The sequence below is a fragment of the Lynx canadensis genome, chromosome B2, assembly GCF_007474595.2.
Source record: "Lynx canadensis isolate LIC74 chromosome B2, mLynCan4.pri.v2, whole genome shotgun sequence".
Taxonomy (NCBI): domain Eukaryota; kingdom Metazoa; phylum Chordata; class Mammalia; order Carnivora; family Felidae; genus Lynx; species Lynx canadensis.
The window spans coordinates 105,797,739-105,869,827 of record NC_044307.1 but is presented as its reverse complement, the minus strand read 5'-3'; the positions used below and the strand labels follow the sequence as shown (position 1 = coordinate 105,869,827).

The 72,089-nt window shown below is 39.5% G+C and overlaps 1 protein-coding gene and 1 long non-coding RNA gene across 3 annotated transcripts; both read right to left on the bottom strand.

Annotated features, from left to right (window-relative positions):
- Positions 1-2,167: 2,167 nt before the first annotated feature.
- Positions 2,168-15,204, bottom strand: LOC115514985 (amine sulfotransferase-like; the record flags this gene model as incomplete). The annotated part of the gene is made up of 5 exons (XM_030317104.1): positions 2,168-2,433; positions 10,815-10,998; positions 13,005-13,099; positions 14,356-14,479; positions 15,112-15,204. Coding segments are annotated over 5 exons (618 nt in total), but the record flags the coding sequence as incomplete, so codon positions are not given.
- A 10,938-nt stretch (positions 15,205-26,142) lies between these two features.
- Positions 26,143-62,059, bottom strand: LOC115514331. Of its 2 annotated transcripts, XR_003968946.1 has the most exons (4): positions 61,956-62,059; positions 61,794-61,863; positions 26,727-26,752; positions 26,143-26,209 (listed from the first exon to the last, which is right to left on the bottom strand). It is a non-coding gene; the product is annotated as an uncharacterized LOC115514331 (long non-coding RNA). The 2 variants fall into 2 exon arrangements; XR_003968945.1 differs by lacking the exon at positions 26,727-26,752.
- Between the last annotated feature and the right edge of the window lie 10,030 nt (positions 62,060-72,089).

Sequence of the window (72,089 nt, the reverse complement as noted above, 5' to 3'; positions counted from 1 at the left end):
TTTAGAAAACATTATCCAAAAGGTACAGCTGTCTAGAACATCTGAAAACGTTCCAGGTCCATACTATCTAGACAGTCTGAGTTCCATAAGAATCAACCTATTAAAGATACCACCAATTTGGAGTGTAATTCATTTTATTTTACTGATTATATCACATTTAGACATGTTTGAACTGGTATGGTCCAACCAATAACCTGTTGATTAATATCTTGAACATGTGGAAGTAGCTCACAGTGTAGTAATTTCCAGGTCTCTAATTGTCTGCTTGGGGTAATAATATGGCTTCATTCTGCTTGTCCCCTGAGCACCTTCATTTATGCAAAGAAGCCCCCCCTTATCTTTTCTTTCCAAGTGGTTTGCCCAACAAACATGACTTGAACAAAAGCCTATAAACTTTACAGCATACCTTTTTGGCAGTATTCTGTCTGTTACCTTGACACAGGTCCTAGAGCAGCAAACAAGCTGACATTATACCCATGTACATATTTATATGAACTTGTACTCCTTGTGTCATTTATGAAAAACTTTTCCCATCACTTTAGAACTCATTGGTCTCCCTGAAGTCACTTCCTACTAGAAGTGTGACTCATTTTGATATATCATTATAAAATGCCTACCTTTGCTGCCTAACACGTATATTCTCTGAAAGACAAACACGGTAAGCTACTTGAAGTACTTTACCTACTTCCTGTCTGCACCTCCATAACACAAATAATGTGCTAGCACATAGATATTGAAAGTCCACAATCTCTTTTCTCCTGGAATGCATCCTTTTGCTTCTCGGTACATATATCTTTGGAGTTTGTGACAGTACAATCAAGAACTCATCCTTGTCATTCATAAGAGATATTATTGATTACTGTTGCTGGTTTCCCCTTAACTAGGAAATGTTCATGTAACCTTTTAATTGGATTTGCCTTACATCAGCATTTATACACTTTTTTCTTAAGGCATTATTGGTGGCCCAAAATTATGAAGTAATGCAGACTCTGGAAGCATTATTAAAAGCTCCAGATGGCAAATACCTAATGTTTTGGGGAATGGAGGCCAAGAAACTCTGAAAGCATTATGGAACTCCTAAGGACTATGATAAGGTGATTAAGACACTTACATCTGGTGCAAAATTTAAAGAGGTTCCCTGGGGCAGCTGGGTGGCTCAGTCCATTGAAAATCTGACTCTTGATTTTGGCTCAGGTCATGATTCCAGATTTGTGAGATTGAGCTCTGCATCAGGCTCCCTGCTGAGCATGGAGCCTGCTTAAGATTCTCTCTCTCTGTCTCTCTCTCTCCCCCTCTCTCTCCCTCCCCTCCCTCTCTTGCCCCACCCCCACCCCTCTCCCCTACTCTTGCTCTCTCTTTCTAAAAAGAAAAAAGAAAAAAAATCCTCCTCCCAATAGCTACAAATACCATCTATACCTGATTAGGATAAACTTTATAAGAAATGAGCAAGGTTTATTTAAGGACCATGTACCTTCACTAAATGACCAGAAAAAAAAATACAAATAAATGGTGAGTGTATAAAATCTCTGAATGGGAAGACTCAATTAGTGTCGATGTCAGTTTTCAAATGATTTTTTTAGGGAAAGCAATACTTAACAAAATTCTAACAAAACTCATCATGACAGTTTATGTTAGAAATTATGGCATGGTTATGAAAAAGAAAAGTATATCAACAGAAAATACCTCATTTTATGTAAATCAACTCATGGGCAGAAAATTCTTTAGAACAAGATAATGTCTATTTTAATCAGTAGGAAAATGATGGCTATTCATTAAATGATTTCGTGTCTTACAACACAAGATAAATGTTCAGATTAAATAAAAATAGGATTTATGAATACATGAAAATACTTGTGACAGGAACACTCTGTTAGAAACAAAACATAGAAACCATAAAATGAAATGTTGACTCATCTGATCACCTAAAAATTAAATTCTAAAATATGAAGAAAAACCATAAATAGTTTTTTTATAAGTGACAAGGCTTCTATTTTATGATTTCAAATCAATCATACATTAAGACCTCCTTTGTTGCTCAAGAACTTTGGAATTGCTGAATGTAGAATAAAATCAACTCCATAATTATACACCAAAACAAAGAGAGGAATCCTCTCCTGATCACAAACTGAGGAATTCAGCAAATGGAAAACAGGCCACAGATGGAAAATGATGTAAAGACAACATATTAATATTTATTAATCATTGAGAGTTTTCAGTAATAAGCCCATGACAGTCAAAGATGAAAATGTAAAATTCAATATATTTCCTTCTGAAGGTGATTTCTGAAAATAGTTGTGCATCACCTAGAATTCTATTCCTCATTCATATCCCAGATGAACTTCAAGGGAAAATCTTTCATATTCTTTTGGAAAATCTTGTCAAACCTTTCATTCTGCTCAACAGTCATGTAATTTTTCCAGTCTCCAATGGTACCTGGAGGAAAAGCAAACAAATTGTTTCAACGAAGACTCTGGGATGAGGGGGCATGATGCCCTAGTGTTGGGAGAAACACCATTGTTTACACTTCCATTTTCCTCCCCGCTAAGGCCCCAGTTGCTCCTGCACATGAGCATGCCCTTCCTCTCCCACCTGATGGCAAGAGGGCACACAAACTCATCACAGTAAATATGATGTGATTTAAGATAGCTAGCCCAACTCCTTAGCTGTCAGCCACCTGGAAAAGGAGAAAACTCATGCAACTACTTTACTATTTTGTTCCAGGCTAGCATGGGCTATTAGAGTTCACAGGAGTCCTTTAAAAGTTTCAAAAATCAGATGTCCCTGGGCAAATATTTACTGATAAGAACATGGATGCTCAGAGAATTTTTAAAATATAGCCCAAGTTCTTACAGTTTTGAATGGCTCCCCTGTAACTCTTCCATCTGTACCCACAGAGGCTTATTAAAGTTTTACATTAAACTTATAGACACAGGAGGAGTCAAGATGGCAGAGAAGTAGGGGGACCCGAAGTTCCCTCCTCCCTCAAACATGGCAGTATTGAGGCCAGAAGACTGGGAATCCAGGAATCCAGGCTACAGAGTGACAGAAGCATCTCCAGAGGCCCACGGGGACAACTTGGCAGGCCATAGGTGTGTGATTGCAAATTGGGAGAGATAAAATGGGGGGGGGGAGCGTAGGCACAGAGGGAGGGATCCCCTTCAGTGGAGAGACAAAAGGAAGAGAAAGAGAAACTGTGGAAGTGTAGGAATGAATTTGGACAAGAGAAAAACCACAGACCGGGGGGCCCCTGGGTGGCTCAGTCGGTTAAGCGTCTGACTTCGGCTCAGGTCATGATCTCGCTGTTGTGAATTCGAGCCCCGCGTCGGTCTCTGTGCTGACAGCTCAGAGCCTGGAGCCTGCTTCTAATTCTGTGTCTCCCTCTCTCTCTGCCCTTCCTCCACTCACACTCTGTCTCTCTCCTTCAAAATAAACATTAAGAAAATATTTAAAAAACCCCAAAACCACAGACCGGGGAATGGAAAAAAAGGAAAAAGAACCAATTTCTACCTCATTCTAAGGCTGCGGAGCTTTGTTTGGACTGGAGCCTGCTGTCCTGCTCATGCACCTGAGGAGAAGTGGAGCCAGCCCCAGCTCTCGAGCTGACAGGTGCAGTTGGAGAGAGCTATCCTCTCCCTATAGTGCTGTGGGAAGGAGTCATATAGCCTCCAAGGACAAAAGAGCCTGCAGGTGCCTGCTGGTCAGAGACCCTTTGTCAGCTGGCTGGTGGAGTGACCCTACCCTGGGACGGGAGGGATTGCAGGAAGTGAGATCCTTTAAGACATGGGGGTTGAATCCCAGTCTAGCGCCTGGGAGGCACAGGAGACTGGAGCAGGGCAAACCAGTGGCTTGTGCCCATGTGGCAATGTGAGGAGTCAGAAGCCCTTTGTTGGCTGGCTTGACGGAGTGGCACTTCCCCGGAACCAGGCTGTGCAGAGAAGGATCCTTTAAGACATTGAACAAACTGACCCACTTGCACCGGCAGGGCACTGTGAGGATAGCCTGAAAAGAGTGGTTTGGGACTCCCAGTCTGGTGGGGAGAGGCTGGGGTATCCCATTTATCTCCCCATCACCAACAAGGTGGGGCTTCAGGAAATGGACAAGGAGCCCACAGTGGAGGCAGGACCTGCCTATAGGAAACCATGCCCCTCTACACCTGGTAACTATGTATCTACTGGAGCAAGATGGACACCGGAGGGAATCATACCGCCCCTCCTCCAGACCAGCACAGCCACCAGCCCCAAGGCACTGGCAGATATAGGTCCAGCGTTTTTGCATTTTCTGAATTGGTTCTTGGTCAATTCTATTGTGTGTGTGTGTGTGTGTGTGTATAATTTTTTTTCTTATTCCTTTCTTTCTCTTATTCCTTCCCTTGTCTATTCTGGTTATTCTGGTTGTTGGTTTGTTTAATCAGAAATTTTTTAAAAATTTTTAACATTTGTTTATTGTTGAGAGACAGAGAGAGACAGAGCACAAGCAGGGGAGGGGCAAAGAGGGAGGGAGACACAGAATCTGAGGCAGGCTCCAGGCTCTGAGCTGTCGGCACAGAGTTCGACATGGGGCTCGAAACCAAAAACCCCGAGATCATGACTGGAGCCATTGTAGGATGCTTAACTGACTGAGCCACCCAAACGCCTCATGCAGACATTTTTAATCTATTCTTTTTATACATCTTCTGTATCTCCTTCTTCATTATTTTCCTCTCTCTCTGTCTCTCTCTCTGGGTTAGACTGTATAGTTTCTCTGATTCTCTGCCCAGTCAATTTTTTTTTCCTTTCCTTTTTCCCCACCCCTGTCATTTCTCTCTTTGTATGGGATAAGGTTTCTTCTACCACCTCCACCTTTTTAAAATTTTTTCCAGAGTTACTTCAATGAACAAATCAAAGCACACCTGGTGGAGGGTCCAAAACATCACTACAAGTAGGGAGATAAAGCAACCAAAGTGACAACAGAGAGCAAGAAACATACTCCAAAAAACACCTCCTGAAGGGCCAGGCCCTGGACAGTGTATGACCCCTTTTTAATATAAAAGTGCTCACAAGTGCAGGACATACTATTAAAACACATATGGGACAGAAAACTAGCCAAAATGACAAAACAGAAGAATTCTCCTCAAAAGAAATTCCAGGAAGAAATAACACTAGAGAATTGCTAAATGGATGCAAACAATATATCTGAGCAAGAATTTAGAATAATAGTCATAAGATTATTGCTGGACTTGTAAAAAGCATAAAAGACAGCAGAGAATCTATTGCTGCAGAGATCAAAGAACTAAGGAATAGTCATGATGAATTAAGAAATGCTGTAAATGAAGTGCAAAATAAATTAGATGCAGTGAAATCAAGGAGGGAGGAAGTAGAGGGGAGATTAAGTGAAATAGAAGATAAAATTATGGGAAACAATGAAGCTGGGGAAAGAGAGATAAGAAAAATACTAGACCACAAGGGAGAATTAGAGAACTAAGGGATTCAATGAAAATAAAATAATATCCATATCATAAGAGTTCTGGAAGAGGAAAGAGAGAGAAAGGGACAGAAGGTTTATTTGAACAAATTATAGCTGTGAACTTCCCTCATTTGGGTAAGGAGGCAGACATCCACATTCAGGAAGCACAGAACTCCCTTCAGATTTACCAAGAATTGGTTTTCTGCAAGGCATATCATAGTGAAACTGGCAAAATACAAAGATAAAGAGAGAATTCTGAAAGCAGCTAGGGACAAATGGGCCTTCATCTACAAGGGTAGAAACATAAGGATAGTAGCAGACCTAACCACTGAAACTTGGCAGGCCAGAAGGGAGTGGCAGGAAATATTCAATGTGCTTAATACAAAAAGTATGCAGTCAAGAATGTTTATGCGATAAAGCCTTTCCCATACAAACAAAAACTGAAGGAGCTCATGAACTAAACCAGCCCTGCAAGAAATCCTAAGGGGGACTCTGTGAGTGAAATGCTGTGAAGACTACAAAGGACCAGAGACATCACCACAAGCATGAAACCTACAGACAACACAATGACACTAAATCCATATCTTTCAATAATAAGTCTGAATGAAAATGGACTAAATGCTCCACTCAGAAGACATAAGGTATCAGAATGGACAAAAAACCCAAGATCCATCTGTATGTCACCTACAAGAGACTCATTTTAGAACTGAGGACACTTTCAGATTGAAAGTGAGGGGTTAGAGAACCATCTATCATGCTACTGGAAGTCCAGAGAAAGATGGAGTAGCCATACTTCTATCAGACAAACTAGATTTTAAACTAAAGGTTGTAACGTGAGTTGAAGAAAGACATTATATCATAATTATGGGTCTATCCATCAAGAAGAGCTAACAATTGTAAATGTTTATGCCCCCAACTTGATACACCCAAATACATAAATTAATTAATACCAAACAAAAGCAATCTTATTGGTAAGAATATGGTAATTGCAGAGGACTTTAACACTCCACTTACAACAATAGACAGATCATCTAGGCAGAAAATCAATAAAGATACAATTGCCTTGAATGACACACTGGACTGGATGGACTTGACAGATATATTCAGAACTTTTCATCCAAAAGCAGCAATATACACATTCTTTTCGAGTGCACATGGAATGTTCTTCAAGGTAGATCACATACTGGGTCACAAAAGAGCTCTCAATAAATATATAAGAATTGAGATCATACCATGCATATTTTCAGATCCCAATGCTATTAAACTTGAAATCAACCACAAAAAAATTTAGAAAGCTTCCAAATGCATGGAGGTTAAAGAACATCCTACTAAAGAATGAATGGATCAACCGGGCAATTAGAGAAGAAATTAAAAAATATATGGAAGCAAATTAAAATGAAAACATGACAGTCCAAACCCTTTGGGATGCAGCAAAGGCAGTCCTAAGGGGAAAATACATTGCAACCCAGGCCTATCTCAAGAAGCAAGAAAGGTCCTAAATACATAACCTAATTGCACACTTAAAGGAACTAGAAGCAGAAGAGCAAAGAAACCCCAAAACCAGCATAAGAAGAGAAATAATAAAGATTAGAGCAGAAATAAAAAGTATAGAATCCAAAAAAGGAATAGAACAGATCAATGAATCTAAGAGCTGTTTGTTTTTGAAAAAATGAACAAAATTGATAACCGCCTAGCCAGACTTCTAATTAGAAAAGAGAGAGAACCCAAAATAAAATCATGAATGAAAGAAGAGAGATCACAACCAACACCATAGAAATAAAACAATTCGAGAATACTGTGAAAAATTATATGCCAAAAAACTGGACAACCTGGAAGAAATGGACAATTTTCTAGACACCCACACACTACCAACACTCAAATGGGAAGATATAGAAAATTTGAACAGACCCTTAACTAGCAAAGTTAGTTAATTTCTGAGATCAGGAACATGACAGGGCTATCCACTCTCACCACTGTTGTTTAACATAGTGTTGGAAGTCCTAGCCTCAGCAATCAGACAACAAAATGAAATAAAAGGCATCAAAATTGGCAAAGAAGAAGTCAAACTTTCACTTTTTACAGACGATATGATACTGTACATGGAAAACACGAAAGACTCCACCAAAAAGTTGCTAGAACTGATACATGAATTCAGCAAAGTCGCAGGATACAAAATCAATGTATATTAATTGGTTGCGTTTTTATACACCAATAAACAAGTAACAGAAAGAGAAATCAAGAAATTGATCCCATTTACAACTGCACTGAGAACCATAAAATATCTAGGAGTAAACCTAACCAAAGATGTAAAAGAGCTGTATGATGAAAACTATAGAAAACTTATGAAAGAAATTGAAAGAAGACAAAAGAAATGGAAAAACATTCCTCGCTTATGGATTAGAAGAACAAATATTGTTAAAATGACAACACTACCCAAAACAATCTACACATTAATGCAATCCCAATCAAAATTGCACTGGCATTTTTCTGAAATCTAGAACAAACAATCCTGAAATTTATATGGACCCACAAAAGACCCAGAATAACCAAAGGAATGTTGAAAAAGAAAACCAAAGCAAGAAGCATCAAAACCCCTGACTCTACAACAAAGCTGTAATCAACAGGACAGTATGGTACTGGCACAAAAACAGACACGTAGATCAATGGAATAGAATATAGAACCCAGAATTGGACCCACAAATGTATGGCCAACTAATGTTTAACAAAGCAGGAAAGTGTATCCAATGGAAAAAAGATAGTCTCTTTAGCAAATGGTGCCGGGAGAACTGGACAGCAACATGCCAAAGAATGAACTGGACCACTTTCTTACACCATACACAAAAATAAACTCCAAATGGATGAAAGACCTGAATGTGAGACAGGAAAACCATCAAAACCCTGGAGGAGAAAACAGGCAACAACCTCTTTGACCTCACCTGCAGCTATTTCTTGTTTGACACGTCTCCAAAGGCAAGAGAAATAAAAGCAAAAATGAACGATTGGGACCTCATCAAGATAAAAAGCTTCTGCACTGCAAAGGAAACAATCAACAAAACAAAACTAAAAGGCATCTGACGGAATGGAAGAAGATATTTGCAAATGACATATCTGATAAAGGGTTAGTATCCAAAGTCTATAAAGAACTTAGCCAACTCAAAACCTGAAAAACAAATAATCCAGTGAAGAAATGGGCAGAAGACATGAATAGACACTTTTCCAGTGTCTATTCAAAAAATACATCCAGATGGCCAACAGACACATGAAAAGATGCTCCATGTCACTCATCATCAGGGAAATACAAATCAAACCACATTGAGATACCACCTCACACCAGTCAGAGGGGCTACAATTAACAATTCAGGAAACAACATATATTGGTGAGGATGTGGAGAAACAGGAACCCACTTGAACTGTTGGTGGGAATGCAAACTTGTGCAGTTGCTCTGGAAAACAGTGTGGAGGTTCCTCAAAGAATTAAAAATAGAACTACCCTATGACCCAGCAATAGCACTACTAGGTATTTATCCAAGGGATATAAGTATGCTGTTTGAAAGGGTCGATGTTTATAGCAGTGCCTTCAACAATAGCCAAATTATGGAAAGAGCCGAAATGTCCATCAACTGATGATGGATAAAGAAGATGTGGTTTATATATAATGGAATACTACTTGGCAATGAGAAATAATGAAATCTGGTCATTTGTAACAACGTGGATGGAACTGGAGGGCATTATGCTAAGTGAAATAAGTCAGTCAGAGAAAGACATATCATATGTTTTCACTCATATGTGGAACTTGAGAGAAACTTAACAGAAGACCGTGGGGGAAGGCAATGGGAAAAAATAACTTCAAACACAGAGGGAGGCAAACCCATAAGAGACTCTTAAATACAGAGACAAAGGTGAGGGTTGATGGGTGGGGGGGGGCGCAGGGGAGAGGGGAAAATAGGTGATGGGCATCTCACCTGTTGGAATGAACACTGGGTGTTGTATGTAAGCGAAGAATCACGGGAATCTATCACCGAAACAAAAAGTACACTGTATACAATGTATGTTAGCTGACTTGATAATAAATTATATTTAAAAAGTTATAGACACAGAGATGTGATGACAAATGCGTGTAGATAGAAGGAAAGGCAAGACAAGAAACACTGATTGTAAAAGCACTCTGAAATAAACAAATGACTGAAACAAACTGAAATACTAACAAAACTGAAAACACAAAGGAAAACCATGTAGGAGTGGTAAAGTTAGTGCAAATGATGTTCCTTTAGATAAAATGTAAGAGAAAAGTACATGTCTATGGAGAAGAAACATATGGGAATGTGCTTTACTTCCACAAGGAAAATTGGCTCCTCCTCCTTGTCTTCTTAGCTATTTGAGTCTCTCATTTTCAGGTAAGTTAAAGATGTATAAACACAGAAAAATTTATTTTTTCAAGGGAAAACAAACTTCAAGTGCAATGATGATGGCAGCTGAGAAGGGATGTGGTCTATTACAAGACAGGGTGTTCTGAGCATAACAGGAAGGGAATGTCTCCACTTTAGGTTGGCTCCGAGTTACCAGTGCTTCACATTTTTTAATTGAGCAGGTAAAGATATATGAAGAGACCAGGTGACGGAAATACTGAGAGAAATCAAAGCCAATATTTATTACTACTTGAAAAAGAGGCATGGAACCCTATGATTAAGTGCAAAATTTATGTCTATAGTTCTGTATTATAGATGTTCCATGTACTAAGATAGAAGATCATAAATATAACTTAGAATGATTATACAAGTAACAAAAATATTAAAACATGGTGAAATTTATCAGTTACAGGAAGGAGTCATTCACTTAAAAACTCACTCATCAGAGGTATGAGATATTATAATAAATGAGAGAAACTTACACATTTTTATGAGGTTTACTAGAGGACACATGATAGTCCTGTGCAATAACAAAAGATCAGTGAATGCATGTTGTTAATTCAGCCCTGGGGAGACTCAGGGATAAATCACAGAAATGGAAGGGCAGTCATTGTTGGCCAACAGCCCCAGCATTGCCTCATCATCATGTGCCGATCCCATGCTAATGGAAGGAAACAATCTAACAGTAAATGAACAACCATTTTGTGGCAGACATTGTACTGGCATTGGTAGATTTCCAGGGGCCATGGAGAAGGCCTTTTGATTTTAGGCTATTCATCAGATACATTCACTTACATTATATAGTCTCTTGAAGAGCAACAAGAAGAAATCATGGAAAATCATTTGTCTAGTGACGGGAACTGGGCCATAAGGGTCCATGTTAGAAAAGTGAGCCAGGAAGCTTAGAAGCTACACTTGGTTCATTTGTGACACAGTACAATACAGACATTCACTGTTCAACCTCACCTTTGCGAAGGAAATGACCTTTTTCTTGTATCCCAAATTGGTCCTTTAGTATATTGTCATAATTTGCCCGTGGGTCTAACTTCATGTTCTCAAACATGGCCTGGCTCACCACAGTATCCATGTCCTCATCACTTAATTCTTTCCCCAGAAATTTGCAGACTTTTAACATAGAACCTCTGAGATCCTGAAATAAATCACAGTATGATAAATTATGCATGTTATCACAAAGAAGACTTATACAAGTGTCATAGATAAATATCATTATGGGAGTGAACATCGTAGGTGCTTAGGTTGCTTAGAAAGTGGAGCTGTTCCTTGAGATGTGACTTGCTTATTCCCTCTTGATAAATTAATCCATCACTTTTCCACTGTTTGAGAGCACATTTGGGTTCATTTTGAGAACACTCATATTTTGTTTTATCTGTGTTACCGGCAAGTATTTGGGGAGTAGCTACTAAATGACAGACACTGCCCTGTGTGATGGTGCGAGTGAACAGAGATACAACTGGGGATGAATCCTAGGAATTCAGTACAAGGACCTTTGGGAAAGACTAATTGTGTAACAGAACTCAGAATATTTCAATAAAGACAAGAAATTTGTTCTGGGAATTAAAGCAAAAATGGGAATTTTCTAGGTAGACAAACTAAAGATATGGAGTCTAGAGAAATGAAAGAATATCTGCAACATTGTGGTTGCGTAGAAGTTGTGAGATAACAGGTCACAGGACAGTTAGAAGTTCAATTTCCGTAGAGCTAGTGGAAACTGGCTTTGGATGAGAATATGGGAGATGAGGGTGGAAGCAATAGCGGGATCATATCGTGAGGAAGGTTTCAAGGCGAGCCAGACACTGAATCTCTATTTGGTAGGTGATATGGACTCAACAAGAAAGTCTAGGCTTAGTATCATGCTCTGGGGCAGGTGTAACAGACTAGTGACAAATACTCAGGATGGAGACGTCCTTAGGAGAGCTTGCCTCTCAGCTCTTTCTCTTCTTCCCTGCTAAGAGTTCACCTGGTGATGTTCTGGCATTAGTGCCCAGTCCTGATTCAGTAATTATTCTGATTGATCCATGATCCTCAAAGCAATTCTATTGTCTCTACAAGAGATTATTCTCATTGGTCATATGACCCAATTTTGGCATTGAAACAGAAGGAGGAAGTCAAGGGGCTCCTGGGTGGCTCAGTTGGTTATGTGCCTGACTCTTGATTTCAGCTCAAGTCATGATCTCATGGGTCATGGAATTGAGCCCTGCCTCCGGCTCTACACTGATTGATCTGAGCCTGCTTGGGATTCTCTCTCTCTCTTTCCCTCCCTCCCTCCCTCTCTCTATGTCCCTGCACTGTTTATGCTCTCTTACTCTCTTTCTCAAAATAAACTTTTTTAAAAAAGAAAGAGGAAGTCAAAGAGAAGTTACTAAGTATGATTTTCCTCCTAGAGAAAAAGTAGAAATAAAGCAGGGCAAGAAGGCCCCTTTATCCCAGTTCCCTCTCTTTCTGCCTTACATGTTATCATCTGAGGACACAACTACAACTGCCTTGCTACCATGATGGGAGACATCCTTGCCACACCAAATATGATACAAAAGAAAGACAGATAATGCTGGGACATTCTTGACTGCTTAGCGGTAACACTCAGCATAAGGGTAGCCTTCCTCTGGGATTCAGTCAATAAACAACAGAAGTTCCTACATTTTAAGCCGATTAGAGTTGACTGTACTGGGTGCTGAATTATGTCTAATCATATGGAGGCATTTTCATTTAATTTTTCTGGGAATTTTTAATCATACACAATGCAGACAAGATTAAAGTTTCCCAAGAGATGCACCCAAGAATGATGAACATAACATTTAGAATGTTATTAGAATGAATAGTGCAGAAAATAGATTTCACAATCCATGAAAGAGAGACCAATAGTCTGACTCTAAATAATCAAACATATGCATATCATATACATACACAGATAATTCCTCACACACAGACGATTTTTGAAAAGAAACTTCCAGTATTAGCTGTAAATGAAAACCTGGCAAACAAAGTACAGAAGTGATACTGGAAAAATGTCTCCTGGTCCACTTCATCTGGGATCTCAAATTTGATATCGCCCTTTGGGTGTTCTGGGCATGAGCAATCAATACGTTCAGCCAGGCTACCTTACAGATTCTGTGAAGTCACTAATGTCACTTTTCTCACCTTTTTAAACTCCTCATACATCATGAACTCGATGTTGAAGAGGCTTTTGTGCTCATGCCAACCTTTGATGTGGTCAAACCAAAGGCTTCCCAGCACTGTGAGGAGAATAGATAGTCATTAAGTAAATGTGTTGAACACACTGAAAATGAGTTACAGTCTTAGGAGATGCAGGAGTCTTTAGTAACAAAGAAGGAAAAGGAAGTGTACAGGAAGTGTACTGCTAGAGTCCTGATTTCCCCTAGCACCTGGTTATGGGAGAACCATCAAGCTTCTACCAGAAAACAATTACATGAACTCAAGGAGAAATTAGTCTCTTAAAATAGACACAAAATCAACATAGGATGTGGTTAGAAAAACCAAGGAGGAAAATGGAGGAAAGAATCCTCTCCTTCTCACTCCTCCTGGTCTTCCCAAGCACATAGAACTTTTTCCTGGCTACATGGAACATATGGGCTCCCTGAGGAGTCACTTCTGCTCTGCACAGTACATTTGACACTAAACATAGCTCTCCTGTTCCATATCATCACCTCTACTTCAGAGGACTGGCTCCTGCTCAACCAGCTACAGTGGTGCCTCCTCACAAAAGGAAGTGTGGGGGGTGGGGTCCTGGCTTGCTTAGTGGATAGAGTATACAACTCTTGATTTCAGGGTTGTGAGTTGGAGTCCCATGTTGGGTGTAGAGATTACTTTAAAAATAAATAAAAGTGGCGCCTGAGTGGCTCAGTTGGTTAAGCATCTGACTTTGGTTCAGGTCATGATCTCATGGTTTTTGAGTTGGAGCCCCGCATAGGGCTCTCTGCTGTTAGCACAGAGCAGACTTCAGATCCTCTGTCTCCTTCTTCCGCCCCTCCCCACTAGCGTGCACTTCCTTTCTCTCTCACTCTCTCTCTCTCAAAAATAAACATTTACAGATAAATAAATATATAAAAATTTAATAAAAAAGAAACAAATATGGAATAGAACTTTATCAAATAGAAGCTCTTGGCAGCAGCCATTTGCAATATGCAGTGCAAAGCTCCAAACCTGTGATCTGAACTGAGATTCTTCTCACTGAGCTAGAACAGAAACCCCTGTGCTTATGAACCACTGTTTTCATAGCTAAATGTAAATATTCCTTTGTGATATGACTTTGTAATCTTGACAGTCTACTGAGAAGCGCAGGGGCATCATAATTTGTAACAATGGCAGGGCATGGTCATCTAGGACAACCCTACCAATGGCTTAATACATTGATTACTCACCCTCATTCAACTCTACTTCAGCTTCTTTTTTACCCTCTGTCATATTCACTAAGCTAAAACCTCACTGCAGGACAGCAAACTTATTACTTGCTTTATATAAATTTATTTACCTTTTCCTTCTAGAAATAGTTGCATGAATTCCTCAATGGTACTTGTAGTAGGTAATGGCATCTTCTTTGAAAAGTGAAAATATGAGCACATAACGTCCTTAGGGTTTCTGTATACATAAATAATCTGCAAAGAAAGGAAGTCTTCATTATTTCTGTTGCTTTCATTACATCATATTTTTACCCGAATACCTTCCAATTGGGTGAAGTATGTTTTTTTTTTAACTTTATAGTTTCCTAACTATGTCTTGTAGACATTCAGTGTTCTTTGTATTTTGGGTTTCCCCTTCTCTACATTGCGTCTCCCTCCATGATTGGCCTGTGGCTCTCAATTACTCCGCCAGACACACCTCTATCCATGGTACCCAACCAAAATAGGTGGAAGTATGAAAAGGTAGTGGTGAGGCCACTGAGAGCAGTGAAGGAATTGCTAGTATTGTAAGTGCACCTAGTAAGTAAGCTAATTAAAAAAATGAAAGGATATATAATCTAAAATGTGTATTATATTATAATTTACATTATAAAGTTAATTAAATGCACAGATATACACTCTTTCATTTTAATGGCTGTATATATGTGATCAGGAAAAGGGTACAAGGTAAAAATCAGATTCTCCATGATAAGAACAAAATGGCTATTGAAAAAAAAGCATGTCAAATGCCACATTTGCTTCAGCTTGATGAATGCAGTGTCAGTGTAATGAAAGGAAATGAAAGAAAAAGAGCAGTTATCTTTCAACAGCCATAGTCTCTTTCTTACTTTGGCTTTTTGTTCTTCAGGCCACTTGGAACCAAATAGTATGGGAGGGGGTAGTGAAGAGACGAGGAGATGGTCTTTTAACAAAATCCGTTTTGATCAGGGTACTCAAAATAGGGAACTCGAAAAACTGTCTCCAGATTCCCAGTGCTTTTTCGATGTTCATCAAAATAAATCAAGTTTAATATCTGCTGAAACCAGATGGTTCCTGTAAAACAATTATTTTTGTTTTCAATGATGTACAAATGTCTCCAAAATGCAGATAGAAGTGCCATCAGTATTTTAATAAGAGTTTGTTATTATAACATGTATAATGGTAATTTGGTCAGAATGGAATTTTTAATATATTAAAAATGCAGTATGAGTAAAAGAAAACAAACATTTTCTTTATTTTTCCTTTTAAGGAGATGCTACATTTGAAACTCTGTGGGAGTTTGTCGCACTAATTGATTCTTTGAATCCTCTGTGCTTTCTTCTGCTTCATATATGGGACTTTTAAATTACCTTCTATGTCTGCCTCTAGATTTCCTTCCACAAGCCCACTCATAGGACTTTAGGTAATATAAACAAAAAGAAAAAAAAAGGAATTTCACTGAAGGAGTCACTTTCCATTTTTTCCCCCTTCCCCATGTTTCCTACTGTGCACATGATGTCCACCTAAGGATATAGTGTTCATTATAAATCCCTAAGGAAAGCCCTGTGACCCACATGGAGACAGGAAGGGCAGGATGATGCCTAAAGTTGGGCGTTTCACTGTATGTAGGATGTGACACATTTTTCTGATGACTACTTCTCTTAATTCTAATTAAAGAGGACATTTGTCTCAGGATATTTGGGTGTAATTGCCTGCTTTAGATTTCTTACACTTAATTTACATGATTCATATAAAAATTAAGATTAAAGGTATAAGATTAAAACATACCCTCTATAAAGGTCATGGTTCAGATATATCCAGGCAATGTTCTTAAAAAAAAACTTACCCAACTAAAAATCGTAAGTCCCAGAAAGGTTCAAATCAACTTCCGAAATGAGAAAACCCACTGGCCCCTCATCAATTCCCATCCTAGCCTTCCTTCCTAAGACCATCCAATCACCCATGCTAAGCAGCAGCACCTGGTGAGCAAGATCATTTTTGGGTGCAGAAGCCTTGCTAGCAGGTACAGGTGGAGTGCAACTTATCTGGTCATCTCATTATCTTAATATTGGTGGTTTTAGTCCTCCAGTGTTGCACAGGGAAGACCACGACCACGTGTGCCTGCATGTTACCTCAGCTGGTAACTCAATGAGTTCAAATTCATGAAAACTTGTTATAAGGCTCTGGAAGGTTTCTTTCATCCTTTTGCTTTCCCAGATAAAAGATACTGCTTCTGCAGGAGGAATCACAGATTCAGGAGGGCTGACAGGTTTTCAATCATGGCACAGTTCTGCAGGGATTCAAACAATATGATGTAAAAATCTCTGCAGAGATTCAAAAATTCAGATATCTGTTTTCAGTTTCTTCTGCCACTCCCCCTTTTACACTTTTCCCAATCCCCCCCTCTCTCTTTCTCTCTCCCTCCCTCTCTCTCTGTCTCTCTCTCTCTCCCCCACTTCCCTCCTTTCCTTCCTTTCTTTATTTTTCTTGGCCTATTTGATAGTCAGGCGTTAGTGTAATGGGATACGAATTATTTTCTTCAGTTCATGCTATATTAATAACACTGATTCACCAAAGGCCCTCCCTCTCTGTTTGTCCATTTATTTTCATTTGCTGTTTCAATTCCTACTACTACCCCCACCACAGAAAAGCAGGTGTTGGGGTTTAAAGTGCATTCCTCATTGGAAAGTGTTCTTGTGGAACGTGTATTGTTGTATGTGTTTCTATTTCCTATCCATGTGCATCATTTCTTTCTGTTTGCCACTGTGTGCTGTGGTTTAATGTTCATTTACATGCTACATCTGATCCAATGTGCTTAATAGATGCTGTCTATGTTTCTGGGTGTGCATTCCTGCACTGACCTATCCATTTTCCACCAATGGACACCCCAACCCAAACAACACTGCCATGTATATCCTCATTCGTGTTCACTGTGTACCTGTATGAGATTTTCATAGGGACAAATATTCAGGAGAGGAATTGCCTGTTATAGGTGTATTTTAGTTGTCCAGGTAGTGCCATACTGCTTTCCAAAGAATGGCTGCTTTAAACTATTCTCCCAGGGGTAAAATGCTTATGCATATACATCTCTCTGCACTCCTTGCCATGTTCAGATTTACTCATTTTCTAATTTTTGTCAGTCTAGTAGATGTAAAGTAATATATCTTGTCTACCAACTTGGGGTTTTTTTGGTATTGGCGGAGGGTGGTTTTCTTCTGTAAATTTTCAGATTATTTCTTTGACTCTTTTTATTCTCAGATTGCTGCCCCACACTTGATTTGTAGTTCTAATATATGGTAGATAAAAAATATTTTTTTCATTGTAGACATAGCATGTATATTCTTTCTGTCACCTATTAACTTTGCCCAAATGATTCTTAGTGAAGCAAAACCCAAACTGCTTAACTTTGATGTAATTGAATTTATTAAAGTTTAAAGTTTTGCCTGTATTTTATTTTTTGTTTCAAGTTTTTTATTTCAATTCTAATCTTTTAACATAGAGTAATATTGGTTTCAGGAGTAGAAGTTATTGATTTATCAATTACAAATAAGAGCCAGTGTTCATCAACACAAGTGCCCTTTTTAATGCCCATCACCCATCTACCCCATTTCCCACACACCTCCCTCCATAAATCCTCAGTTTGTTCTCTATCATTAAGTGTCTCTTGTGGTTCGTTTCCCTCTCTATTCTCACCCCCGCCATGTGCTCATCTGTTTTATTTACTAAATTCCATGTGTGAATGAAATCATATGGTATTTGTCTCTCTCCGACTGGCTTATTTCACTTAGCATAATACACTCTAGCTCCAACCACATTGTGGCAAATGGCAAGATTTCATTCTTTTTGATGGTTGAGTAATACTCCATTGTATGTATAAAACATATCTTCTTTGTCCGTTCATCAGTCTATGAGCATTTGGCTCTTTCCATAATTTGGCTATTGTTGAAAATGCTAGTATAAACATTGGCATGCATGTGCCCCTTTGAATCAGTATTTTTGTATCCTTTGGGTAAATACTAGGAGTACAATTGCTGGGTCATAGGGTAGTTCTATTTTTAACTTTTTCAGGAAACTCCATATTGTTTCCACAGTGGCTACACCAGTTTGCATACCCACCAACAGTGTAAGAGGGTTCCTCTTTCTCTGCATCTTTGTCCACCATCTATTGTTTCCTGCACTGTGAATTTTAGCCAATCTAGCAGGTGTCAGGTGGTATCTCACTGTGGTTTTGATTTGTATTTCACTGATGATGATTAATATTGAGTATCTTTTCATGTGTCTGTTAGCCATCTGGATGTGTTTGGAAAAAAATATATTCCTGTCTTCTGCTACTTTCCTCACTGGATTATTTGTTTTTTTTTTTAAATGTTGAGTTTGATAAGTTCTTTATAGATTTTGGATACTAACCCTTTATCAGATATGTCATTTGCAAATACCTTCTCCCATTCCACAGGCTGCCTTTTAGTTTTGTTGTTTGTTTCCTTCACTATGCAGAAGTTTTTATTGTGATGAAGTCCCAATAGTTCATATTTGCTTTTGTTTTCCTTGCCTCTGCCGATGTGTGTGGTAGGAAGTTGCTACTGCTGAGGTCAAAGAGGTTGTTGCCTGTGTTGTCCTCTAGGATTTTGATGGTCCTGTCTCATATTTAAGTCTTTGATGCATTTTGAGTTCATTTTTGTGTATGGTATAAGAAAGTGGTCCAGTTTCATTTATCTGCTTGTTTCTTTCCAGTTTTCCCAAAACCATTTGATAAAGAGTCAGTATTTTTTTTTTACACTGGATATTCTTTCCTGCTTTGTCAAAGATTGACCATATAGTTGTGGGTCCATTTCTGGGTTTTCTATTCTGCTTCACTGATCTCTCTGTGTGTTCTTCTGCCAGTACCATACTACCTTGATCATTACAGCTTTGTAATATAGCTTGATGTCTGGAACTGTGATGTCTCCAGCTTTGTTTCTCTTTTTCAAAATTGCTTTGACTCTTCAGGAAATTTTGTAGTTCCATACAAATTTTTTGTATGTTTTTAAGTTTGCTGTAGCTCTGTGAAAAATGCTGGTGTTATTTTGAGAGGAATTGAAGTAGTAAAGTAAATTGGGTAGTAAAGACATTTTAACAATATTTGTTCTTTCAATCCATGAGCGTGGAATATTTTTCCATTTCTTTATGTTGTCTTAAATTTCTTTCAGAAGTGTTCTAAAATTTTTAGAATATAGATATTTGGTTAGGTTATTCCTAGGTATCTTATGAGTTTTTATGCCTTTGTAAGTGTAATGCTGATTTCTCTTTCTGCTGATTCATTTTTGTTGTAAAGAAGTGAAACTTATTTCTATGTTGATTTTGTATCTTGCGACTTTCCTGAATTTATGTATCAGTTCTAGAAAATTTTTGGTGAAGAGTTTTGTGTTTTCTACATACAGTATCATGCCATTGGTGAATAGTGAAAGTTTGACCACTCTCTTGGCAAGTTGAATATATTTTATTTCTTTCTGCTGTCTGCTGAGGCTAGGACTTCTAGTACTATGGCACATAACAAGTGTGACAGTGGGCATCCCTGTCTTCTTCTTGACCATAGCAGTAAAGCTCTCAGTTTCTTCCCATTGAGGATGTTGTTAGCTCTGGGTCTTTTATATATGCCCTTTATGATGTTGAGTATGTTCCCTCGATCCCTACTTTGTTGTGGGTTTTTATCATGAATGGATGTTGTACTTGGTAAAATACTTTTTCCTGCATCTACTGAGAGGATCATATTGTTCTTATTTTTTATTTTATTTTGTGTAGTATATCACATTCATTGAATTTCAAATATTTGTTTCTTTCTATATCATATATTTCTACTCTAATCTTTATTATTTCCCCTCTTCTGATAGTTTTAGGCTTTATTTCTTGTCCTTTTTCCAGCTCCATTAGGTATAAACTTAGGTTGAATATTTGAGATTTTTCATGGTTGCTGGATGTATTTATATATTGAGGTTCTTGTTATATATCCCTTCTTATGTATGCTTTTGCTGCACCCCAAATTTAGTCCTTTGTGTTTTCATTTTCATTGGCTTCCATGTATTTTTTTTCCAATTTCTTCTTTAATGTACTGGCTGACCCATTAATGCTTTAGTAGGATTACCTTTAACCTCAATGAATTTGAGGTCTTTCCAAATTTTTTCTTGTGGTTGGCCTCAAGTTTCATAGTATTGTCTGATATTATGCATATTATGATCTCAATCTTTTTGTACTTGTTGAAGACTGATTTGTGATCTAGTATGTGATCTATTCTGGAGATTGTCCCACTTGCACTTGAAAAGAATGTGTACTCTACTTCTTTAGGATGAAATGTTCTGAATATATCTGTTAAATCCATCCAGCCCAGTATGTCATTCAAAGCCATTGTTTCCTTCTTGATTTTCTGCATAGATGATATGTCCATTGATATAAGTAGGGTATTAAAACCCCCTACCATTATTGTATTATTACAATGAGTTTCCTTTACGCTTGTTATTCATTGTTTTGTATACTTGGGTGCTCTCAAGTTGGAGGCATCAATATTTAAAATTGTTAGATGTCCTCATTGGATAGACTTCTTAATTGGGACCTAGAACCCTTCTTCATCTCTTGTTATAGTCTTGGTTGAAAATCTAGTTTTTCTGATATAAATATTGCTACTCTGGCTTTCTTTTGACATTGGCTTGCATGATAAATGGTTTTCCTTCCCCCCACTTTCATCTGCAGATGTCTCTAGGTCTTAAATGAGTCTCTTGTAGGCAGCATATAGATAGGTCTTGTTTGTTTTGTTTTGTTTTTACCCATTCGAACACCCTATTTCTTTTGATTGGAGGACTTAGTCAATTTAAATTTAGAGTGATTATTAATAGATATGAATTTCATCCATTTTATTACTTGTTTTTTCTGGAGATTTTCTCTGTTCCTTTCAGTCTTTGTTGTTTTTGGTCTTTCTTAATTACTCAAAGAGTCACCTTTAATATTTCTTGCAGAGCTGGTTTAGTGGTCATGAACTCTTTGAGATTTTGTTGGGAAACTCTTTATCTCTCTTTCTATTCTGAGTGATAACCTTACTGAATAGAGTATTCTTGGCTGCATATTTTTTCCCATTCAGCACTTTGACTATATCATGCCACTCCCTTCTGGCCTGCCAACTTTCTGTGGATAAGTCTGCTGCTATCCTTATTTATCTTTGTAAGATAGGGATTTCTTTTCCCTTGTTTCTTTTAGGATTGCTTTCTTATCATTGTATTTTGCAAATTTTAGTATGATATGTCTTGGTGTTGGGCTGCTTTTGTTGATTTTTCTGGAAGTTCTCTATGCCTCCTGGATTTGGATGTCTGTTTCCTTGTCTAGATTAGGGAAGTTTCAGCTACAATTTGCTCAAATAAAACTTCTGCCCCCTTTTCTCTTCTTCTCTTCTTCTTCTGAGACTCCTTACACATTGTAGAGTCCCTGGGTTTCTTATTTATTATTGGACTCTTATTGTAGAGTCCCTGGGTCTACATTTATAATCCAATATTTTCCTTTTCCTCTTCTTCTCAGCTTCATTATTTTCCATAATTATCTTCTATATCACATATTAATTCCTCTGCTTCTTCCTTCCTATGGTCATTACATCCAATCAGTTTCACATCTTGGTTATAGCAGTTTATATTTCAGCTTGACCAGTTTGTAGGTCTTTTATCTCTGCAGTAAGGGACTCCCTGGTGCTTTCTATGCTTTTCTCAAGCCCAGTATTCTTATGATTATTGTTTTAAATTCTGGATCAGCCATATTATTTATATCTGTTTCGATTAGATCTTTGGCCGCCATGACTTTCACTTGTTCTTTCTTTTGAGATGAATTCCTCTGTCTTGGCATTTTGTCTAGGTATCTGTCTTCTGTAACTTAGAAAAGCCAGTTATCTTTCTTGCTCCTGAGAGTAATTGTTTTGTAAATAAGAGGTCATATAGTGACCAAGGACTGGCATTTCAAGAAATGTTTCTGCTGTATACTGTGTGCACTCTGCTATTGTATTTTGACTGCTCTTTCCCTCAGGTCATTCTTCTGCAGAATTTCAGTTTACCTGAAGTGTGAGTGTTTCGATCTTGTCCAGTGTGTAGAGAGTTTTAAGTAGATATGTTTTGGTCTGCTTGTTAAAAGAGGCTAGCTCCAATTTCCACTAGATCTGAAGCTTTGCAGCACTCTATAATGGGTAGATTTGGTGCATATGGGGATTTGTGCTGGTCTTCTGGGGAAGAGGTCTGCTGCCACTCTGGCTCTCAGGCACACTTGCCCTCATACAGAAGCACCTGCGGCTTCAGGCAGTTGGTCTTTGTGTAAGCAGCTCAAGCTTCCACTGCAGGTGCTGTGCTGCTCATTGTAGTCTGTCTGTGCTGATGAGTGGGGATAAAAATTGAGTCAGCTAGCTCTATCCTCCCTGGAGAGGGAAATTCATGCCCAAAGCTGTTCCAGAAGTCCTCACAGAAGAGCAAGCTATCTCCCTTCATTGTCCCAGACATCCCTCAAATCTCTGCCTTCATCCTGTCTATGTCTCAGCCATCTGCCCACCCAGCAGTGCAGTGCTCTGTGTTTTATTTCATGCAGGGACTGGGTTTTAAAGCTCTAAATTTTAGGTACCAGGTGCAGTGTGGATCCCTGCTGATCCTCTGGGGGAGGGTCTCACACGGGGCTGGTGCTGGTTTGTTCCAGAAGGGCAGTTTCACAAAGCCACAGGGGCTTGGAGTGTATGGTAAAGCACATCAAAAAGCCATCCTCAACAACTGTCCCTGCTTACATTTTAGTGAAAGAGCAATGCAATCACACATGCAGGCTCTTTTGTCTCCTGAAAGGCAGCACTGCCTCTCAAATGTACTCCATTAAGGGTAACTGTCTCTCCCAGTAAAATCTGGGTGATCCTCACACCAAGCTTTCCCTCTTCTGGGCCTCTGCCTTTCTTCTCCACAGGAGTACTTCTACACCTACCAGGATCCACCCTGGTGATGATGAGGACTTCTGCAACTTTAGACTTTGAGCTTCGCACCTTATGAAAACTTGTGATAATCAGCTCATCTCATTTTGCCTGTCAGTGGCTTTGGGGAAGTGTTTTCTTGTGCAATGCCCTGCACCCTGCCCTTCTCCCTCCACTCTCTCTCTCTCTCCCTCTCTCTCTCCCTGATCAGGGTTCCCTCCCCTTTGCAGTAGCAGCAGTACTTTTCTTGCCCAAATCGTGTCTCCACATCTCCTACCTTACATGATGTGGCCTCTTTTCTCCCCCTTTTGTGCAATTTGTTCACTCAGTCCTCAGAACAATTTCCTGGGTATTCAGAATAATTTGATATTTATCTAGCTGTGTTCAAAAAATGAGGCAACCATGGGTCCTCCTACTATTCCAGGACCTTAACCCCAGAAAGAAACCTGTATTTTCTTCTTTGGACATTTGTTTAATAAGTTTTTTTTACCATTCCGAAGTCACAGTGATTTTCTTCTGTTTTTATAATATAAATCATTATATAGTTTTATCTTTAATATTACTGTCTTAGTACACTTGGGGTTCACTCTTTCATGTGGTGTTAGGGATACAGCTGTATTTTCTGCATATAGTGATCCATATTTCCCAACATTACTTTTTAAAATATTTTTATTTATTTAATTTACATCCAAGTTAGTTAGCTTATAGTGCAACAATGATTTCAGGGGTGGACTCCTTAATGCCCCTTACCCATTTCACCCATCCCCCCTCCAACAACCCCTCCAGCAATCCTCTGTTTGTTCTCCATATTTAAGAGTCTCTTATGGACTCTTAAAAACTGAAAACAAACTGAGGGTTGATGGGGAGGGTGGGAGGGAGGAGGAGGGATGGGCATTGAAGAGGGCATCTTTTGGGATGAGCACTGGGTGTTGTATGGAAACCAATTTGACAATAAATTTCATATATTAAAAAAAAAGAAAAAGAAAAAGAAATAAGTGTTTAAAAAATTTTTTAAAAAGTCTCTTATGGTTTGTCCCCCATCCTATTTTTATATTACTTTTGTTTCCCTTCCCTTGTGTTCATCTGTTCTGTGTGTTTAAGTCCTCATATGAGTGAAATCACATGATATTGTCTTTCTCTGACTGACTAATTTCTCTTAACATAATACCCTCTAGTTCCACCCACATAGTTGCAAATGGCAAGATTTCATTCTTTTTAAAACTTTTTTTTAATGTTTATTTATTTTTGAGACAGAGAGAGACAGAGCATGAATGGGGGAGGGGCAGAGAGAGAGGGAGACACAGAATCGGAAGCAGGCTCCAGGCTCTGAGCCATCAGCCCAGAGCCTGACGCGGGGCTCGAACTCACGGACTGCGAGATCGTGACCTGAGCTGAAGTTGGACGCTTAACCGACTGAGCCACCCAGGCGCCCCAAGATTTCATTCTTTTTGATTGCCGAGTAATACTCCATTGTATATATATACCACATCTTCTTTATCCATTTATCCATCAGTGGACATTTGGGCCCTTTCCATACTTTGGCTATTGTTGATAGTGCTGCTATAAACATGGGGGTGCATGTGCCCCTTCGAAACAGCATACCTGTATCCCTTGGATAAATACCTAGTAGTGCTATTGCTGGGTCATAGGGTAGTTCTATTTTCAATTTTTTGAGGATCCTCCATACTGTTTTCCAGAGTGGCTGCACCAGTTTGCATTCCTACCAGCAGTGCAAAAGAGATCCTCTTTCTCCGCATCCTTGCCGTCAACTGTTGTTGTCTGAGTTGTTAATGTTAGCCATTTTGACCGGTGTGAGGTGGTACCTCATTGTGGTTTTGATTTGTATTTCCCTGATGATGAGTGATATTGAGCATCTTATCATGTGTCAGTTGGCCATCTGGATGTCTTCTTTGGAGAAGTGTCTATTCATGTCTTTTGCCCATCTCTTCACTAGGTTATTTGTTTTTTTGGGTGTTGAGTTTGATAAATTCTTTATAGATTTTGGATACTAACCCTTTATCTGATATGTCATTTGCAAATATCTTCTCCCATTCTGTTGGTTGCCTTTTAGTTTTGCTGATTGTTTCCTTCACTGTGCAGAAGTTTTTTTATCTTGATGATGTCTGAAGCAGCTACCTAAATAGTAAATATTCCTGCATTGTTTTCCAGCCCACTTCAGCATTTAGTGTTTGACAGGCCATCTTCAATTTATCTACTTCAACATTTTTTCCATTTCCTTGACAAAAAAAAAAAGTTATAGCTACACTATAAAAGACATTATTTCATAGGATACAAAATTCATTTAACTCTATACTATCTAATAGATTAAGTGTATATGTCTCTATATAATATTGGTAAAAAGACTGAGTTACCATATTATAAAAAGTTATCATTTTATTCTTACATTAGCTATTAGAATACAGAACTCACCAGATTTGGGGTATGTGACTATGAAGACATCATCTTCTCTGATTTCAAAATCATTTAATGTTTCTAGAAAGCCTATATCAAGTCCTGGGCGGAGAAAATAATATCCTTTAAATTTGAATAAAAATGAGTCTATGTCTTCCATATTTCAGTTGCCTGCTAAGACAGAAAAAAAATATTTGAAAGAAATTTAGTAAAATTTTATGTTATCTTCCCTTCTGTATCTTCAGTTGTTGGGCATATACTAAGAGAAGAAATTGATTTCTTGTTTTCTCCACAAACACTGATAACCAGCAGGCTCTCAAAGCTACTATCCTGGATTTGAGATGTGTGGAGTTTGGTCCAATGCCAGGAGCCAGTTGTTCATGGGATGGGTCTTAGTTTTATGTGTGTGCTCCATTTTGTAACCACAGGAAAAATAATTAAAAACTAATTATGTAATTGCAAAAAAAAATGTTCTTAATCAGAAATCATACATAATATATATGTATATCTATATAAACAGTAAAAGTGAATATACAAACTTGACTTGAATAGGCTTTAGAATCATTTGTCTCTTGCCACTCCATATACAGCTGGGTTTTTCATCCCTGGAACTGAAGTACAATATTTTAGCTTTTAGCATGTTTATAGAAGTTTTCTTTATATACTTTCTGGGTATGAGTTATCTATTCATAAGGTTTTTGGTAACTTGTAACTTAAACTTTGTTTTATTTCCTAACTTGCAACTTGTTTAGAGTAATTGAGAAGGTACAAGTATGAGCTAACAGACATGAATGTATTCCAGGATACCTGATAAATTGCATGTGAGCAGTTAAATTGTCAATAATGACCATGTGAACAACGGCACAAAGTATGAAAGAAAACATTCAAATTATGGATCATATGTAGATAGTGAAAATTAAACTTTGTGACTCATCATTGATGGATATATTTTGCCTTTCATTATTATCAGTCAGTAGCCTTATGAGAAAGTCTTATTTTGATACTTATGAACTCTGAGGTTTTAGTTGACTTGGGGGTTCTTCCAGATGACTCTGAAGTGTACTTTTTTTCTATTTCCCATAATAGTTGGTCATTGGAAGGCTGACAAAAGAAGAACTTCAGACTCACACAATTCAAAAGCAATTCCAGGAAGCCTGGGCCAAGTCATTAAAGGAAAAAGGGAAATAAGTGATTGTTTAGAAATATATTTTTATAGTCACACTGTTACTGGAAAAACTGGGATTGATAGTGTCTATTTACAAAGGAGACTTATGAAAGCTGCAAGTTAGTTGCAATCATCAACATGAATTCACATCCAAGGAAGGTCGGGGACCAGACAGGCAAGGATGGAGGAACAGAGAGGAGATGTTATTCTGTCACTAGAGTTATTTAAGGCATCTCTTCTTTGCCCTCTTGTATTTAAAGAAACAACCCAATTTATACCTCCATACCCATTGGTTCTAATATTAACCCCCAGTGTTAAGAAGCAGTGGCTCCCTAAGAGTAGTCAATTCCATATCTTGGGACCAAAACTAGAACTATGAGCCTGTAACATCTTGATCATTTCATAAAATAAATATAATTATATCATCTTATATTCTACTTTTATTAGATCCTAGTATAATTACTATCATGGCGAATTATATCTTTCTTTTAGTATATGTTCCTAAATCTCTAAATAAATATTTAAAATAATATAATGGTTCAGTTTATTGAAAGTCTAAGCAAAGAGTTGCAGTATATTTTTGTTTCATACATAAGAACTGATAGCTTACATACAATTAGCCTAGTGTTTAGAACATTGCCAAATATCTGAAACTGCATAAATAGTACAGTTCAGGGGCGCCTGGGTGGCTCAGTCAGCTAAGCATCCAACTTCAGCCCAGGTCATGATCTGATAGTTCGTGGGTCCGAGCCCCGCATTGGGCTCTGGGTTGACAGCTCAGAGCTTGGAGCCTGCTTCAGATTCTGTGTCTCCCTCTCTCTCTCTGCCCCTCCCCCACTCATGCTCTGTCTCTCTCTCTCTCTCCTCTCTGTCAAAAATAAATAAACATTAGAAAAATTTTTTTGATTTGTACAGTTCAGACAGGAGAAAGGAAGCATACTATGTCACCTCTAAAAGTACCAATTTTGCATATGAATTTTTTTAGCTGAAGGCAATTAAGAATGAGCAGACACAGAATCTTTTTTATATTTTCCTAAGTTCTTAAAAGAATCTAGATGAGGGTGCCTTTACCATGAAGAGAGCTACTCCCACATATAACTTTTTATTTCTGAAAAACTCCAACCACATGGCAGGACAAACATCTGTTAACCAAAAGTGAGCTCTTTTCAACTTCCTGTGAATTGTCTTCCCCCTTTTTGAATACCCTACCCTTTTACCTCATTCTTCTTAGGATGGTATATAAGCCTCAATTGTCATATTGTTTTGGACTCTGTATGCCTTTGTGGGGCTCCCATACGTATATAATTAAATTTGTCTCCTGTTAATCTGTTTTATGTCATTTTATTTATTAGACCATCCAAAGAACCTAGAATGGAGAAAGGAAAAGATTTTCACTCTCAGTAAAGAATAAATAAATTCACTATACTAGTTCTTCGAAATGAAGAGTTAACTTCTGAAATAAAAGCTAGTGGGAGGAATAATTCTGTTGCTGCTGATGGAGAAGGACACAGATAAAGACTAAATTTTCCAGGAGGAGATTTAATGATTCAACAGTTAGCAGAGCTCCCATAATCAGGAACTCATTGAGAGGGAGGGATTAGGCTGATATTGAGCAGTAGATCATCCAATAATCTAGTAAAAATCATTGATACATTTCCCACAAATAACGGATGGTAAATGGTTCAAGCAGCTGGGTGCTATTCAGAGCTACTGGGCAGGGATCAAAGTCTCTGCTTTTGAATTATACCAGAAAATAGGGATGTATTTATTTGTTGTCCCACTCATGATTCTCTAATGCCCATAGATAAGGAGTATAATTATTAGGTTGTTTCTACATCAATGGCACTACTATTGGTGTCTTAAGTCTTTGTGTTGTTTCTTATCAAACAGAAATGAGAATACGTGTATGTGAACAACTGAGAATTTGAGAGGAGAAATCCATATCTACAAAGAGTAAATACAAAGCTTTGAAGGATTAGGCACTTTCCCCAATTCTTTTTTTTTTTTTTTTTGATTTTTTAAATATTTATTTTTGGGAAAGAGACAGAGTGTGAGTGGGGGAGGAGCAGAGAGAGAGGGAGACAGAATCTGAAGCAGGCTCCAGGTTCTGAGCTGTCAGCACAGAGGCCAGTGCGGGGCTCAGACTCACGAACCACGAGATCATGACCTGAGCTGAAGTCGGGGGCTTAACCGACTGAGCCACCTACGCGCCCCACACTTTCTCCAATTCTACTATATGCTTGACACAAGTGTAATACTCATGATAAGCACCAATCACCATTTATCTGCCATTATCCCCCTCAGTTTAGTCACTGTTGGCAAGGACTTCATAGCACTGTATCAGGGGGAATGATGGGTTCTGGGGTTCGCTCTTCAAGTACAGTTTTGTGACCTGTTTTTCATGGGCTCCGCACTCTGTCCAGTAAGTTTGTGGTTTAAACAGAATAGACATAAAGGATAAACATTCTAATTCATAAGAATTCACTCTAGTAAATCACTATACAAAATAAATAAATAATAAATAAATAAATAAAATAAAACAATGCAAAAAAGCAGAACAACCACTTCTTGAACAAGATCAAAATCCAGAGAATGTATTATCAAAAAATTTCCATTTTCCACAAAAAGTACCATGTTCCAAAAAATAGGAAAGTGTAACACATATTCAGTAAAAAAAAGAGCAATTAATAAAAACTGTCTCTGAATGGACCCACATGCTGGATTAGCAAAGAAAACAGCTATAAAAAAATACATTCATTTGTGAGTCACTAGATCTAAACTACAAGTTTGACCTGACAGATAAAAAAAGAATCATGGAACATGAGGACAGATCAATAGAGAAAAGAATGAAATGAACAGAAAAACAAAGAATGAAGAAAACTGAACATAGCCTCAGGGAACTGTAGAATATATCAAGCATATCAACATATGTAACAGAAGGAGAGAAAAAGAGCAGAAAAAAATCTTCGGAGTAATTGTGGCCAAGAACTTCTCAAGTTTGATGAAAAATAGTAATTTACACATCCATGAAGCTCAACTAATAAGTAAGATAAACATGAATAGGTCTAAACTATACATATCACAGTTAAACATTGAAACATAAATTTTAGGATTGTTTATTTCTGTAACACATGTTTTTGCTATTTTGATGAATATTACGTTGAAAATGTAGCTGCCTGTGGGTAGTATGGACCTTTAATGAAATTAATTCTTATCCAGAAACACAAGATGTCTTTCCATTTGTTTATGTCTTCTTTGATTTCTTTCAGCAAAGTCTTGTACTTTTCATTGTACAGGTCTTTTATTTCCCTGGTTAAATTTACTAAGATTTTATTTTTTTGATACTATTATGAATGAGATATTTTTCCTTATTTCTTTATTTTTCAAATGTTTTATTTTTACTGTAAAGGAATTAAACTGATTTCTGTATATTGATTTTGTATCCTGTAATTTTACTGATTGTTGATTAGTCTCAACACTTTTATGATTGATTCTTTAGGATGTTCTCTTTATAAAATCCTATCTTCTGCAAAGAGTGACTATTTAACTTCTGCTTTTATGACTTGGATGCCTTTTATTTCTACATCTTGACTAATGACTCTAGTTAAGACTTCTAGTACCACAGGAGAGGTGAGAGTGAGCATCTGTGTGTTGCTTTTTTTTTTTTTTTTTTTAATTTTTTTTTTTTTAACGTTTATTTATTTTTGGGACAGAGAGAGACAGAGCATGAACGGGCGAGGGGCAGAGAGAGAGGGAGACACAGAATCGGAAACAGGCTCCAGGCTCCGAGCCATCAGCCCAGAGCCCGATGCGGGGCTCGAACTCACGGACCGCGAGATCGTGACCTGGCTGAAGTCGGACGCTCAACCGACTGCGCCACCCAGGCGCCCCTGTGTGTTGCTTTTGATCTTACAGGAAACAGACTGAGATTTGCATGCAGACCAGGAAGTGCCTTCAGGGATAACACATGATGGAGTGAAGGCAAGTGTTCTGGGCAGAGGGAGAAGTTGAACTGGAGTGCAATAGCTTTGGGTAGTATGGATATTTAATGAAATTAATTCTTCGAATCCACAAACATGAGCTGTCTTTCTGTTTGCTTATGTCTTTGATTTCTTTCAGCAAAGTCTTGTAGTTTTCACTGTAAAGGTCTTTCGCTTCCCTAGTGAAAGTTACTAAGATTTTTTGTTTGTTTTTGATGCCTAGTATGAATGAAATACTTTTCTTTATTTCTTTTTCAGATGTTTCATTATTTCTATGAAGAAATGAAATTGATTTCTATATATTGATTTGTATCCTGCAGTTTTACTCAGATTGTTGACTAGTGTCAACAATTTTATAATTGACTCTTTGGGATTTTCTATATATAAAATCATATCTTCTGCAAAGAATGACTATTTTATGCCTTTCTGATTTGGATGCCTTTTATTTCCATGCCTTCCCTAATTACTTGAGGTGGGATGTCTAGTATCACTGGCGAGGTGAAAGTGGGCATTCATGTCTTGCCCCTGATGTTAGAGGAAAAACTTTCAACCTTTCACTATTGAATACTATTAGCTGTGGCTGTCATGTATATAGTTCTTAGTATTCTAGATACAACCCTTTTCTACTTAATCTATTAAGGGCTTTTATCATGAAAGGACTGTGTGTTAGCAGTTGCATTTTCTGTGTCTAGTGAGATAATCATGGTGTTATCTTTGATTTTACTGACATATTACCTTTATTGAGTTATGTGTGTTGAAGAAAACTTGCATCCCAGAGATAAATCCCACTTGGTCCAAGTGTATAATATGTTAATGCGTTCTTGAATTTGGTTTGCTTTTTTGTTGAGAATTTTTCCATTAGAGATATTGGTTTATAGTTTTCTCTTCTTGAAGTGTCCTTATCCGGTTTTGGTATGAGGGTGACACGGGCTTCACAAAATTAGACAGGAAGAATGCCCTCTTCTTTGATATTATGCAAGAGTTTATGGCAAATAGCTGTTGTTGCTTAACATGTTTGGTGGAATTTACTTGTATAGCCATCTGCTCCTGTTTTTATTATTATTATTATTATTATTGGGTTGATTACTGATTCAATGTCGTTACTCTTCATTTGTCTGTTCATATTTTTATTTTTTCTTGATTCAGTCTTGGTAGGTGATGTGTGTCTAGAAATGCATCCATTCCTTCTAGGCTTTGTAATTTGCAGGCATACAATTGTTTATGGTAGTCTCTTATACTCCTATCTATTGCTGTAGTGTCAACTGAAATGTCTTCTTCTCATCATTAATTTTATTTGATGCATCTCTCTTTTATTCTCAGCTAGTCTAGCTAAAGTTTTGAAATTTGGTTGATCTTTTAAGAACCAGAGCTTAGTGTTGTTTTTTCTTTTTATTGTTTTCCTTATACACATTTTATTTATCTCTGCTCTGGTCTCTGGTCTTTATTATTTCCTTCCTTCTTCTAACTTTGGGCTTAACTTCTTGTTCTCCAAGCTGTAAAATTAGTCTATTTGATGTCTTACTAATTTTTTGATATGTGTTGTTATTAAATTTCCATTCAGAACAGTTTTTTCTGCATCCCATAAGATTTGATATGTTGTTTAAAAAGAAGTTTCATGTGTTTTATTTCCATTTAATATGTTTTGAGGTAATGTTTTACTTTCCTTTTGGTTTATGTTTGGTTCATTCATTACTCAGAAGTGTGCTGTTCAGTTTCCACATATTTGTGGATCTTTTAACTTTCTTATTGTCAGTTTCATACATAGAGAAGATAGTCTGAAATTTTCTATGATTTTTTTTGTCCTATTTTATAACCTACACTGTAGAATAATGAAATGAATGTGTACTTTGCAGATATTGGGTGGAATGTTCCATAGATGTCTCTTAAGTTCATTTCTTCTAAGGTATGGTTCCATTTCAATGTTTCCTTTTGATTTTCTGTCTGGATAAGGTATCTACTGCTGATAGTGGAGTAATGAAGTTTCCTACTACTACTGGATTGCTGTACAATTCTCCCTTGATATCTGTAAGTATTTGCTTATTAGATTCAGTGCTTAAAAGTTGGTAGTACAAATACTTGTGGTTTTTATATCTTCTTGATGTACTGACCTCTTTACCAGTATATAATGACCTTCTTGTCTCTTGTTACTACCACATTTAAAAAATATGTATTTATTTATTTTGAGAGAGAGAGAGAGAGAGAGAGAGTCCCTGGCAGGCTCAGTGCCACAAATGCAGAGCATGGCATGGGCCAAAACCTTGTAAGATTATGATCTGAGCTGAAACTAAGGGTCTGACATTTAACTGACTGAGACACTCAGGCTTCCCTGCTACTACTTTTTTTTTAAATGTTGATTTATTTATTTTGAGAAAGAGAATGAGTGCACTAGTGGGGAAGGGGCAGAGAGAGAGAGAATCCTAAGCAGGTTTCACACTGTCAGTGTCAGCATGGAGCCTGATGAGGGGCTTGATCTCAAGATCAAGAGATCATGACCCGAGCCAACATCAAGAGTGGGACATGTAACTGACTGAGCTACCCAGGTGCCCCAGCCACTTTCAACTTGAAATCCATTTCTTTTGATATATAAGATATAAGATATATGTATTGTACCTACTTTCTTTTTTTTTTTGTTTTTTTGTTTTTTGTTTTTGTTTTTGTGTTTTGCTTGGCAAATCATCTTCCATCCTTTCATTTTGAAATTATGTATGTCTTTAGAGCTGATATATAAAGCTCCTTTAGGCAACATGTAGTTGGGTTTGTTTTTCATCCAACCAGCCACTGTGTGCTGTATGATTAGTAAGTTCATCCATTTACATTTAGGGTAATTATTAATATGTAAGGATTAGTAGTGTTCTTTTACCTTTTGCTTTCTGGTTATTTTCTATCTATATTGGTTCTTTTTTATTCTCTTTCTATCTACCTTTGTACCTTGGTGGTTTTTCTCATTACTTGCTTAGCTTCTTTTTTTTTCTTTTTAAAATTTCTTTATTTTGAGAGAGGGAGAGAGAGAGGGGGAGAGAGAGAGAGAGAGCAAGAGAGAACGAGCACGGGAGGGAGCAGAGAGACAACTAGAGAATCCCAACCAGGCTCCAGTACTATCAGTGCAGAATCTAATGAGGGGCTTGAACTCAAAAACTGTGAGTCAAAACCGAGTCAGATGCTTAACCTGATGAACCACCCAGGCACCCCTTAGCTTTTCTTCCTTTCTTTTTTTTTAATGTTTTCTGCATGCTCTAGATTTTTGCTTCATGATTGTCTTGAGCCTTACATAAAACTTACTAGTTTTTTTTCTTTTGCTAACAATTCATATCTATTTACCTATGATGGTTCCACCCTTTCCCTCCTCCTCTTTAACGTCTTTGATGTCACAAATTGCCTCTTATGATGCAATGAATTCACTAACCAATTGTAGTGTCTATCATTGTTTCGAATGCTCTCTCCTTTTAACTTTTATTCTATAATTGTTTTACAAATTATTCTTAAACAAAGTTAATCTTCCAATTTTTTACTGTCTGTATCACTTTTATCAGAGTTTTGTGTGATTTCATTTTTTGTGTGTCACTAGTGCCTTTGCATTTCAGCTGGAAGAGTTCTTTCTGCATTTCTTGCAAGGTAGGTCTATAGGTGGTGAACTCCCCCAGCTTCTGTTTGTCTGGGAAAGCCCTTATTTTCCTTCATATCTGAACACCTTTGGTGGATAGAGTATTCATGACTGGCTTGTTTATTTTATAATACTTTGAATATGTCACTCCATTATTTCCTGGCTTTCAGACTTCCTGCTGAGAAATCTGCTGATAGCCTGAGGGGGAGATATCCATTGTGGGCTAATTATTTTTTCCCATTGCCCCTAAAGTTCTTTATCTTAATAAAGATATTCATTATAATGTGTCTTTGAGACTGTCATTTTGCACTAAGATAATAAAGTGTTCCATTAGCTCTGTGAACTTGTATATTACTCCCTCCCCAGTATTGGGAAACTCTCAGCAAATTATTTCTTTAAATAAACGCTGCCCCTTTAGTCTCTTCTCCTTCTGATATATGCATTATTCTTCTATTGGCTTTTCTAATACATCACATAGGGTTTCTTCTTTTGTTTGAAATTTTAGTTCTCTCTCCTCTTCCACTTTAATCATTTCTAAATTCATATGCTCCAGATAACTTATTTTCTCTTCCATCTCACCTGTTATATTTCCAGTACTTCCTGATGGATTTTCATCTCATTTACTGAGTCCCTCAACTCCAGAAATTGTTTGGTTCTTTTTTTATAGTTTCAGTCTCTTTGGTAAAGTACCTCAGTTCATTAATTTCATGCCTGTGTTCACTTAACTGCCTTCTAAGTTTTCTTGTAGCTCATTGATTTATTCATTAAAAAAAGTTTCAAATTATATATCAATAAGATCACAATATTCTTTGTTTTTGAATTTGGTTGCTGGAGAATTGTCCTTTTTTTCTGTGTGATACCCTATTAGTATATTTTTCATAGTGGGTGAAATATGCCTTTGCCATCTCACCTGAAGTTTGAACACCATTCTTATGTAGGAAGGGCTTTGTTTACTTTGATTGTAACAGTTAAACAGATTGGCAATGAGAAACTTTACTTCTGTTTCCAAGGGATTGTGGAGCTTAGCAGTTGGGTCTTTGGGTGTGCCCAAGGACACTGGGATGGGTGGAAGGTATCTCAGAGGTCCCAAACTTCTTCCTGAAATACCAAGGCAGACAGCAGAACACACCTTCTGTCAATTCTCTTTCTCTGCCTTCTTCCCTTTCCATCCTTTGTCCCAGTCGCAGAGTTTTCTTCCGGGAAACCCAGGTGCTGCTGAAGAGCAACAGGCCCCTCCAGCTGCACCTGAGCAGTCGGGAGGACTTCACTTACCACCTTTGCTTTCCACCTCCTCTGCCTCCTCTGCTGGTTCCAGCACTGCCGCTCTGGCTGCTGCACTTCCCTTGGCCCTTTGGCCCCGTAGCCTCTCTGGTTCTCAATCCACCCACTTTGGATGCACATGGATGGATCTCTCAGTCTCCTTGTATGCTGGGTAGAGGCACTTTCATTTATTCATGGTTGTCCAATTAGACATATATTGAAGGGGAGAGAAAAAGAACAACTTCCACTGCCAAGATACTGATGCCACCCCTACTACTCTAATTTCAATATGGTTGAATGAAAGATGTTAAACAAGGAGGCTTTTCTTTCTGGAATTTTACCTAAAGGGGGACTGAGATGAGGTTTATTAATTATTTATTTATTCATTTATTTTTAACGTTTATTTATTTTGAGAGAGAAAGCACACCTGGGGGAGAGGCAGACAGATGGGGACAGAGAGAGAGAGAGAGAGGGAGAGAGAGGGAGAGAGAGAATCTCAAGTAGGTTCCACACTGTCAGCTCAGAGCCCCATGCAGGACTTGAACTCACGAACAGTAAGATCATGACCTGAGCCGAAGTCCACTGCTCAACTGACTGAGCCACCCAGGCATCCTTGAGGTAGAGATGAGGTAGGAAAAAGCAGACATAAAGGAAAAAGCAGGCAAAGAACCTAAGAATGGCCAGATTCCAAAGAACAATTATAGGTGCTTATTTATAGCTACAAAAATATTACTCATACTGGAACAGTGATAACTTTACAGGGAGGCCATGATTTATCTGAGATCAATTCATTCTAGAAGAGCTTAAAGGATATGATAGTTGCCCAAACCCCATTTAATATCCTAGGATCAAAACTCTATCACCCTACTTCTGGTTCCAGGATGATGGCATAAACCCCCTTCAGCCCATCTTTCACACATCTATAAATTTGGGACAAATACAAAAACCCCACAACTGAAGGAACAATGCACCACTCTGTCCCCCTTTCTCTTCCTCTGTCCTTTCTGTGTGAAAATGGCTCCCTCTCTCTACGGCTCTTCTCTCCCCCATTTCAACTCACTGCACCTGGTACCTGCCAAGTTCCATGGCTCAAGTTATGAAGATTGTTGTGTTATTCCTCAGATATATTTCCTAGGTACTCAAAATGGTTTGGTGCTGATCTCGCTGCCTTTCAGGAAGGAGTCAACCTAAGGGTCTCCATACTACTCCACTATCTTAAATCCTTCCTCAGAGTGTTTTAATTGAAATCATTTCATAAAATGTTTTATTTTGAGTTATCTCAGGAAACAGACTGAGATTTGCATGCAGAATGGGAAGTGCCCTCAGGAACACCACCTGTGAGGCAGTGAAGGCAGGTGCTCTGGGCCCAGGTAGAATTTGAACTGCAATGCAATAGCAAGAAAATCCACAAGTGATCAAACAGGGAATAAGGAGCTGGGATGCCCTTCAAAGTGTTTTAACTTGAGGCAGTTTTGCTACTACAGATATAAACGCAAGCAACATTTGTGCAATGGCAGCTGAAAGGGATGTCACCTGCACTGCTAAATGTTTTGTTTTCTCATGGATTCAATGGCACAAGGAAGTGGAGCAGTATTTGTCTTAGTCCATTCAGGCTGCTATCACAAGACAGCACAGACTGAGTGGCTTATAACAAGAGACAATTATTTCTCACAGTTCTGAGGCTGGGAAGTCCAAGATCATGACACCGGCCGATTCGTACCTAGAGAGAATCCCCTTCCTTCGTGGCCTTCTCACTGTGACCTCACATGGCAGAAGCAGCAAGGGAGCTCAAGTCTGCTTTTATAAGAGTCCTAATCCCAATCATCACCTCCCCATAGCTCACCTCCTAGCATCATCACCTTGGGCGTTAGGATTTCATCGTACGAGTTTCCGGGGGACCCATGGCAGTACACTTGTCCTGTATAATTTCATTGTGTGTGTGTGGCGGTGGGGATGTCAAACAGGAAAGAAGGGGAGATTTGTAGACAAAGCCTTGTGAATAAATTCAGTGGAAACTCACCAATATGACTGTGTTTATTAATTTTCCTTTTGAATAAACTTTTCATGTTCAGGAAGTATTCTGATCCCCACCTTACAGATGAGGAAATTGAGGATCAGAGATTAAGTGAATGATTGAAAGCTCCCAGTTAGTAGGAGAGCCAATTATTTTAGTTCTCACCTTTCCACCAGAACATCTCTTATATTTTCATTTTATGCAAGGCATTAACTTTCAGTGGTGGATCAAAATATTAAGTATGAAATATTAAATCTTTACTTTTTCCCCCTGTGTTCAACCTCTCTGGGGCTGGCTCAATGTGTGTGTCTTTTCATTATCAAAGGAACAGCAATGTCAGAGAAATCACAATCTCCTTTCATAAAAACTACATGGGGATAGGGGTATTTTCTATCTCAAAATAATCCCATAAAGTAGTCACTAATAGCAAGGAAAAGGACAGACACTAATGTATATCTTTGAGAATGTACCTAACACTTTCCTTTAAGGTCATGTTCAGGGCCTTACCATCAATATTTACCTTTTAAAGCAAATACCTCTAGTAACAGATCCTAATATTTTAAGGGCCTTTAGATAAATGGAGATAGATCTGCCTGACCTTTGAAAACAAAGTTTAAATATCAGAAGATACTTCCAAATTCATATCAAGAAGTTCATCACCCTAACTGTATAGGTGGAAAATGTACAATATCCATACTTTCTGAAAAGATTGACTTCCACAAGAATCAACCTATTAAAGACACCACCCAATCTAGAGTATAAATTATTTTATTTTAATAATTATATCCTGTGTATATATATTTGGATTGGAATGGTCCACAGTGTTGTGCAGAGCACTGGCACATTTTGTGCAAGTGGTAATAGGCTACATTCTAAGTTATTTCTGGGCCTTTAATTGCTTTAAGCTTTACTATCTCTTGGGGCAATAATATGGCTTCCTTCTCATTTCCTTAGCACATTCATTTATACAAAGAATCCCCCCTTAAATAAAGCTCCACATGGTTCCATCTACAGGCTTTTCTTCTTAGTATTCTTAGGATGAAGGCCAGATAACCCTGAAAGCCTTTTGGACCTACTAAGGACTAAGGTAAGGCGAGGGAGGCACTGATCTTGGCTGCAAAATTTAAGGAGGCACCCAATTCAGCTATTAAGATAAATAATATTTTAATGCAGTAGTAACAAAATTTAAACTAAGGTAGAATCTATATTAAATAAAACGTCCAAATTTAACAATATTACCAATTTATCCTTTTTACCCTTTTACCTCTGATTTCAAGATGGCTCTGCTCACCACTGTTATTTAAAATTTTTCTTTCAAATCCCTCTACAATCTTCTTGAAGCTCTCATGAATGCACATCATGCATTCCCAAGCCACCTTACCCTCCCCCCCTTTTTATGAAGTGCTTTGCCCAGAAAAGGTGACATGAAAGAAAAGCCTGTAACTTCACATGTATCTTTTTGGCAGCCCTCTGTATCTCTGCTACCCTGACATAGCACCAAGGTAATGTCATTCCCATTTACATATTTATATAAACACGTACTCCTTGTGTCATTAGTGAAAATTTTTCCTTACCAAGTAAGAACTCAGTGGTCTCTCTAAAATTATTCCCTACATTTCTGGAGGTGTGTGTGTCATTTTGACATTTTGATATACAATCCTATAATGTCTACCTTTGCTGCCTGGTATGTATATTTCTGAAAGACAAACACGGTGATCTACTTGAGGTAGTATACCTACTCTCTGTTGTGACATAAATAATGGGCTAGCACATGACTATTGAAACCCACACACTCCATTCTCCTGGAATCCAAGAATGCATCTCTTTGCTTCTTGGCACATGTAACTTTGGAGTTTGTGGCAGTACAATAAATGAACTAATCCTTTGCATCCGTAAGAGATATTATTGATCACTCTTCCTGATTATACTTTGACTAGGAAATGTTAATGTAACCTTTTAACTGAGTTCGCCTTAGATCAGTGTTTATCCACTTTTTTCCTAATGTATACTTATGGCACAAAAATATGAAGGAATGCAAAATCTAGAGGTGTCAGTCGAAGCTGCAGATGGCAAATATATATTGTTTTGGAAAATGGAGGACAAAAACCCCCGAAAGCCTTTTGAAGTAAGTCTCAAGGACTATACAGAGGTGGTTAGGGCACCAACATCTGACACAATAGTTAAAGAGGCACCTTTAAATCTCATCATCGATCAATACATTTTAATGCAATAGTTAAAAAAATAAAAATTAATTAAATAAAATCCATGTTAATTAAAATATCCAAATTTTAACAATGACTGATATTGCTTTTGACTCAGATGACAATATGCTTCTGCACATTGCTATTATTTGAAATTCTGATTTGGTATCCATCTGCAATATTTTTGAACTTTCTCTGGCAAAATGACATATCACTTCATACCCTCCTGAATGGCTATGTCAAACAGACTGAAAATAACTAGCATTAGTGAGGACTTAGAAAAATGGGAATCCTTTCAAATGGTGCTGATGTAAAGGTACAGTCCTTGGAAAGCAATTTTGCATTTCCACTTTTAGGTGTGTACTGAAAAACAATGAAAACCTATGTTCCCTCAAAGACTTATCCATGAATGTTCATAGCAGTATTATTCACAGTAGCCAAAAGTGAAGACAATTCAAATGTCCAACAACTGGTGAATAAGCAAAATGAGGTCTAACCACACGATGAATTACTATTCAGGAATAAAAATGAACCACATTTAATACATGCCACAAAAAAAATTAACCTCTATGTTCAGAAAAAGAAAAATGAGTAAAGGTTGAATATAGCTTAGTGTGTGACTGGGTCTGGAGCATGGGAATAGAAATTAAGTGGCAAAGGGCACAAGGGACCTTAGAAAGCTGATTGACTTGTTCTAAAACTGAATTCTGTTGATGGCTGCAGAACCTTAAATTATTAAGTATTTGTAGGTCATACACCTAAAATGGGTTAATTTTATGGTATATAAATAATCCCTCAACAAAGCTGTCAAAAAAAGAGCGTATGGAAAGCTTATTTGATATGCTATTCAGAACGTTAAAGCCATTGGTTACTGCTCCTATAGTCTCTATATCAGATCATGATATGGAATAAATTACTTTAACTCTTGTCTTTTACCCCAAATCCATGTCAAGTAGAATGATAAGAGACTCTACTTCAGCTCAAGATTCTGACTAATTGAAAAAATTGCATGATAGACTGCAGATCTATTAAAAACATTTGATTTCGTAATAGATGCTCCTTTTCTTATATACGTCCCTCTCATATGCTTCAAAGGAAGTTAAAAATAATTAATTGAAAACAGTGATTGAGAATAAGTAACAATTTCATGAAAAGAAGAAGAAAACTTTAATTGGCTCTATTCTCAAGTGCAATGACCACTTCCATCTAAAAGTTGCCACCGAGTATCAATAGAGAAATCAGAGCCTTTCTTTGTTACAATACAAACGCAAGTGGAGTCAGAGCTGTCCTATTTACTAGATTGAGATGAAGAATGTAAATTTTTCCATGAAAATATCTCTGAATAAACTTGTTTTTTTCATTACACAATCTACGGGATTCAGTTGATGATAATCTACCAAAGAAATCTTTGCAAGAAACTTGGACTTTACAATTCATGGGAAAGCTTAATGTAAACAGGAGAATATTCATTGAGCATATCGCAAGGAAGTTATGGATTTAGATACAAGCAAGACAGAGCTTGTGGAAAGTAGTGCTTGAGCCTGTCATGTATTGACTATGTAGTTAGAAACAGCTAGCTCTTAATTAATATGTCTAAAGAAATCTTAAAGTGAATTTCTGTCACTCTAATTTTTTTAATGATGAGTCAAGGCATTTGTTGAGAAAAAGGTTTTAGCACTGCACACATTAAGAGAGTCAGGGATGCTCGGCTCAAGGCCTGGAGCCTGCTTCAGATTTTGTGTCTCCCTCTCTCTCTGCCCCTCCCCCGCTCATGCTCTGTCTCTCGAAAATAAATAAACATTTAAAAGAAGAAGAAGAAGAAGAAGAAGAAGAAGAAGGAGAGTCAAGGATGCCTGGGTGACTCAGTCGGTTAAGCAACCAATTTTTAATTCAGCTCAGGTCATGATCTTGCTGTTCCTTGAATTGAGCCCTTCATTGGGCTCTGCACTGACAACCTTCATCCTGCTTGGGATTCTCTCTCTCTTTCTCTCTGCCCCTCCCCTGCTTGCTCATTCTCTCTCAAAAGAAATAAACATTTTTAAAAAATTAAGAGAGTTAGTCAACTCTTGGTAAATTAAGAAAAATTCTGTAGGAAACAACTAATTGGCCCTTTACCACAATATCCTCAGATGATCTGACAGTGTCAGAAGGCAAGAGCTGAATCTTTTGTTCATTTATTCTTCCCAATAGGTATGAACATTCTGGGCACTGGTAGGTTCTCTGAATCTTATTAACCCAAAGTGATGCTTGGCTTCCCATCAGAATGTCTCAGGATCCCAATAACAGCTTGTCTCACTTAGGAACTCATGAAAGCAAACACTGGAGAATGGACTTGCTCCGTTTCCTGAAAGGCAGGCAGAAAACCCTGGTGCAGAAATGCCACAGACCCTGGCAGCAGAGATGGACAGAGAGTTTCAGGATTTTACTGCTGAACCTCAAGTATATGAGAAAAATCCACCTTTGTCACTCTACATGTTCTCTCTTGTCTTTAAAATTAATTTGATTATTTTCAAGTGAAATAAATTATCCATGTTCATGAACAATATATGTACATCATAATTAATCTATAAGGCAGTTGCCCTTGAAACCATTAATTTTTAAAAACAATAATTTTTGGCATTTTGGATTTATTTGGCAAATTTGGTTTATTTCACCTAGAGAGTCCCACTGATTTTCTTTTAAAACTGTAAATATTTAGCTGTTTAGATACTAATATACCAATTATATTTCAACACAAATATTTCTTATAGCCAGAAATATAATCACATTCTGGAAATCAGTATCAATATACAGAACACATATGCCATAAAAACAACCATTTTTATTTTTTTTAAAAAATTTTTTCTTCAACGTTTTTATTTATTTTTGGGACAGAGAGAGACAGAGCATGAACGGGGGAGGGGCAGAGAGAGAGGGAGACACAGAATCAGAAACAGGCTCCAGGCTCCGAGCCATCAGCCCAGAGCCCGACGCGGGGCTCGAACTCACGGACCGCGAGATCGTGACCTGGCTGAAGTCGGACGCTTAACCGACTGTGCCACCCAGGCGCCCCAAAACAACCATTTTTAAATTAAACTTTCTAAGACTCCTCCATTATCTGGAGCTATCAAAAACTATTTCAGAATATTCAAGATTAAAAGATCAGAATGTTCTAGTGAAGTTAATTTCAGAAACTGTTGACCAGATCATTGGCTACCTTTTTCAAACTGTTAACTGTGAGAATGATTTTATAGGAAGATAGAGACATAGTCACACACACACACACACACACACCCCAATTACTACTAAAATCAATACATAGAAGCCATCAATGAATATAACTTAAAGTTTGGTTACAGACTACCCACAAATTTCAGATCTCTGGATCTTCCTGAAAGCCTACAAAATCTAAATTTCTATGGAGTGGTGCCTGAAATCTAAATTTTCACACACAAACTAGGATATTTGTATATAGTGAAGGTCCAAAAAACGCTGTCACCAGGAATGTGTCTCGTGTTTGAAATACATCCTGTGCCTCACCGCAGGGATGATTATTTGGGTAAGGTAAATCAGATAGATCTATGTAAAAGGCAGTAGAAATACTTTCTTCATGTAGACAGAAGCATTTCTGTATATTGTGAAATAATTAAACCTGTTAATTCACTGAGATACTATGAAAATTGTTTGCAGATTACCTATCAAAGATCTCAGGTTTCCCATTGATGAATTGTAGTTGATAAGTCATAGAACACATGATAGTTCAATAACAAAAAGTATAAAGGAGGTTTTATGTTAATAGGATAAATGGATCGCATCCAGAGTAAGTGTTTCAGAAGAATGAGTTATTATACACCATATGTCCAAGCCATTGGGAATCACTGGTACAACACCTGTGTCATCAACGAAGTCTTTAACAAGGACTGCTTAATTTATTTTGGATTCATATTGACCTGCAGATGTATTTGAGGGTAAAAGTACAAAGAGACTATGAAAACATCATTATCTCTAATTTCAAAATCATCTAAAAAGCCAATTTCAAGGTCTAAAAGTCCAAAAGAATGGGGAGGAGTTAACATAGCAGAGCAGCATGGAGACCGTGAGCTTGTCTCATCCCTGAAACACAGCTAGATCACCACCAAACCATTTTGAACACCTAGGAAATTTATATGAGAATTAACACAACAATCTGCATAACATGAGCCACAGACGTTGGCAGATACATGGTGCAGAGAGGTGAACTGGGGGAGAGAAAAGTCACGAGGGCAGGGAGCTATTTTTGTGAAGAGGGGACAGAGAAAGAGAAAGGAGGAGAGTGTAGCACATCAGGATCATGCCAGAAAAGCACTCACTCTAAAGTAGCTGGACAGAAAGAGAGAGAAAGAGTGAAAACAGTCGCAGGGGAATGAACAAGAAACCTGTTCCCTAAAACCATTGAAAGGGAGAGAGGGTTTCAATACCACCAGGATTTTTTAAACAGTGGAGCACAGTTTGAAGTGCCAGAGCTCAGTGCCTGATGGTGCTCTGGTGAGGAAGTACAGCAAATCCCCGGGGACAGGCAGTGCAGTCTGTGGGGTCCAAGTGCCACATGAGAAGTGGTTCCCCTGCTTGGAGTTCATTTGGTAGAGGCCATACAGCCTCCCCACAGGCAAAGGTCCAGCAGACCCTTGAGAGCAGCCACGTTTGCTGGTATTGGGACAAAGATGCCAGAGTGCAGTGAAACCTGGCACTGACTGTGTGTTGTGATTTTCCATAATCTCTGAACCTCTGCCACTGCGTGATTGCATGAGCATTTTCTGGGGCAAGCTGGCACGTGCCATTGCTCAGTGAGACCCTCCTCCAGAGGGTCATTGCAGGTCCAAGCTGCAGGAGTCTCTGAAGTGTGAGGTTCTGAAACACAACCACATCTGGGATAAAACTCTGGAGGGAGGTGCCACCTGGCAGGTGGACAGATTGGACACAGACAGGAAAGAGGTGGAGAGTGGATGCAGGCCTGAGACAAAGGAGGGGTCCTTGATCACAGGCCAGTGAGAGCGTGAAGATCCTGTGCCAGAGACTAGAGAGCTGGGTGAAGTCATTTCCACCTCTCCTATGCACATGCATGTTCACACGTTCATTGAGCCACACTGATCTACCCCAATAAGCTAAATAGCACCACCTACTGGAGAATGGAGCCATTACACCAGGCCCCGTCCAGCTGTGTTTAAAATCACATCCCCTAGAAGACCAGCAGAAGTCACTCCACCTGCTTAGCGTAAGGACAATAGAGTGCTTCATAGTTTCCATTCTAGGGGAAACTGGATGTAACTTCATTTGGGTTTCATCTGTTAACTGGTTCATTTATTTGTGCATTCTCTTTGCTACTGTTTTGTTTAAATTATTTTCTTTCTTTTTTTCTTTTCTTCCTCTTTCTCAGATACAGAAAAAGAAAATTTTATTTTCATTTTTATTTTATTTTTTATTTTTAAAAATTTTTTATCCTATATTTTCGTTATTTCATTTTATTCTATTTTATTATATAAATATTTTTTAATTTTTAAATTTTTCTTAGCTTTTTGTCTTTGTTTTCTTTTTTTTTCTTTATTTTATCAAGCTTCTTTCAACATTCAGACCAAAACACACCTAGGATCTACCTTCCTTTATTTGAATTTTGTTTGTTTTTAATTTTTAATGTTTATTTTATTAATTTTTTTCTTCCTCCAAAATGGCAAGAATTCTCCCCAAAAGAAAGAACAGGAAGAAATGATGGCTAGAGATGAAATCAACACATATATAAGTAAGATATCTGAACTAGAATTTAAAACCATGATTATAAGGATACTAGCTGGAGTTGAAAAAACCATAAAATCCTTTTATGCAGAGAAAAAAAGAAATAAAATCTAGTCAGGATGAAATTACAAAGGTATAACAGAGATTCAGTCTTGAATGGTTGCCACAACAGCAGGGATGGATGAATCAGAGCAGTGAATCAGTGATATAGAAGACAAAATTATGGAGAATAATGAAGTAGAAAAAAGGAGGGAAACAAAGGCAAAAAAATCACAATACAAGACTTAGAGAACTCAGTGATTTATTAAAAAGAACAATAGGAGTCCCAAAAGATAAAGTGAGAAAAAGGGGCTGAAGGTTATGTGAGCAAATTATATCAGAAAACTTTACTAATCTAGGGAAGGACACAGACTTCAAAATCCAAGAAACATGAAGAACTCTCATTAGATTCAACAAAAAATGACCATCACCAAGGCATATCATAGTCAAATTCACAAAATACAGAGACAAGGAAAGATTTATGAAAGCAGAAAGGGGGAAAAAAAGTCCTTAACCAATAATGGAAGACAGATTGGGTTCACAGCATATCTAACCAGAGAAACTTTATAGGCTATAAAGGAGTGGCAGAATATATTCAACGTGTTAAATCAGAAAAATATGCAGACAAGAATTCTTCATTCAGAAGGCTGTTATTCAAAAGAGAGGGAGAGAGAAAGAATGTCCCAGACAAACAAAAACTAAAGGAGTTTGTTACTACTAAACCAGCCCAGCAAGAAATTTTAAAGGGGAGTCTTTGAGTAAAGAAAGACAAAACAAAACAAAAAGAACAAAAGGAACATAGACTAGAAAGAACCAGAAAACATCACCAGAAACACCAACACTACAGGCAACACAATGGCACTAAATCATATCTTTCAGCACTCACTCTAAATGTCAATGGACTAAACGCTCCAATCAAAAGACATAGGGTATCAGAATGGATAAGAAAACAAGACCCATATATATGCTGTTTACAAGAGACTCATTTTAGGTTTAAAGACACCTACAGATTGAAGGTTAGGGGATGCAGAGCCACCTATCATGCTAATGGTCATCAAAAGAAATCTGAACTGGTCATACTTATATCAGGCAAACTAGATTTTAAAATAAAGACTATAAAAAGAGATGAGCAAAGGCATTATATTGTAATTAAGAGATCTATCAATGAAGAAAATCTAACAATTGTACATATTTATGTGCCCAACATGAAACCACCCAAATATATAAGTCAATTATCACAAGCACAAAGAAACTCATTGATAATAATACCATAATAGTAGGAGACTTTAACACCCCTTATAGCAATGGACAGATCATCCAAGCAGAAACTCAACAAGGAAACAATGACTTTGAATGACACACTGGACCGGATGGACTTAACATATATTCAGAACATTTCCTACTAAAGCAGAAGAATACATATTCCTCTTGAGTACACATGGAACATTCTCCAGAATCACGTACTGAGACACAAATAAGCCCTCAAAAAGTAAAAAACGATTGAGATGATACCTTGAATATTTTCAGACCATAACGCTATGAAACTTGAAATGAACCACAAGACAACATATGGAAAGACCATGAATACTTTGAGATTAAAGAATATCCTACTGAAGAATGAGTAGGTTAACAAAGAAATTAAAACAGTACATGTATGTCAATGAAAAGGAAAAACTGACAGCGCAAAACCTTTGGGAAGTAGAAGAGGTAGTCATAAGAGGGAAGTATATAGCAATCTAAGCCTTCCTAAGGAAGGAAGAAAGGTCCCAAATACACAACCTAACTTCACACCTAAAGAGCTGGAAAAAGAATAGCAAATTAAGCCCCAAACCAGCAGAAGAAGGGAAAAAATAAAGATTAGAACAGAAATAAACAATACCAAACAACAACAACAACAGCAACCACAACAACAGCAATAGAATAGATGAACAAAATCAGGAGCTAGTTCTTTGAAAGAATTCACAAAATTGATAAACCCTTAGTAAGATCAATCAAAAAGAAAAGGAAAATACCCAAATAAATAAAATCACAAAAGACAGAGGAGAGATGACAACCAACACTACAGAAGTAGAAACAATAATAAGAGAATATTATGAGCAATTATATGCCAACAAATTGGGCAATCTGAAAGAAATGGAGATATTCCTAGAAACATATAAACTAAAAAACTGAAATAGGAAGAAATAAGAGAACATGAAAAGACCCATAACCAATAAAGAAATTGAATCAGTAATCAAAAATCTCCCAAAAACAAGAGTCCAGGGCAGGATGACTTTCCAGGGGAATTCTATGAAATAAGTAAAGAACAGTTAACACTATTCTTTGAAGCTGTTCCAAAAATAGAAATGGAAGAAAAACTTCCAAACTCATTCTATGAGGCCAGCATTACCTTGATTCCAAAACCAGACAAAGACCCCACTAAAAAAGAGAACTATAGACCAATTTCCCTCGTGATCATAGATGCAAAAAGTCTCAACAAGATACTAGCAAAGCAGATCCAACGATACTTTAGAAGAATTAATCACCATGACCACCCTGGGATTTATTCCGTGATGCAGGGCTGGCTCACTATCCACAAATCAATCAATGTAATACATCACATTAATAAAAAAAAGAGATAAGGACAGCGTGATCTTCTCAATAGATGCAGAAAAAGCATTTAATAAAACACAGCAACCTCTCCTGATAAAAACACTCAAGAAACTAGGGATAGGATAATAATACCTGAAAATCATAAAAACCATATATGAAATACCCACCACTAATATCATCCTCAACCAGAAAAAACTGAGAGCTTTCTGCCTAACATCAGCAACACGACAAGGATGCCTACTCTCACTCCTGTTTGTCAACGTAGAGTTGGAAGTCCTAGATTCAGCAATAAGACAACACAAAGAAATAAAAGACATCAAAATTGACAAGGAGGAAGTCAAACTTTCACTCTTTGCAGACACCATGATACTCAATGTGGAAAACCCAAAAGACTCCACCAAAAAACTGCTAGAATTGATACATGAATTCTGCAAAGTCGCAGGATATAAAATCAATGTACAGAAGTGGATTGAATTTCTATACACCAATAATGAAGCAGCAGAAAGAGAAATAAAGGAATCAATCTCATTTACAAGTGCACCAAAAACCATAAAGTACCTAGGAATAAAATTGGCAAAGAGATGCAAAATTTATACATTGAAAAGTATAGAAAGTTTATGAAAGAAATTGAAGAAGACACAAAAGATGGAAAAATGTTCCATACTCATGGATTGGAAGAACAAATATTGTTGAAATGTCAATACTACCCAAAGCAATCTACATATTCAATGAAACCTCTATCAAAATATCACCACTGTTCTTCACAGAGCCAGCAAAAACAATTCTAAGATTTGTATGGAACCAGAAAAGATCCTGAATAGCCAAAGTAATGTTGAAAAAGAAAACCAAAGCTGGAGGCATCACAATTCCAGACTTGAAGCTGTATTACAAAGCTGTAGTCATCAAAACAGTATGGTAATGGCACAAAAACAGACACATAGATCAATGGAACAGAAGAGAGAAATGTATCCAAAAATGTATGGCCAACTAATGTTTGACTAGCAGGAAAGAATATCTAATGGAAAAAATACAGCCTTTTCAGCTAATGGTGTTGAGAAAACTGGACAGCAACATGAATAAGAACCAACCTGGACACTTTCTTACACCATACACATAAATAAACTCAAAACGGGTGAAAGACCTAAACATTAGACAGGAAGCCATCAAAATCCTACAGGAGAAAACAGGCAACAACCTCTTTAACTTTGGCCACAGAAACTTCTTACTTGATGTGTCTCCAGAGGCAAGGGACACAAAAGCAAAAATGAATGACTGGAACCTCATCAAGGTAAAAAAGCTTCTGCAGAGCAAAGGAAACAATCAGCAAAACTAAAAGGCAAGAATAGGAGAAGGCATTTTCAAATGACATATCAGATAAAGGGTTAGTATCCAAAATCTATAAAGAACTCATCAAACTCAAGACCCCTAAAAAATAAAACCAGTGAAGAAATGGGCAGAAGACATGAATAAACACTTTTCCAAGGAAGACATCCAGATGGCTAACAGACACATGAGAAGATGCTCAACATCATTCACCATCATGGTACTACATATCAAAACCATAATGGCACCAGTCAGAACGGCTAAAATTCACTACTCTGGAAACAACAGATGTTGGTGAGGATGTGGAGAAAGGGTTTTCCCTTTCATACTGCCAGTGACTATGCAAACTGGTGCAGCCACTCTGGAAAACAGCGTGGAGTTTCCTCAAACAATTAAAAATAGAACTACCCTTTGACCCAGCAATTGCACTACAAGGTATTTATCCAAAAGATAAAGTGATTCGAAGGGGCACATGCACCTGATAGGCACAGTACTATCAATAGCTAAATTATGGAAAGAGCCCAATGTCAATTTACCGATGAATGGATAAAGAAGAAGTGGTATGGGGATCATCGGAAGATGGTGGCATAGGAGGACGCAGGGCTCACTGCGCGTCCTGCTGATCATTTAGATTCCACCTACACCTGCCTAAATAACCCAGAAAACTGCCAGAGGATTAGCAGAATGGAGTCTCCGGAGCCAAGCGCAGACGAGAGGCCCACAGAAGAGGGTAGGAAGGGTGGCGAGGCGGTGCGTGCTCCACGGACTGGCGGGAGGGAGCTGGGGTGGAGGGGCGGCCCGCCGGCCAAGCAGAGCCCCCCAGTTTGGCTTGCAAAAGTGGAGGGGACGGATGGAGTGTGTTCTGACAGCAAGCAGGACTCAGCATCTGGGAGGTCATAAGTTAGCAGCTCTGCTCAGAAAGCGGGAAGGCTGGAGGACGAAGGGAGGGAGAGTTGCTGAGTTGCGGGACGACAGAGCTCAGTTTGGCAGGGAACAAAGGCGCTCGCCAGCGCCATCTCCCTCGCCCATCCCCCAGCCAAAATCCCAAAGGGAACCAGTTCCTGCCAGGGAACTTGCTTGCTCCGTGCAAACACCCAACGCTGTGCTTCTGTGGAGCCACCCCTCTGGCAGCGGGTCTGACTCCCTCCCGCTGCCACAGGGCCCCTCTGAAAGGGTGGGCCTACGCCGGCCAACTCCATCTTGTTCTGTGTCCTCCACCTTGAGTGACTATGTCCCCGACATGACCCCTTTTCCGGGAAAATCGCAGAAACCTCAGACCGCGCCTCCTCCCCCTTGAGTAACCTCCCGCTCACCCGTTCAAACTTCCTGATCAAAACACGCCCAGCGACCTGCGTAACAGGACTCCGACCCTTCCCCAGCCAATCGGCTGAGGCCACAGCCGTTACCTCACCAACTGCCCCTAGACCCCTATAAAACCTTTGTGCTTTTGAAACTCGCTCTCTCTCCCTGGTATCTCACTGCTGCGTCGGTGCAGGTAGGGGATTGAGCTCGAGCTAGCTCGAATAAAGGCTCTTTTGCTTTTGCATCGGACTCGGCTCCCTAGTGGTCTTTGGGGATCACGAATTCTGGGCATAACATTTGGGGGCTCGTCCGGGATCCCCAAGACCCTGAGGGACCCCCGACCCGGAGAGCCTGACTGGCCACAGTTAGTGTCTGTTTGTTCTGTCTTTTCTGTGTGAGTTCATTTCTGGAATTCTGGTAGTGCCCGACGTGGTCTAAGTGGATGCACAGGAGGACCACGGGCCGGGAGTTTCGGAAGACGTTCTGATTCTCCCTTCTGGAGGGACATGGAATCCCCTCAAAGGTCTGAGACGAGGCGGGTCGCTCCCACTGGTCGGCGTGAGGCCGTCGTCTTTGGAGGGACGTGGAATCCCCTCAAAGGTCTGAGCTAGCTTTCAGTTTTGCTTCCATGGAGTTGGAAGACTTTCTAGGGGCCCTCTGTTTGTCTGTTTCTGTGTTTCTCTGTTTTGTTCGGTGGACTTACTGGACGGACGTTATGGGACAGACTCAGACTACCCCTCTACCCACCCTCTTGGCTTAAGCCCTTCCTAGCCCGGCTCCCTCCGGACCAAACCCATTCTTGCTTTGCGGGGGACAAAGAAGGAAAACAAGAAAAGTCTTACCCAGCCTTTGGCACCCCTCTACCCTGTCCTACAGGGGGGTACTGAAGAAGAATTAATTTTTCCTCCCCCGTATAACCCCTCTAGGATGCCGGAAGAACACCATCCTCCCCCTCCGAGGGAGGCAGACACTGTTCCGAGAGCGGGAGGTGGAAATGTTCCAGTGGGAAGCCGCCCTTTACCAGACAAAGGGCTCAGAGGGAGCAATCCGCCTCTGCCACCAACTCCACTATTCTGCCCCTGCGAGCCACCGGACCCCCAGACGCGGAGGGGAATCAGCCCCATCACTATTGGCCTTTCGCCACTAGTGACCTCTACAATTGGAAAGCTCAGAATTAAGTTTTCCAAGAAACTGGCAGGGCTTATTGATTTATTAGACTCTGTTCTTTTTACCCATCAGCCTACGTGGGACGATTGCCAGCAGCTTTTGCAGGTCCTGTTCACGAATGAAGAAAGAGAAAGAATCCTCAATGGGGCCTGAAGACTAGTTCCGGGCACAGACAGGAATCCCACCACCAACCAGGCTCAGATAGATGCCTCCTTCCCCTTAACTCGGCCCCAGTGGGATTTCAACACGGCAGAAGGTAAGGAGAGGCTCCGGGTCTACCGCCAGGCTCTAATGGGGGGTCTCCAAATGGCTGCTAGAAAGCCAACCAATTTGGCCAAGGTAAGTAATGTACAACAGGGAAAAGATGAATCTCTGGCTGCCTTTTTAGAACGGATCATGGAGGCATTCTGTACCTATACCCCCATGGATCCAGAGGCTCCGGAAAGCAAGGCAGCTGTTATCGTGGCCTTTGTAAACCAATCGGCCATAGACATTAGGAGAAAATTACAGAAAATAGATAGACTAGGAGAAAAAAGTCTGCAGGACTTACTGGTGGTAGCCGAAAAGGTATATAACAACCGGGAGCCTCCTGAGGACAAGCAGGCTTGCGCCATGGCAGCTGCCAACAGTAAGCAGACTCGAGACCTGGCCAGAATACTACTAGCTACCACTGCTGACTTCCCCGAGGAACGAGACCGCCGTCTCCGGCAGCTGGCAGACGATGCAAGAAAAGGTAAAGGAACCACCAAGGGGGGGGGGAGGGAAGCAGAGACTGCAGAAGGATCAGTGCGCATACTGCAAGGAGATAGGGCATTGGGCCCAAGATTTTCCAAAAAGGGCCGGCGGGAAGGGAAGCAAGACTGATCGAGTAAAAGTCCTAGAGCTAGATGAACTAAGTGATTAGGGGAGTCGGGGTTCGGACCCTCTCCCTGAACCCAGGGTAACTCTTAAAGTGGAGGGGACCCCTGTTGACTTCCTTGTCGACACCAGAGCACAACATTCGGTCCTCCGCACCCCACAAGGAAAACTAGCCAGCAAGAAGTCCTGGGTACAAGGGGCAACTGGTATGAGCCAGTATTCATGGACTACCCGAAGAACAGTAGATTTGGGAATGGGCCAGGTATCCCACTCCTTTATGGTAATACCAGAATGCCCCTACCTGCTGTTAGGACGGGACTTACTGACCAAGATTGGAGCTCAGATAACTTTCAGACAAGGGGGGGCCTCAGGTCACCGATGGCAAGGGCCACCCCATCCAGGTCCTGACCATGAAACTAGAGGATGAATACCGCCTCCACCAGGAGGCGCTCCCGAGAGAGGATAATATAGACAGATGGCTACAAGAATTCCCCTCGGTTTGGGCAGAGACGGGGGAGATGGGACTAGCCACTCACAGGACCCCAGTCCTGGTAGAGCTCAAGCCAGGAGAGAGTCCGGTAAGGATCAAACAATACCCCATGTCTCAGGAGGCCCGGAAGGGGATCCAGCCACACATCCAGAGACTACGAAGCCTAGGGGTACTAGTTCCTTGCCAGTCTGCCTGGAACACCCCCCTACTGCCGGTCAAAAAGCCTCACACAAATGACTACCGACCGGTACAAGACCTCCGGGAAGTAAATAAGAGGGTCGCGGACATACACCCAACTGTTCCCAACCCATATACTCTCTTGAGCTCCTTGGCGCCCTCCAGGGTCTGGTATACTGTACTAGATTTAAAGGATGCCTTCTTCAGTCTGCCGCTGGCACCCCAGAGCCAACCCTTGTTCGCCTTCGAGTGGCATGATCCAGAGGAGGGCTACAGTGGGCAACTCACCTGGACACGGCTACCTCAGGGATTCAAAAATTCACCCACCATCTTTGACGAGGCATTACACGAGGACCTGGGTGAGTACAGAAGGGAGCACCCTGGCCTCACCCTTCTACAGTACGTAGACATCCTGATTGCTGCCGACACGGCCAAAGACTGTGAGTGAGGGACCCAGGACCTGCTGGCTACCCTGGGGGCCTTAGGCTACCGGGCATCCGCGAAGAAGGCTCAGATATTCAGGGAGAGGGTAAGTTACCTGGGATATATCCTGGAGGGCGGACAGCGGTGGTTATCAGATGCCAGAAAAGAAACTGTCCTAAAGATCCCTATTCCCACCTCCCGAAGAGAAGTGAGGGAATTCCTAGGATCAGCCGGCTACTGCCGCCTCTGGGTTCCAGGTTTTGCTGAGATCGCCAGGCCCCTATATGAAGCTACCAAAGAGGGGAAAACATTTAAATGGGCTGAAAAAGAAGAAACTGCCTTTAATCAGTTAAAAAAGGCCCTCCTAAGTGCCCCAGCCCTGGGCCTAACAGACCATTACGAAGCCCTTCCACCTCTTTGTAGACGAACATAAGGGATAGCAAAAGGGGTTCTAACTCAAGCCTTAGGCCCCTGGAACCGCCCAGTGGCATACCTGTCTAAGAAACTAGACCCAGTGGCTGCTGGCTGGCCGCCATGCCTAAGAATTATTGTGGCGACAGCACTCCTAGTCAAGGATGCAGACAAACTGACCCTAGGACAGATCTGAATCACGACCCCACACGCCATTGAAGGGGTCCTGAAACAGCCTCCTGATAGATGGATGAGCAACACACGTGTGACTCATTACCAGAGCCTCCTACTCAACCCTCCATGAGTGCAGTTCCACCCCAGTGCAGCCCTCAATCCTGCCACCCTGCTGCCCGACCCTTACCTAGGTGCTCCAGTACATGACTGTGTGGGAATCCTGGAACAAGTACATGGATTCTGGACGGACCTGACCGACCGGCCCCTCCCCAATGCCAAGGCTACTTGGTTCATTGATGGCAGCAGCTTTGTGTCAGATGGACACAGGTATGTGGGTGCAGCGGTGGTCACCGAAACAGACACCGTATGGGCAGAGGCTCTACCCTCCGGAACATCAGCCCAGCGAGCAGAGCTCATAGCCCTCACCAAGGCTCTGATGCTGGGAGCTGGAAAATGGCTTAACATCTACACAGACAGCCGTTATGCATTTGCCACAGCTCATATTCATGGGGCAATTTATCAGGAGAGGGGGTTACTGACGGCAGAAGGACGGACTATAAAAAATAAGCAGGAGATACTTAACCTGCTTACGGCCTTATGGCTTCCTGCCAAGCTAGCCATTATCCACTGCCAAGGGCACCAAAAAGCTGATAACCCAGTAGCTAGAGGTAATTGAAAGGCTAACCAGGCAGCCAAGGCAGTAGCCCTTACTTCATTCCCCACCATGACCATACAACTACTGGACCCAGGAGACCCAGTTTTACCAGACCAGCCCAAATACTCCCAGGAGAAGTTACAGCGAATCAAGAAACTCCCCATGGCCCAGGAGATAAAGGGATGGTGGTATACACCTAACAAGGAGCTCATGCTGCCAGACCGGCTCGGAGTCTCAATATTAGAGCACATGCATTGGTCTACTCATATGGGGGCCCAAAAATTAAGACTTAATCCAACATGCCGGAATCAAGATTCACCAACAGGACACCAAAATAGAGCAAGTTGTATCTGCCTGCAAGACCTGCCAACTCACCAACGCGAGAGCCACATCAAATAAAAAAGAAACCAAGCTCAGAGGCACCAGACCGGGAGCCCAATGGGAAGTCGACTTCACTGAAGTCAAACCAGGAAAGTATTTACAGACACCTTCTCTGGCTGGGTGGAGGCATACCCAACCAAGCATGAAACGGCTCAGACGGTGGCTAAGAAGCTACTAGAAGACATCTTACCCAGGTATGGTTTTCCTGCCATGATAGGATCAGACAGTGGACCAGCTTTATCTCACAGGTAACACAGGCAGTAGCCAAGGAGGTGGGGGCAAACTGGAACTTACATTGTGCTTATAGGCCCCCAGAGCTCAGGACAGGTAGAAAGAATGATAGAACCCTAAAAGAGACCCTTACCAAATTAACCATGGAGACTGGCGGGGACTGGGTGACTCTCCTATCGTACGCCATTTACCAGGTTGGAAACACTCCTTACACTCTGGGTTTTACTCCCTACGAGATCATGTTGGCAGCCCACCCCCTGTTATTCCCAGCCTTTGAGCTGAACTTATTGCTGCGTTTAAAGATCAAGAACTTTTTCTTTCCTTGAGAGGGCTCCAGAGGGCGCACGAGGACATTTGGCCACTCTTCCGTGCCATCTATGAGGCTGGCCCAACCCCGACACCTCATCAGTACAGGCCGGGAGACTGGGTCTATGTCAAGAGGCACCACCGAGAGACCCTCGAGCCATGCTGGAAAGGACACTACATCGTGGTGTTGACAACCCCCACCGCTCTCAAAGTAGACGGCATCGCGACCTGGGTCCATCACACCCACATTCGGCCAGCGGACCCCTCCTCGATCCGGAAGGACTTCGTCACGCGCTGGGCCATCAGTCGGGACCAACACAACCCGCTCAAGCTCAAGCTACAGTGCATTTGACCCACCCAATATTGGTAACTCTGTTAACTCTGCTTGTCATTGCTCATGCTGCCGGGAGTTCCCACGACCCCCAAAACATGACCTGGCAGATCATAGACACCAGCTCGGGGACAATACTTAATCAGACCTCCCAGAGCCACCCCAGGGACACTTGCTTCCCAGAACTTTGCATAAACCTCCAAACTCTGTTCCCCTTGTCACCATAAATGCAGCCGGTCCCATGATTGGGTCCCTAAGCTACATGACAAGGGGGGAATGAAAGGGCGGGCCTACGCCGGCCAACTCCATCTTGTTCTGTGTCCTCCACCTTGAGTGACTATGTCCCCGACATGACCCCTTTTCCGGGAAAATCGCAGAAACCTCAGACCGCGCCTCCTCCCCCTTGAGTAACCTCCCACTCACCCGTTCAAACTTCCTGATCAAAACATGCCCAGCAACCTGCGTAACAGGACTCCGACCCTTCCCCAGCCAATCGGCCGAGGCCACGACCCTTCCCCAGCCAATCGGCGAGGCCACAGCCGTTACCTCACCAACTGCCCCTAGACCCCTATAAAACCTTTGTGCTTTTGAAACTCGCTCTCTCTCCCTGGTATCTCACCGCTGCATCGGTGCAGGTAGGGGATTGAGCTCGAGCTAGCTCGAATAAAGGCTCTTTTGCTTTTGCATCGGACTCGGCTCCCTAGTGGTCTTTGGGGATCACGAATTCTGGGCATAACACCTCCTGAAGTGGATCACCTAAGGAGAAGCGAGCTAAGCCTGCCCCTCCTGCCCCCATGCACCTTGCCTACCCACCCTAGCTAATACACCAGATCCCTAGCACCACAAGCCTGGCAGTGTACAAGTAGCCCAGACGGGCCATGCCACCCCACAGTGAATCCCGCCCCTAGGAGAGGGGAAGAGAAGGCACACACCAGTCTGACTGTGGCCCCAGCGGTGGCCTGGGGGCAGACATCAGGTCTGATTGCGGCCTCGCCCAACTCCAGTTATACACCACAGCACAGGGGAAGTGCCCTGCAGGTCTGCACCACTCCAGGGAATATCCAAAATGACCAAACGGAAGAATTCCCCTCAAAAGAATCTCCAGGAAATAACAACAGCTAATGAACTGATCAAAAAGGATTTAAATGATATAACAGAAAGTGAATTTAGAATAATAGTCATAAAATTAATCGCTGGGCTTGAAAACAGTATAGAAGACAGCAGAGAATCTCTTGCTACAGAGATCAAGCAACTAAGGAACAGTCAGGAGGAGCTGAAGAAACGCTTTAAACGACATGAAAAATAAAATGGAAACGACCATGGCTCGGAATGAAGAGGCAGAGGAGAGAATAGGTGAACTAGAAGATAAAATTATGGAAAAAGAGGAAGCTGAGAAAAAGGGAGATAAAAAAATCCAGGAGTACGAGGGGAAATTAGAGAACTAAGTGATACACTAAAAAAAAATAATAATATATGCATAATTGGTATCCCAGAGGAGGAAGAGAGAGGGAAAGGTGCTGAAGGTGTACTTGAAGAAATAATAGCTGAGAACTTCCCTGAACTGGGGAAGGAAAAAGGCATTGAAATCCAAGAGGCACAGAGAACTCCCTTCAGACGTAACTTGAATCGATCTTCTGCATGACATATCATAGTGAAACTGGCAAAATACAAGGATAAAGAGAAAATTATGAAAGCAGCAAGGGATAAACATGCCCTCACATATAAAGGGAGACCTATAAGACTTGTGACTGATCTCTCTTTTGAAACTTGGCAGGCCAGAAAGGCATGGCAGGAGATCTTTAATGTGATGAACAGAAAAAATATGCAGTCGAGAATCCTTTATCCAGCAAGTCTGTCATTTAGAATAGAAGGAGAGATAAAGGTCTTCCCAAACAAACAAAAACTGAAGGAATTTGTCACCACTAAACCAGCCCTACAAGACATCCTAAGGGGAATCCTGTGAGACAAAGTACCAGAGACATTGCTACAAGCATAAAACATACGTGGCAATGAGAAAAAATGAAATATGGCCTTTTGTAGCAACGTGGATGGAACTGGAGAGTGTAATGCTAAGTGAAATAAGCCATACAGAGAAAGACAGATACCATATGGTTTCACTCTTATGTGGATCCTGAGAAACTCAACAGGAACCCATGGGGGAGGGGAAGGAAAAAAAAAAAAAGAGGTTAGAGTGGGAGAGAGCCAAAGCATAAGAGACTGTTAAAAACTGAGAACAAACTGAGGGTTGATGGGGGGTGGGAGGGAGGGGAGGGTGGGTGATGGGTATTGAGGAGGGCACCTTTTGGGATGAGCACTGGGTGTTGTATGGAAACCAATTTGTCAATAAATTTCATATATATATATAAAAAAAAAACAAAAAAACAAAAAAACATACAGACATCACAATGACTCTAAACCCGTATCTTTCTATAGTAACACTGAATGTAAATGGACTAAATGCGCCAACCAAAAGACATAGGGTATCAGAATGGATAAAAAAAAACAAGACCCATCTATTTGCTGTCTACAAGAGACTCATTTTAGACCTGAGGACACCTTTAGATTGAGAGTGAGGGGATGGAGAACTATTTATCATGCTACTGGAAGCCAAAGAAAGCTGGAGTAGCCATACTTCTATCAGACAAACTAGACATTAAATTAAAGGCTGTAACAAGAGATGAAGAAGGGCATTATATAATAATTACAGGGTCTATCCATCAGGAAGAGCTCACAGTTATAAATGTCCATGCACCGAATACGGGAGCCCCCAAATATATAAAACAATTACTCATAAACAGAAGCAACATTATTGATAAGAATGTGGTAATTGCAGGGGAATTTAACACTCCACTTACAGAAATGGATAGATCATCTAGACACACGGTCAATAAAGAAACAAGGGCCCTGAATGAGACATTGGATCAGATGGACTTGACAGATATATTTAGAACTCTGCATCCCAAAACAACAGAATATACTTTCTTCTCGAGTGCACATGGAACATTCTCCAAGATAGATCACATAGTGGGTCACAAAACAGCCCTTCATAAGTATACAAGAATTGAAATTATACCATACATACTTTCAGACCACAATGCTATGAAGCTTGAAGTCAACCACAGGAAAAAGTCTGGAAAACCTCCAAAAGCATGGAGGTTAAAGAACACCCTACTAAAGAATGAGTGGGTCAACCAGGCAATTAGAGAAGACATCAAAAAATATATGAAACAAACAAAAATGAAAATACAACAATCCAAATGCTTTGGGATGCAGAGAAGGCAGTCCTGAGAGGAAAATACATTGCAATCCAGGCCTATCTCAAGAAACAAGAAAAATCCCAAATACAAAATCTAACAGCACACCTAAAGGAAATAGAAGCAGAACAGCAAAGGCAGCCTACACCCAGCAGAAGAAGAGAAATAATAAAGATCAGAGCAGAAATAAACAATATAGAATCTAAAAAAACTGTAGAGCAGATCAACGAAACCAAGAGTTGGTTTTTTGAAAAAATAAACAAAATTGACAAACCTCTAGCCAGGCTTCTCAAAAAGAAAAGGGAGATGACCCAAACTGATAAAATCATGAATGAAAATGGAATTATTACAACCAATCCCTCAGAGATACAAACAATTATCAGGGAATACTATGAAAAATTATATGCCAACAAATTGGACAACCTGGAAGAAATGGACAAATTTCTAAACGCCCACACCCTTCCAAAACTCAATCAGGAGGAAAGAGAAAGCTTAAACAGACCCATAACCAGCGAAGAAATTGAATCGGTTATCAAAAATCTCCCAACAAATAAGAGTCCAGGACCAGATGGCTTCCCTGGGGAGTTCTACCAGATGTTTAAAGCAGAGATAATACCTATCCTTCTCAAGCTATTCCAAGAAATAGAAAGGGAAGGAAAACTTCCAGACTCATTCTATGAAGCCAGTATTACTTTGATTCCTAAACCAGACAGAGACCCAGTAAAAAAAGAGAACTACAGGCCAATATCCCTGATGATTATGGATGCAAAAATTCTCAATAAGATACTAGCAAATCGAATTCAACAGCATATAAAAAGAATTATTCACCATGATCAAATGGGATTTATTCGTGGGATGCAGAGCTGGTTCAACATTCGCAAATCAATCAACGTGATACATCACATTAATAAAAGAAAAGAGAAGAACCATATGATCCTGTCAATCGATGCAGAAAAGGCCTTTGACAAAATCCAGCACCCTTTCTTAATAAAAACCCTTGAGAAATTCAGGATAGAAGGAACATACTTAAACATCATAAAAGCCATTTATGAAAAGCCCACAGCTAACATCATCCTCAATGGGGAAAAACTGAGAGCTTTTTCCCTGAGATCAGGAACACGACAGGGATGCCCACTCTCACCGCTGTTGTTTAACATAGTGTTGGAAGTTCTAGCATCAGCAATCAGACAACAAAAGGAAATCAAAGGCATCAAAATTGGCAAAGATGAAGTCAAGCTTTCACTTTTTGCAGATGACATGATAATATACACGGAGAAACCGATAGACTCCACCAAAAGTCTGCTAGAACTGATACATGAATTCAGCAAAGTTGCAGGATACAAAATCAATGTACAGAAATCAGTTGCATTCTTATATGCTAACAATGAAGCAACAGAAAGACAAATAAAGAAACTGATCCCATTGACAATTGCACCAAGAAGCATAAAATACCTAGGAATAAATCTGACCAAAGATGTAAAAGATCTGTATGCAGACAGAGACACAGAATATTTTTGTTTCATGTATATGAGCTGATATCTTTATATATCTAGCATAGTGTTTAGAAAAATCACCAAAACCTGAGACTGCATAATGAATACAGTTCAGAGACATGAAGGGGAGCAGAGTACATCACCCCTAAATGTATTGCTCTAGCAGGTAGTTGTTTTGAGCAGGAAGTAACACAGACATAGGAAACTCAGAAAGCTTTTCATCTTTTCCTTAACAGCTTAAAACAATTTTCATAGGGAGTCTGTACCAGGAAGAAAGTTATTACCAGAGATATATTTTTATGTCAGTAAGACTCAACTGCATGGCAGGACACACATCTGTTTACCCAGTATGTGCTCCTCACATGTTCCTGTGAATTGTCTTCCTCCTTTGAATTCCTGATCCTTTTATCCCTTCTCTTTAGGGGTATACAAGGCTCAATTGTATTCCCCTTGCAGGACTGTCTCTGACTTTACCTGTCTTATGGTGCTGCCATACGCAGGTAATTAAACTTGTTTCCACCTATTAATCTGTTTTATGCCAACTTAATTACTATATCAGCCAAAGAACCTAGAAAGAGAATCCAAAAAATGTCCACCCCCAATCAAGATTGAAACTACTCACCAAAAGGAGTTCGTTAAAAAGAAGAGTTAACTTCTGGTATCAATGTCAGTGAGAAGAATAATTGTTGCTGCTGGATGGAGAGAGAAACAGTTCAAAGGTAAGTTTCCATGAACAGATCGAACGATTCACCAACTAGCAGAGTTGCCATAATCAATAACTCACTCAGAATCAGTAACTGACCAGTATATCATACAACAAACTGGTGATAAGCCCTGAGGTTTTTACCACAAAAAAATGGGTGTTAGATTCTAAAGAGTTACAGTGCTACTCAGTGCTGCTGAGTAGAGTTCAAAGTCTACAGTAACATCAGAAAACAAAGATGAATTTGCTTGCTGCCCCACTCATGATACTCTTAAGGGTATAGATCACTAACACAATGGCCTCAGTTGCTTCTACTTCATTAGTACTACTCTTGGGGTCTTTAAATATTGCTGTTGTTTCGTAAGAAATGGTATTGAGAATAGGTTTAGTGTGAACAGTTGAGAAGTGGAGGGAAGAAATCCACATCTGTAAGTAGTAAATAGATTTACTTTGCAACATTAGACACTTTCCCAAATTCTACCATCATATGCTTGACACAAATCTGATACATATCCAAATATCGTTCAACACTTCCTGTTATTATTCCCCTGAAATAGGTCACCATTTGCAAACTTTTCATACCACTATATCACAGAGGGAGAGCGAGGTCCTGGGGTTGGCTCTTCAGAATCAGTTTTGTGTTCTCTTTTTCAGGGGTTCACACTCTATCCAGTCAGTTTGTGGTTAAATAGAATGGCCATAAAGGATAAATATCTAAGTTCTATTCAAATTCCCTCTATATATACTTGTGTTATTGATCTTAAATGCTGCTACTCTTCTATTGTTAATGCTTCCTCAATAACAGAAATGATTGCTGAAAGTTCCATAACATCTTAGAGTCTAAACTCTCATTTATCACCAGATGATGTATGGAAGTGTTGAATTATTATATTGTACACCTGAAACTAATATAGCACTATATGTTATCTAACTGGAATTAAAATAAAAACTTAAAAAAATAAGTAAAAATTTAAAAGATAAATAAATCAACTCTCATTCAATTTGTGTTTCCAGTATGGTGGCATTAAACACTTTAAGCCCATATTTAAAGCATTTAAAACACTGGACAAAAAAAAAGCCTCAAAACTAGCTGAGGATACCAAAGAGTAAGCAAATCAGGCATTTTGTGTAGGGGAGACAAAAGTTGAGGAAGTGGTCAGGAAGAGGGGGGATAAATTTTTATGTTTTTTGTTTGTTTTTGTTTTTGCCCCATTTGTCCCCAGAGATGGCCACAATTGCAGAACAGTAATGGTGGCTAAAAGTGAAGTAGATTTTTCATTTCCAGATGGCACTAGTAAGTGCAGCTTAATTTACTCAATTAGGTTGAAAAAGGGCTGTAGTGTTCTTTCATGATCAAAAGAAATATTTAAATTTAACATAATGCATACTCACTAGAACAGACAGTCTGAGGAATACACACTGTGCTTGACAAAAGGGACTACATTTAAAAAAATGGTAATAATATATGTGTATCATATGATAATTCAGAATAAAATTCATATCAATATCACTCCTCCCTTTCACAACCCTTTCAGATAAGTAGGGAATGTGCTTCTTTTCCCTTGTTTTTCATCATAAAATATATGGAACAATTTAAAGAAAAGAAATTCCTTTTGGGATGAGCACTGGGTGTTGTATGGAAACCAATTTGTCAATAAATTTCATATATATATAAAAAAAAAAGAAATTCCTCTTGATGCGAGGAAGCTGAAGGGATTCCATAAAGAAAGGTGCCATCATGAAGAAGGATCCATACATGCTTCTAGAATGGTATGCCATCACTGAATCTGGATCCCTGGGTTTAGCCTCACAGCTAGGCTCCTTTATAAAGACATGCAGGGGAACAACTTGGCTCCATTAGAATGGGATGACAGCTGCCACCAAGCCTTCAAAGAAATCAAAGAAAAATTAAGTACTGCTCTTGTTCTAGAACTTTGTTTTTTCCAAGTTTTTATATAAATTTCAGTTGGTTCACATACAGTGTATGTGAGTTTCACATGTAAAATTTAGTGTTTCATCAGTTACATACAACACCCTGTGCTCTCACTACTAGTGCACCCTTTAATACCCATCACCCATTTAACACATTCCCTTGCACACCTCCCCTCCAGTAAACATCAGTTTGTTCTTTATACTTAAGAGTCTGTGTCCTAGTTGGCCTCTCTCTTTTCATCCCTCTATTTTCATCTATTTTGTTTCTTAAATTCTACATATGAAGGGCACTTGGGTGGTTCAGTCAGTTAGGTGTCCAACTCTTGTTTTCAGCTCAGATCATGATCTCACTGTTTGTGAGTTCAAGCCTCATGTCTGGCTCTGCACTGAGAGTGCAGAAAAATAACTAAACACAAAAAATTAAGCTCTACATATGTGTGAAATCATTTGGTATTTGTCTTTCTCTGATTGACTTATGTGGCTTAGCATTATGCTCTTTAGCTGTATTTACATGGTTGCAAATGGCAAAATTTCATTCGTTATTATGGCTGAGTAGTATTCTATTGTATGTCTATACATACATTCTTTATCCATTCATCAGTCAATGGACAATTGGACTATTTTCATAGATGGTTATTGTTGATAATGCTGCTATAAATAGCAGGGTGCATTTGTCCCTTCCAATCAGTACTTTTGTCTCCTTTGTATAAATACCTAGTAGTGTGATAGATCTATCATAGGGTAGTACTATTTTTAACTTTCTCCTGAACCTCCGCACTGATTTCCACAGTGGTTTTGCCACTTTTCATTCCAACCAACAGTGGAAAAGGGTTTCCCTCTCTCCTCATCCTCACAACATGTGTTGATTCCTGTGTTGTTATTTTTAGTCATTCTGACTGATGTGAGGTGATATGTCATTGTAGTTTTGATCTGCATTACCCTGATGATGAGTGATGTTGAACAACTCTTCATGTGTCAGTAGGTCATCTGTGAGGTTTAGAAAAAAGTCTATGCCTGTCTTCTGCCCTTTTTCTAACTGGATTATTTGTGTTTTTGAGCGTTGAGTTGTGTAAATTCTTTACATATTTTGGATACTAACCATTTATCAGTTATGTCATTTGCAAATATCTTCTCTCATTGTGAAGGTTACCTTTGAATTTTGTTGATTATTTCCTTGGCTGTTCAGAAGAATCTTATCTTGATGAAGTCCCAATAGTTTATTTTTGCTCTCTTTTTTTCCTTGCCTCAGGAAAAGATAACGTATCTAGTAAGAAGTTGCCTTGGTCAATGTTACTTTACCCTATATATAGGGCATAGAACAGGAATCACTTGGGTGTCCTAGCCCAAAACCTGGGCTCTGTTCTCAGTCAAGTAGTCTCCTTCTCCAAACAGCTAGACCCAGTAGCAGAGGGTGGGTGGCCAGGATGTTTGCAAGTAAAAGCTACAACTGCCTTGCTAGTTGAAGAAGCTAATACACTTATTCTAGGACACCATCTGGATATAATGACCCCACATGAAGTTCAATGAGTTTTAGAGGCCAAAGGACATAAATGGCTAACTGGAGGGAGATTGTGAAAATATCAGGCCATCCTCCTGACACCCCTGATGTAACCCTTGGGGTGTGGCAAGACTTGAACCAAGCTACTCTACTGCTTGATAAAGACAATAAAGACCTTTTAGTTCACTCTCTAAGAACATTATAAAACAAGTCTACTCAAGTAGGCCTCTTTGAAAGAATAAACCTCTGTATAATCCAGAGGCTGAATGATTTACAGATAGAAGCAGTTGTATGCATGAAGAAATAAGGAAAGCTTGATATGCTCTTGTCAGTCTGTAGGATGTGATCAAGGTCAAACTGCCTCCCCATACTTTGTCACAAGAGGCTGGGCTGCTTTAATTTAAGCACCATAATTAGGTAGAGTTAATGTTCAATATATATATACTGATTCTAAATATGGCCTCTTAATATTCCATGCCCATTAGCCTTCTGGAAATATTGTCTTTGCTTCTGTTCCTACTCCAACTGGCTTGTTTTTTACAAATAATAATTACAACAGGAATCTTCCTTTGCTGTGGATGCTATTGTTGCTGCGCGGCTTCCAAATCTAAATATCCTATTCATGTGAGGAGGCCTCATATATTCTTCCAAGACCGACAACTTATAAATAGGAGACTTTCATTTAATCAGATGAGTCGGGATTTTTATGCCTCCAATAGACAGAGTCTACAACCCCTTTCAGCTTGAAGAAGTTACAGAAGATGAGGCCTTCACCTCCAACCCCCTCTATAAGAATGAGGAGGATAAAAATCTCATAGCAGGGAGATGAAGTAGGGAAATGAAGGGTCTTCAGTTTAGAAAGCCTCCATCTCTATTTTTTTTTCTGTTAGACCCCATTTATTCTTCTTCTGTATTTTGCTCTGAATATGCCAAACAAGCCATGTTCCCACTTCCAGGGGGAAGCAAAAAAGTTTATCATTCTCTGAGTTTTGTACTAGACCCCAAACACCTGATAACACCCAAGAAGAGCCAGATCTTGAACACGTTCCAGTACATCAACTTCGAACAAACCTCAGCTGACACTGGCCGGAACATTCCTGCCTTTGGTACTTTATGCAACAATACCTACGGTTCACCTGACACTCGCCTTCGATTGATTGAATTCCTGAAAGAACGTGAGCCCTATGTCCTTTTCTAATATAAACTCCTAACCCCAAAGAAAGAGGAGACTCATTCCCCCCTCCTTTCTGAGTCCCCCAGGCACTCCAACTGTTTTCTCCGTCTGTAACTCATGCTACTCAGGAAATTCTGTTTCCACATTCTCTAGTTCACATTGGAATTCAATCCTGCATGAAGCCAGGGGCTGGTTCTGTGGGACCTTCCACTGGGTTCTCTGACCCTGCCTGCATCAATCTCACTTATTCCAGCACAGATCCTGATGTCCGTTGGATATCGCTAACATTTAATATTTCTAAAGTATGATTGTAGGAAAAGTCATTAATTACATTATCATACCTTATTCTCCTACCACTCAGTAAAAGGCTTCCACTCCATGACGCTGCCGTATGTGCCAAAAAGAAAAAAAGGATTATTTTCTGTTTTCTATAACCAGTCTCTTCTTATCCTTCAATCCTCCTTTTCACTATCAAAATACATAAATAAATAAACATATGGATTAAAATTCACTTGTCTCCTCCAGTGTGAAATCACTAACTTGAGGTAAAAATAATTTAAAATCACTGTTAGAGCTATTACTTTCCTCCCACAGATCTTCCCTCTTATTCCTCTTTCTCAAAAGGGCATCTGACACAGAAGCTAAGTGTCCACATGTTGGTGGAGGAAGATTCTCCCAGTCTAGCCCATGATCGGCCTTCTTGGGCATTGCAGGCCTCCACTAACACGTCTCTCATAACAGTGTAGTGTGCAGTACAGGTGTCTGTTGCCTGACATTGGCCACTCCTGCTCGTGACCATGAATCTCCTTCTGCCTAAGGTCTAAGGTTTCTGTGACCCAGAAGCCTCCTTATTGTCACCCCAGGTCTCTTCTTGTCAGTAGATTCCTTTAGTGCTTCTTCATCCTTTACAGGACTTTGCGGAGCTTCCTTTGTCTTAGGAAAACAGTTCTCAGCTCCATAATTTCCCTCCCCTGTTTGGTTGTTTATTTCCCCTCTTTTTTCACAACACTCCTTCTTCAAATTGAGGAGTAATTTGCATATTAAAGATTCATGCATGTTAAGTGTGTAGATGATGGATTTTGTGAAATTTATATATTTTCCTCAATCCAGAAAGTTTGCAAGTTACCTGTCAAGTAAATCTCCCATCCGTCAGAGGCAAGTATTGCTTTGATTTTCTTACTCAAATTATCTACAGTTAAACATAGTAGGTTGAGATTCATTCATATTTTCTGTGTACCAGTGGTTCATTCCTTTTTAATACTGATTAGTATTTTTTTTCTATAAGCATAATACAATTTGTCCTTTTACCAGTTGATGGACACTTAAGTGGTTTCCTATTTGGGACAATTACAAACAAAGATGCTATCAGTATTCTTGTACAAGATTATTTTTGGATATACATGTTTTTAATCTCTTGCATAATACCTGGGAATAAAAGAACTAGGTCGTAGAGTAAATGTATCATTCACTTCATTGTTTACATTTCTTGAGTCTTACTTTACAAGAAATTTGAGTTCTCCGAAGTACTCAGACCATTTTACACTCCCAGGAGCAGTGTGAAAGATTTCCATTTGCTCCACATGCTTACCAACACTGAGACATTTTGGTGCATTTTTAAAAAAATTTTAGACATTCTAGTGCATTTAAGGTACTGCCTTGTGATTTCCTTTTTACTTAAGATAATTGTAATACCTTTATATTCCTGAGATAAAAATCTTAGACAACATGAAAAAAACTACACGTGATTAAAAAAACTAATATATTTCCCTAATTATAAAGAATTATATGTAACAAAATAAAATGATGTGTATGTAAATATTAAACAAATAGGTATTATACCACTACAAAGCATAATAAGTAGCCAAATCTTGTCTCTCTGAGCAGAATCACCACAAATGCAACTACTATGTATGCATACAGGAGACACACTGCCTTTGTAATTCATGTATATAAAGCACTGTTATCAGCAATGTTATTTTTTTTAATTGTAAGTGTCTTGATAAATTTCTGAACACAACAGAATAGGATAGAATCATTTTTCAAGGACATGGTAAATGCATGTAAGTGGTTATTAAAATGGCTAAAAATTTTTGAGTTGTTACACCACATGGAATCAAGGAAACAATAAGATACTTATCCCAAATTTTCAGAGCTACGAATATCTACAGTAACATCAGAAATCTGTGCAGGATTCAGAAATGTTCTCGGGTTTGGGGAACTATCATTACAACAGAAAATGTCTAGGATCCTTGGTGCCTTCCCACCCTGATATATTGTGACAAAGAAAAATGTTCCTGCATATTTCCAGACACCACCCAGAACCAGTTCCCTGGCACCACTTGGGGTCGGTGGGCAGCCAGGGGCCCCAGCTGCACACATATTCCACCAAACTCTGCCCTCAGCCAGTTCTGCCCTAGTGCTGTTCTTTCATTGGGTCCCCAAGCTGCTTTACTTGAATCATTTCATAAATATTTTACTTTGGGTTCTGCCAGGACACGGACTAAGATTTGCATGCGGGCTGAGAACTGCCCTCAGAAACAATACCTGTGAGAGAGTGAAAACAGGTGCTCTGGGCAGAGGGAGAAGTTGAACTGCGATGCAATAGCAACAAAACCCACAAGTGATCACACAGGGAGCTAAGGAGCCGGACTGCCCTTCAAATTGTTGTAACTTGAAGCAGTTTTGCCGCTACAGATGCAAATGCAAATAAAATTTGTGCAACTGAAGATGAAGGAGGTGTAATCTGCACTGAAAACTGCTTTGTTTTTTTCATGGGTCAATATTTTTGATGAAATAATGGCAGAAGGAAGATGGAGGAGTATTTGTCTTAGTCCAGTCAGGCTGTTAACACAAGGCTGCACAGACTGGGTGGGTTATAAACAGCAGACACTTACTTCTCATAGTTCTGAGGCTGAGAAGTCCAAGATAATGACACCAGCAGATCCGTGTCTGGAAAGAATCCCTTTCCTTCATGGTCTTCTCACTTTGACTTCATGTGGCCGAAGTGGCAAGGGAGCTCAAGGCCATTTTTGTAAGGGCACTAATCCCGATTATCACCTCTCAAAAGCCCACCTCCTAGCATCATCACCTTGGGGGTTAGGAAATCAGTGTCTAAATTTCTGGGGGGAGACAAACATTCAGGCCATGGAATACACTTGCTCCTATAATTTCATAGTGTGCGGCAGGGGAAAAGGTAGAGTGGGAAACATGGGGAGATTAGTAGACAAAGCCCTGTGAACAACTTCAGTGGTAATGCACCAATTTGACCATGTTTATCGTCCTTTTTGAATACATTTGTCATGTTCACAAAGTTTTGTATTCCCTACCATATAGATGAGGAAATTCACAATCAGAGATTAACTGAATGATTGGAAACATTTAGTAAGAGCGCCTATTATTCCAAATCTCACCCTTACTGCCAGAACCTTCTCATATATTTTCATATTACACAAGATATTAATATTCAGTGGTAAACCAAAATATTAAGTATCGATTATTAAATGTTCACTTTTCCACTTGTGTTCAAGCTCTGGGGCTGCCTCCACATGTGCTGTTTCATTATCAAAGGAGCAGCAATGTCAGAGAGAAATCCCAAGCTCCTTTCATAAAAACCACATGGGAATAGGGATACTTTCTATCTCAAAAGAATCTCATGAGATTAGTTGATGACAGCAAGGGAAAGGATGGAAAGTAATGTATATCTTTGAGAATGTGCCTAACACTTTCCTTGAATGTTATGTTCAGGGCCTTAGCATCAATATTTACCTTTTAAAGCAAACACCTTTTGTAATAGATCCTAATGTTTTAAGGGCCTTTACACAAATAGAGACGGATTTATCTGACCTTTGAAAACAAAATTTAAATGTCAGAAGATACTTCCAAATTAATATCAAAAAGTTCTTTCAAAAACATTATCCCAAGTGTATAGGGGGAAAATATCCCAGATCCATACTTTCTAAAGAGTCAGAGTAAAACAAGAATCAATCTATTAAAGATACCACCAAATCTGGATATTAATCATTTTATTTTAGTGATTATATAGCATTCAGATATGTTTGGGTTGGTATGGTCCAACTGGTTACCTATTATTTAACGTCTTGGACATGTGGCACTAGGTCACATCCTAGTAATTTCCAGGCCTTTAATTGCTTTAGTGTAACTATCTGCTGGGGCCATAATATGACTTCTTTCTCTTTGTTCCCTGAGCACCTTCATATACACAAAGAAGCCTGCCCTTACCTAAAACTCCACATGGTTCCACTTCAAGGCCTTTCTCCTCAATATTCTTAGGATGGAGGCAGTGAACCATGAGAGCCTTTTGAAACTCAGGGACTATGGTAAGTGAGTGAGGCATTAAGCTTGGGTGCATAATTTAAGGAGGCAGCCAATTCAGTTATTAAGAAAAATAATATTTTAGGGGCATCTGAATGACTGAGTTAAGCCTCTGATTCTTGGTTTAGGCTCAGGTCATGATCTTGCGGTTCTTGAGTTAGAGCCCCACATCAGGCTCTGTGCTGACATCCTGCTTGGGATTCTGTCTCCCTCTCTCTTTGCTCCTCCCTCACTCTCTCTGTCTGTCTCTCAAAAATAAATAAACATTTTTAAAAATGCCATAAGAAAAAGATAAATAATATTTTAAAACCAGTAGTGAAAAATTATATTAAGGTAAAATCTATGATAAGTGAAATATCCAAAATGAAAAAAGATGTTTTTAACATTTATTTATTTTTGAGAGAGAGAGACAGGGTTAGCAGGGGAGGAGCGGAGAGAGGGAGACACAGAATTGGAAGCAGGCTCCAGGCTCTGAGTTGTCAGCACAGAGCCCGGCGCGGGGCTGACACCCACGAACCGTGAGATCATGACCCGAGCTCAAGCTGACCGCTTACCGGACTGAGCCACCTGAAATATCCAAATTTTAAGATACAACTGATTTTTCCTTTTTCTTTAGGTGTCAAATGGATCAGTACAGCACTGTTATTTAAAATTTTAATTTCAAGTTCCTCTACAATATCCTTGAAACTTTTCCAGCATTTCTCCATTTTTATAAATGGAGGGTGCCCTAAATTGTGCATTCCCAAAGCACCTCATGCCTTTTTTTCCCCCACGTGCTTTTCCCAGACAAGGTGGCATGAAACAAAAGTCTGTAAGCTTCACATATACCTTTTTGACAACATTCTATGTCTCTGTTACCCTGTTACCCTGACATATCCTAGAGTAGCATCAAGCGAATATCACCCCCTTTACATATTTATATGGACTAGTACTCCATTGTATCAATTGTGGAAAACTTTCCTTACTGTGTTAGAACTCAGTGGTCTCTAAAAATTGCTCCCTACATTACTGGAAGTGTCTGACTCATTTTGATATATATTCGTACAATGTCTACCTTTGCCGCCCAATATGTATGTTCTCTAGAGGGCAAACAATGCAAGCTACTTGAGGTGGTTTACCTACTTTATGTTGCAAAACAAACAATGGGCTAGCACATAAATATTGAAAATGCACACTTTCCTTTTTCCTGGATTCCAAGAATGCATCTCTTTGCTTCTTGGCACATATATTTGGAGTTGTGACAATATAGTCAATGAACTCATCCTTTGCATTCATAAGA